The 72,089-nt window shown below is 42.4% G+C and overlaps 1 protein-coding gene across 6 annotated transcripts; it reads left to right on the top strand.

The window, feature by feature from the left end:
- The first annotated feature begins 20,846 nt into the window (after positions 1-20,846).
- On the top strand, positions 20,847-53,007 carry Entpd4 (ectonucleoside triphosphate diphosphohydrolase 4). Of its 6 annotated transcripts, XM_046447721.2 has the most exons (14): positions 20,883-21,004; positions 26,575-26,647; positions 27,380-27,474; positions 28,807-29,004; positions 29,828-30,033; positions 32,918-33,068; positions 34,306-34,409; positions 36,159-36,218; positions 36,496-36,650; positions 38,179-38,345; positions 41,584-41,908; positions 43,799-43,884; positions 44,884-45,045; positions 46,370-50,859. In XM_046447721.2, the coding sequence occupies exons 3-14, from the start codon at positions 27,467-27,469 to the stop codon at positions 46,596-46,598; spliced, it is 1,851 nt and encodes a 616-aa protein (XP_046303677.1). In that variant the 5' UTR covers positions 20,883-21,004; positions 26,575-26,647; positions 27,380-27,466; the 3' UTR covers positions 46,599-50,859. The 6 variants fall into 6 exon arrangements, with proteins under 6 accessions (XP_046303678.1, XP_046303681.1, XP_046303679.1 ...); XM_046447722.2 differs by lacking the exons at positions 26,575-26,647; positions 46,370-50,859 and adding an exon at positions 52,616-53,007 and having other exon boundaries at positions 20,847-21,004; XM_046447725.2 differs by lacking the exon at positions 26,575-26,647 and having other exon boundaries at positions 20,847-21,004; positions 28,912-29,004.
- The last annotated feature ends 19,082 nt before the right edge of the window (positions 53,008-72,089 follow it).

Genomic DNA, 72,089 nt, shown 5'->3' with positions numbered 1-72,089 from the left:
CAGAAACTCTGCTACACATTAGATCATGATATCATTTTACAATGGACAACCTCATCATTCAGGAATTACTAGTTTCGTGTTATAAACAAGAAAACTTAGGCAGAGAGGGCTTTGACCAGAAAATAAGAGCCAAAACTCAAACCCAAATTAACCTGCCTCCCTTTTTCCTATAAGCAAATAAGTAAACACAATCCCAGAACACATCGGTTTTCACTGGAGAAGATGTACTCTCTTTGGGGGGAGTCTCCAGGAACAAAAGAACTGTATTTTCCCTGTTATTGGATCCAGAGAACACAGCAAAAAGCAAAAACTTCCTGGTTTAGTGCAGGTGGATCCCACAGTGGAATGAAGCCACACCAGAGTCACAGTGGCTGTGTTTTGCTAGGACCAGACCATGGGGCTGCTCTGGACCCCAGCTGGCCTGCCTCTTAGTGCAGCAAGGAGAGCCACGAGCTCAGGAGCCCTCTAGTGGTGCTTCTGAAACCTCATTAAAAGGCTGGAAAAGGAGCCTGAGTCAACAGGATGCAGTCCCCTGTAGTGGGTTCTGAGCCTCAGTCCCAGAAACCATGATAGTATCCCCAGGAGAATTTATCTCCTGCTTATGTTGCCATCACATCTATTCCCCTGAGCTCAGAGGCCCCTTTCAGCCCACGCCCTCACCTTCCAGGCTTTCAGGAGAGTGATTTAAATTGCTCTCCTAATTCTCCTTTGTATTTCCATTGATGCTAGTCACAAATGAAAGAGAAAAAAAAATTTAAATCTTAGTGAATTGAGCCTTGCAACTTCAAAACACACACACACACACACACACAGACATACATACACACACACACACACACACACACACCTTCATCTGTTAGTAAGGCCTCTCCAGGGGAACTTTTCCTAAAATAAAAGATAAAGGCAGACAATATTCAGCAGCCTGGGGAAGCACATGGGGCAGGACCACCAAGGTAGAAAATGCTGTCCTTGTAAAAGGAGGTTCTGCAAATGGGTTCTGGGAAACATGGGCATCTTCAGCATCTTCATGAGGTCCAGAGCCACCTTGAGGGTCTCCCTCCAGCTCTTCTTTCCTCTCTGCCTGGTGTTACAACATGTCACACTTCTGCCCTGGCCCCATCTTCCAGCTGTGGTAGGCAGCTATGCAGAGTTTGAACCCAAAAAGGAAGACAGGCACTTTTGATAGTCCCCAGGTGCAGGTCAGTCCACAGAGTCAAAGGCAGTGGAGAGCCTACATGGTATCCCTGAGAACTTCTGTGAACATGACTGGGTGATAGAGTTTTCTGAGGGTGTGCAATAGTCTCCCATCCTCAGGGGATGCATTTTAAGAAACCCCAGTGGAAATCTGAACCCACAGATGATACCAACCCTATACTCTATGGGTTCTCCTAAACACACATACCTATCAGAAAGTTTAATTTATAAATTAGACACTGTATGGGATTAGCAATAATAGAACAATTATAAGAATATACTGTAGTAAGATTGCCAGTATCACTGCTCTTGCATTTTGGGTTCATTGTTAAGTAATATAAGGGTTACTTGAACACAAACTGTAGTACCACCACAAGCAATCTAATAACAAAGATGGCCTCTAAGTGACTAATAGGTGAGTAACTTACACAGCATGGATACTCTGGACAACAAAATAATTCACATCCTGGGTGAGACAGAGTAGGATGAGATAAGATTTTATCACACCACTCAGAGCAATGTGCAATTTAAAACTTATTGTTTCTGGAATTTTCCATTTAATAATTTCAGACTACAGTCGACCACAGAAAGCAAAACCTCAGATAATAGGGAGAATTTTGGACTGATTTTTGTATGTGGCTCACCTAATTTAGTCACTCATTATAGAAATTAATAAATAGTCTTATGTGTTTGTATTTTTTAATTAAAAAGCACATTTCCATTTTAGGTCTATGGTAGGGAAACTAACCCTTCTCTCTACCTGTTATCTTACACAGGGAAAGAGAGATTGCAGATGTGATTAAAGTCAAAGACTTTGAGATGGGAAGATTATCTTGGATTATTTGGGGGGGGGAGGCATGTAATCCCATTAATCCTCCAGGGAAACTTTCCAGACTTTGGTCAGAGAGAGATTTGACATAGCTGGCTTTGAAGATGGAGGAAGGGGACCATGCACAAACCAAGGAATGTGATGGCCTCTGGAAGCTAGGAAATGGAAGCCAATTCCCCCTGGAGCCTCCAGAAAAGAAAGCAGTTCTGTAAATGAGACTGCGTAGAGCCATGTCTACAGAAGTATAAGAAAATGAATTTGCATTGTATAAAGTCATAAAATTTGAGGTGGTTTGTTAGAGAAGTAATAATGGCTAATAATAGGTCTAATAATATATAAGATGTCTTCCTTAGGCTTTGAGATCACAAGTTCCCATTTAAGAACTGCCCAGAACTCTGTCACCACTCAGACTTTACATTCTTATGAAAGCCATGTCTTGGAATTTTCTTTCAGGAGCTGGAAGAAGAGGCAACATTTCCATTAATAATCTATTTTGCTGCTTAGACTCCAAAAAACATACTCAGTTTCACCTACTGGGACTGGTCACTAGTCTCCTGGCCTCCAAAAAATGTCTTCAGGCTCTTCAAAGAGTTTTGTGCATTTGGAGGTGGACTCTGTGTCACTCATGTTTGACCTGAACAAACTCCAGAGACAGATGCATAAGTCTGTTCTTTAGAGAAGGCACACATCAGATTGTCTCTGTTGAGAAGTATTAGTTCCTTAGGGAACACATTGAACCCTGAAGTTATCCATACCTCCTTTCCATAGTAATTCTGTTCTTGGGAATTTATTCTACCAAACTGAATCTAAAGGAGCTAAATAAAATATGCATGAAAAAAATATTATCTATAATAATAAAAGCAACCAAAACAACAAAGAAAAAAAATACTGTTAGTTATACCATGGAATATAAAGAAATGTTATGATTCAGAATGAATATAGTATATTATAAAATAATATACACCCTCAATAATCATTTACTGACTTCATGCTACCTATCAGATGTTGTACCAAGCACCAAGTAATTAAAAGGTACCAAAATAGAGACACTCCCTGCCCTTATGGACTGAGGTGTATCATAATCATAAACATGCAAAGTGATGCTTTCCGGTGGTAGGTGCCAACAAACAAAGCTAGTTGGTTTTTTAGGGGAAATATTCTACTTACTTATATTAGCTTTTCAGTTATAATAATTATTGAGGGACAGAGCAGGAAGAAAAACCTCTTGCCCCAAGTCATGCTGCAGAGCAGGGTGGCAGCAGATTCATCCAGGAAGGAAGGAGGCCTCAATGTTTTGTTTAGAAACACAATAAACAGTAGCCTTACAGGTCAGAAGACAGGCCTCTTCTTCAGCAGGGGGCAGGAAGCCAGCTGTACACCCAGGTCACTTCCAGGCAGGGTCAGCTGTGGGAGACCACTTTTGAGCCTGAACTGACACCCTCGTGTGTTTGGGAAACTTTCCCTGGACCGAGCACGCCCTGATGGACAGCAACCCCTGTCTCTACTTGTCTCTCCAGTCACCCAGAGGTTAACTGTGAAAGCAGATGCGCTGCACTGCTCATGGGTATGCCACTGTCTGCATGGGACAAGCCACATACCGACCTCGATTTCCCTCTGTGAAGCTTCTAAACTCTGCAGCTATTGAGCCTGTCCTGGGCCAGGTGACTGGAATCTTCCACTTGTCTTGTGATCAGAGATTTAGGAAGAGAAGACCCTATAAAGAGAGCCTACCTGGAAAGCCAGGAAGACATTGAGAAGTTTGTTTGAGGCCAGCAACAGAGGAGAACAGAACAGAATCCACAGCAGGGTTTATCAATGTAGGACACCAGACTAGTGGTGTCATCTCATGTGGAAACTTGCCGGAAGCAAAGAATCAGGGACTCAGGGGTGGGCCAGCAATCTGAGGTCCAAAGGGCCTTCCAGATTCTGATGCAGGAGCTTGATAGGGTGAAGTGAGGGAGGAGAGAAGGACTGGAACACAGGGTTGAAATGAGAGCTGGAGGGGGGGAGCCAAGATGTCCCATGGGCAGAAATTGTAGACTGTGGGACCAGGATGCTGGACCTGCACGGTCACTGATAGACAGGCCAGCACTTAGAAAAGCCGCACGTTTGAATTTATACCCTGCTGTTACTGTCTTGAAATTCTGAATAGTTTTTGCACAGGGAACCTAGCTGTTTCAATGTACACTGGCGAGTGACACCCTCTTAGGGGAGGTGTGAGTCTCAGCCTGGGTCAGGCAGGAGGGGCTGGGGGTGTTGTTGGGGGTGTCGTCCCACTCCCCAGTTCCTTCAGGTCCCCTCTCCTGCTCCCTGAGTTAGATGCTGTCCTGTTCCTTCTCCTTCTGGGCCCCTTAATGAAAACTCTCCTCCTTCTCTGAATAAGGAAGTACCTTTACTTCCACTAGTTAACATTTGTTCACATTAAATTGTCCCTCTTCAAATAACCTAGATGCTTCTCTCCTGACTGACAGAAACAAACAGAAAACTATTAAATAAGTTTGTCAGATAGTGATGAAGAGACAGGGTTTCTACAACATAGAGAGTTGTAAGGCGGAGTGGAAACAGCTTATGATTTTAGATGGGAATCAGAAAAGACATCACGGAGAAAGATGTCGGATGGAGAAGTCGCATTTGATCCTCCTCCCTAGTTCCAATGGAAATGATGAGAATATGTAGCATCGGAGTACAAGTGTGCCCCGCCCCAGTCCAAATACTCCACGGAATTTCCTTCAGAACAACGATGCTGCCAAAGATGAAGAGAGAGACTTCCTCACCTGGGAGTTTAGGGAGCACGAAGGCAGCACAGCTTCTGGGGGTGGGGGCAATTCAAAGGATAAGTGGGCATTTTCCAGGAAGTCAAGAGTGGAAAGTGATTCCAAAGGAGACATGTGGAAAGTCACAGAGGCATGGGACTATCTTAGGCACAACGGGGGAGCAAGCAGGCAGCTAAGCACGTTGGAACACAGGGCCCCAAACCAGGAAGTATTAGAACACGAGGCTTAGAAGATGAGTGTGACATAGTCATGGCCTTGGGGTGTCATGCTGAGAAGGTGAGCGTGAGGCCACCCTGTCAGTGACATTCCAACACCCACTGATTTCCAGAGCCGATTTGCTCAGGAACTTGTACTTCAACATAAAGATGAGGAGGGACTAATGAAGGGGACTGGAAGGAAGGAGTTTATCTGGAGCCATGTGGGACTGTGCCGGAGTTGAGGTTTAGGAGGTACAAAAAAAGAGCCCACAACTTCCTGCCTAAGTCGGGATGGTTTTTAAAATGAAGCTAAAATCTATGGAAACCAAAATGTTGGCCAGGTATGTTGGCACATGCTTACAATCAAAGCGAGCCAGGAGGCTTGCAAGTTTGAGGCCAGCCTCAGCAACTTAATGAGATGCTCAGCAATTTAGTGAGATCCTGTCTCAAAATAAAAATAAAAAGAGCTGGGGGTGTAGATCAGTAGTAAAGCATCCTGGGGTGCGATCCTCAATACCAAAACACATACACACACAAACACACGCATACAAAATCATCTCCTAGCAAGTGAAAGTAATATTTCATATGGCTTCCATCTGATCAGAATGACCTTGACTCAGGGACCAATTATACTGGTGAGAGAGTGAAATTACCCTGCTTAACCAGGCTAGCATCATATTTCCATCCCCACTGGACTGCATGGGAGATGGTGTGTTGCTTTGGGAATGTGAGCTACTCTTACCACAGATGAGTCTGGAGCAGCCGAAACCACCACCCCCGCTACCATTTGCACGTGTGTTTAATGTCCCATGTCCCACTGGACTACTTCCAGATAATGCTTGCTCTCTGTGCTTCAATGAGAAAAGATGGGAAGAAACCCTGAGTTCTGATGTGTCTCTAAGCAAGCCACTTTCTCCTTCTGGTTCTCAAGTGCTCTCTCTCTCCACAACAGAAGTCCTTAAAATAAGAATGCTCTTGGCCCTGTCCCTACCTTAGGAATGCTAGGCTCATAAATGAGGTCCTGTCTATAAAGGGCTATACTCTTCTTGCAGCCAGATGCTGTATAAATATATAGAATTATTAGCCAAGCCACTCCGAACTAGCCCGTGCGTGAATGTGCTGGAAAGCCCTGGGGATGGGCACGGATCTCATCATTCCAAGGTCCACATGATTCCTTTGTTTCTGAGCCGTCCAGCACCTCACAGTTCCCTCCCCATGACGCCACACGCTGCTAAGCTGGACAGGTTAGACAATTTAGCCTCCCTGGAGTGACAGGTTATAATATTTGGAGAGTAAAGCCAGCAGAATTCCAAGAAATTCATAGCGAAGTGTTTTCCAAAAAGATAATTAAGAAGAGATTGCATCTGGGTTTTAGATACTGGATTGTTCATCTGCCCTAATCTATTTGTCAAGGGTCCTGCAGGCACTGGTTTAAAGAAATCTGCAGTCCACAAAAAGAAGGAAGAACTCTTCTGCCTCATATTTGATTTCCTGAGGAGGAGGAGGGGGAGGAGAGTGTTCTAATCCAGTTCTGCTGCTGTAACAAAACACCACACACTAGGCAATGTCTAAAGAGCAGAAATTGATTTCCCACAGCTTTGAAAGCTGAGAACTCCAGGATGGAGGTGCCAGCAGCTTTGGGGTCTGGGAAAGGCCTGTTCCTCATAGAGGATGCCACTAGGTGTCTTCACATGGCAGAAGGGACAGAGGGACAAAAAGGACACAGAACACTGCATTCTCACACTGCAGAAGAGCAGAGTAGAGTGAAACCACTCCCTCCAGCCCTTTGACAAGGACCCTAATCCCTCAGGAGGACTCTGCCCTCATGACTTCATCACTTTCCAAAGACCAACCTCTGTCACACTGTCACACTGGTCATTAGGCTTTAACACATGAATATGAGGAAAGTCATATCCTGACCTCAGCAGGGAGGGAAAAATGAGAGAGAAAGAGAAGATTCTGTTTGTAGTCCTCTCTTGCTGCTTAGAAATCATGAATTTTAGGCCTGGAAAGGACCTTCAGGTCACCTAGCAACCTCCTTCCACCCTAGCCCCTTTTGAGAATTGATATATGGCCAGTGAGGACCACTGAGGTAATTTTTCTTCTTTCTTTGTTTATTTATTTATTTACTTACTATTTGTTCCACTTAGTTGTACATTACAGCAGCATGCATTTCAATTCATCGTATACAAATGGAGTGCAAAATTTCAATTCTCTGGTTGTACACGGTGTAGAGATATACCTTTGTGCAATCATACATGTACCTAGTAATGATGTCCATCTCATTCCACCATCTTTCCTACCCTCATAACCTCTCCCCACCCTCCCCTTTGCCCAATCCAAAGTTCTTCCGTTCTTCCCTTGTCCCCCCTACCCCCACCCCATCATAGTTCAGCATCCACTAATCAGAGAAAACATTTGGCCTTTAGTATTTTGGGATTGGCTTACTTTGCTTAGCATAATATTCTCACAAGCGATCAACAAATATATGAAAAAGTGTTCAACATCTTTAGTAATTAAAGAAATGCAAATCAAAACTACTCTAAGATTTCATCTCACCCCAGTCAGAATGGCAGTTATCAAGAATAAAAGCAAAAAGTTTTGGAAAGGATGTGGGGGAAAAGGTACACTCATACTGCTGCTGGGACTGCAAATTGGTGCAACCCACTTTGGAAAGCAGTGTGGAGATTCCTCAGAAAACTTGGAATGGAACCACCATTTGATCCAACTATCCCACTCCTCAGTCTATACCCAAAGGACTTAAAATCAGCATACATACATAAATCAGCATGTGTGTCAGTCAGTATTCAGCATACTGAATTCACAATAGCTAAACTATGGAACCGATGCCCATCGATAGATGAATGGATAAAGAAACTGTGGTATAGATACACAATGGAATATTACTCAGTATTAAAAGAGAATAAAATTGGGGCTGGGGTTGTGGCTCAGTGGTAAAGCTCTCGCCTAGCATGCACGAGGCACTGCGTTCAATCCTCCACATCACATAAATGTAAAATAAAGGTATTGTGTCCACCTAAAACAGAGAGAGAGAGAGAGAGAGAGAGAGAGAGAGAGAGAGAGAGAGAGAATATAGAATCATGGCATTTGCAGGTAAATGGATGAGGTAAGTTTTCTGAGCCAGCTCGACAGTGAATTGGTAGCACAGCAGGGACCAGGATTCAGGTTTCCTGCCTCCTAGTTTGGTTCTCATCAAATCATACCGCCTCCCATTCAGTTCCATGACTCTGAGCAAGTCACTCAACCAGAAGACAAACTTCTTTAAAAGACAGCAAATAATAGAATAATCAGGCAAAAGCATCTTAAACAAATAAAGGATTTATTTTTCTCTTATTACAAGGAATCAGGAAGTAGATGCAGCAGCTGGTTCAATGGCCTAATGATGTCATGATGAACCCAAGCAACTCTGTCTTTCAATTCCCTCATATTTAGTGTCTGCTTCTTATCTGCATGACTATTGCCTTTTGGTTGCAAAATGGTTTCTGCAGTTCCAGGTGTCACATCCTTTTTCAATATTTTATTTAATACTTTAAAAATTCCAGACATATCAGAGGTAATTTGATCTTACAACCATGTTGGCTACGGTTCATTTATAGATACCCTCCCAAACCAAGGAAGATCATTCCTTTTATTTATTTCATTTTGTTGGCAAAAATATTTTTAAATCATGTATAAGTGTTGGTTTTGTCAGTTTTTTATGTCAACTGAGATCATACAAAACATATAAATGTTCCCTTTTTGTATTGTAGTAAACTATATCAATTGATTGATTGGTTCTCAAAGGTTGAACCAATCTTTCATTCTTTGAAAAAGTCCTGCTTGGCTGTGCTATTGTTCTCCTCTTCAGATATTGCTGGTTTTGGTTTGTCAATATTTTGGTAGAATTTTTGCATCTGTGTTCAGAAGGGATACTGCTGTATGATTTTCTTTCCTTTTAATTTCTTGGTTCTAGGCTTATTCTGACATTCTATTATGAGTTAAGAAGTGCTCCCTCCTCTTCTGTTTCTTCAAAAGTATTCTCTTAGATCAGTATTATTTTTTCTTTAAATTATTGATACAATTTACTAATGAAATCATTTGATTCTGGAATTTGCTTCTGTGGACCTTAAAGATATATGGAATTGGCTTATTTCCCTTAGCATAATATTCTCACAAGCGATCAACAAATGTATGAAAAAAGTGTTCAACATCTTTAATAATTAGAGATGATCTAATATTCAGATGATCTATTTCTTCTTGTGCCAGTTTTGGGGAGTTGTATTTATCAGGATTTTTTTCCATTTCTTCTAAATTATTGAGATTAGAATAATTTTTTCATAATGTTTTCTTATTACTGTTTCAATTTCTATACACATGTGGCTATATTCCTCTTTGGTGCGTGGTATTAGCTGTTTACTTTCTTTTTCCATTATCAGTCTTACTAGGAGTTAATCAATTTGATTAATATTTTCAAAGAAACCACTTGTGGTTTTGCTAATGTCATCTAACATTTTTTTGTTTTCTTCTCTCTATTCAGTTTGATCTTCTTGCTTCTCTTATTATAACTTATTATAACTGGCAGCTGGAAGTTTGCTGGGGCCCCTTTGGCTGTGGCTCTCAACATCTCCCCCTCTCTGTTTAAACAACAAGCATGTGGCTTAGGGACCGTGCCTGTTAGGCAGTCCAATTCAACATATGGTCCTTACCCGTCATCGGATAAACTGACCTCTAGGCATCAGCCTCCTGTCTTAGGTTGGTACCACTGCAATTGGATCATACCCGTCACTGACTACCGGTCCAGCATACAGCCATACTTGTGGATAGGCCTTTGCACCTGTGGGGGGGTGAGGTTCTTTGCCTCACCTCTGTTGGCCCCCAAATTTTAGACCATCACTAGTAGAGGAGGATGCAAAATGCCATGACATTAAGCCAATTGAGGGCTCCTAAATTGTACCACCGGTGACACCATCAGCAAAAATATTCCAGCACTACCACAATTCGCTGTACCAACAGATAGTTCACAATGCATACAGGTGAGCTCACAATGTGTCCAGGCAAGTTCTGCAAGCAGTTCAGTGATGGCTATTGTAGAAGCTGTAGATTGGTTTTATCTTTCACTTCACCAGCACTGGGATGAAGATAGGAATTCTGGCAATAATGGCTAAAGAAAAAATTATGTAACACTACAGAAGGCACTAAAAGAAAACAATTTTCTTAACAATTTACATTATCTTTAAGAGAATTATTAAATATAATGAAAAGGAAAGGTGAAAGTAAACAAACAGATCTGTTAACCTTCTTTTTTGTTTACATATTAAAACAATCCTCAACAGTTGTTTACCCAATTTAAATTAAACCATATAAATCACGTGAAAAAAAAAATATTTGGATCCATTTTATCATGAGCGCTCATCATATATGATATATGGACATACGTACATTCAAACATATAACACAAAACACAAGTGTGCACACATAATATAATACATACAACACATAACATTATAGTAAAGGCCTTATAACTTTTTACAGGTGAAATCTCCATTGCAATGTTTAAAAACTCTATAGTCAAAAAATAGAACTGATCAGCAAAACATTAACCTAGGTCTGTATGAGCTCAAAAAACAAAATAGAACTTCATGATATGGCAAAGGGCAATAATAAAATAGATATTGAAAAAAGCATCCTGGTTCTGTTGCAGATGTAAGAATAGCCAAACTGGAGTTTTGGATATCAGTTGTTATGGATTTGAGCCAAATCATTTTCTTTTTGGCCTGTAGAAATCGCTTTAATCTCTCTGGAATCCAAATCGGCTGCTGTTCTCCCTGTGGAAACACATAAACAGACCCCCGACTCCAGACAATCACTGGGTCAGGACCTTGGTTAATCTCTCTGGAATCCAAATCGGCTGCTGTTCTCCCTGTGGAAACACACAAACAGACCCTCGACTCCAGACAATTACTGGGTCAGGACCTTTCCATTGTCCTGTTAGAATATCCTTCCAAAGTACCTTGAGCTTATGTACATTTTTTGGACACATATGCCTTTCCGCAGCACTAAGTCCTGATGAATCCAAATTTAAAAAGTTTAGAGTAAAAAGGGTTATTTTAAGTTTATCTTTGGGGAATATATACCCCTTCCCAATTCCTTCTTTTTGCTTTAATAAGTACATTTTAATAGTTTGATGAGCTCTTTCAACTATGCCTTGTCCCTGTGGATTGTATGGGATTCCTGTTATATGAGTAATGCCAAATGTTGAGCAAAATTGTTTAAAAGAGGTAGAAGTATAACCAGGGGCATTATCTGTTTTTAACTGTTTTGGAACACCCACAATGGCAAAATTTTGTAAGCAATGAGCTATAACATCTTTAGTTTTTTCTCCAGCATGAAGGGAGCCCATCAAAAATCCAGAAGAAGTATCAACTGTAACATGCAAATATTTTAATTTTCCAAATTCTGGCAAGTGTGTGACGTCCATCTGCCAAATATGGTTAGGTATCAATCCTCTAGGATTGACTCCAAGATTAACTTGTGGTAAAAAGGTCACACAATTTTGACATTGTTTTATTATTTGTCTAGCTTGTTCCTTAGTTATTTTAAAACGCTTTTGTAAAGTATTAGCATTGACATGGAACTTTTTATGAAAATTTATAGCTTCTTCTAGTGTAGAGAAAATATGTATGTCATGTGTAGTTTTATCTGCTAAATCATTGCCCAAACTAAGGGCTCCAGGCAATCCTGTATGTGCCCTGATATGTCCTATAAAGAATGGATCTTTTCTGTCCCAGATTAGACTTTGTATAGTGGAAAGCAAAGAGAAAACAGTAGAAGAAGGGGAAATCCTACCAGCATCTTCAAGAGATACTATAGCATTAACTACATACTGACTATCAGAAAATAAATTAAATACAGAATCTTTAAACATCACAAAAGCTTGTAAAACTGCATTAAGCTCTACCTTTTGAGCTGATTGTTTGGGTACTAAAAATGTAAAAGTTTGATCAGGGGTAACTACTGCTGCTGTACCATTATTTGACCCATCAGTGAATATATTTGGAGCATTCATGATAGGTGTTTTTCTTGTCATTTTTGGAAAAATTACAGGATGCAATGACCAAAAAGACAATAAAGGATTAGATGGTAAGTGGTTATCAAATGAAACATTAGATTTGCACATGATTATTGCCCAAGTATTTAACTCATTAGCTAACTCATCAATTTGATTCATAGTATATGGAGTAATAATTTTATGGGGAGAAATTCCAAACACTCCCTTTGCTGCTTTTATTCCTTTGAGTATTAATTGTCCTACAGCCTCAGGATACCTAGTAAGAATAGTGTTAGGAGAATAAGATAAATGTATCCATAATAATGGACCTTCTTGCCAAAATACTCCTGTAGGAATATTTTTTGTTGGTAGTACAATAAATAATAAAGGCAAACTTATATCAATTCTATCCAAATGCATATTTTCCATATATGTTTCAATGATTTTTAATGCCTTTCTTGCTTCAGGCGTTAACATTCGGGGTGAATTTGGATCTGATGGACCTTTTAGGATATCAAATAAAGGTCCCAACTCTCCTGTTGGTATACCTAAATAAGGCCTTATCCAATTTATGTCTCCTAATAACTTTTGAAAGTCATTAAGTGATTTGAGTTGATCTACTCGTATTTGAATTTTTGGTGGACGGACCATGGTTGAGGATAATAGAACTCCTAAATAATTAATTGGAAAATTTAATTGTACTTTATCTATTGCTATCTCTAGATTATAATTTTTTAATAAGTTTGTAAGTGTGGCATAACATTCTAGCAATGTGTTTTTATCTTTGTGTGCTAATAATACATCATCCATATAGTGAAATATTTGTAGTTCAGGATTTTGATTTCTAAGTGGCTGGATTACTTTGTTAACATAAATTTGACACATAGTTGGGCTGTTAGCCATCCCTTGAGGGAGTACTTTCCATTCATATCTCTGATCAGGACCTTCATGATTCAGTGCAGGGATAGTAAATGCAAAACGTGGACTATCCTCAGGATGAATTGGAATTGAAAAAAAACAATCTTTAATATCTATAACTAAAACATACCAGGTTTTTGGCAAAGCAGACAACTGAGGAATCCCTGATTGAGCAGGTCCCATAATAACCGTCTCATTATTAATGGCTCTTAAATCTTGCAATAATCTCCATTTACCAGATTTCTTTTTGATGACAAAAATGGGAGTATTATGGGGAGATACAGAAGGTTGTATATGTCCTTCTGCTAATTGTTGTTTGACCAGGTCATGGGCTGCTTGTATCTTTTCTTTAGTCAGGGGCCACTGAGGAACCCATACTGGTCTTTCTGATTTCCAAGTAATTTTGATTGTCTCAGTGGCCCTTTCTGAAAATCCAACCCATGTCTGTCTGTTCCTTGATCTATTTGTATTGGTGCTGCTATACCTTGTTCTTGTTTTTCTAATCTTTTTCCTTTCCTAAAACCTTGTCTAGTCATAATAGTGGGTGCATTTTGGTTGATGTTATTTGTTAATGTCAAACCTAATTGATCTAGGACATCTCGTCCCCATAAATTTACGGGAAGATGATCCAATACATATGGCTGTATAGTTCCTTCACATCCTTCAGGATCCTTCCAATCTAATACCATTGCACTTCTATGGGGATTAGTCGCCACTCCTAGGCCTCGAAGCGTTTGAGTGGCTTGTTGTAATGGCCAATGTTTTGGCCATTCTTGACGAGAGATGATGCTAAGGTCTGCACCTGTATCCAGTAGCCCATTAAATTCATGTCCTTGAATATTTAGTTTTAGCATGGGGCGAGAATCTAAATTTAAAGAAAGCATAGCGCAATCTACACCTGTGGAGCCTAATCCCTTGGAACCTCTTTCTACAGTACGACTGGAAAATTTATCATGTAGGCTGGGTATTATTAGTAACTGTGCTATTCTATCTCCTGGTGAAATTACTGATATACCCTTTGGAGAACTGGCTATAATTTTTATTTCACCTTCATAATCAGGATCAATTACCCCAGGACTTATCATAAGTCCTTTTAGAGTAGAAGAGCTGCGTCCCAATAATAAGCCTACTGTTCCTTTGGGAAGAGGTCCTTTCACCCCTGTGGGAATGATTTGAACTCCCATCTCTGGAGTTAGTACTGCTCTGGCGGAGGCGCAGATGTCCAACCCTGCGCTCCCTCTGGTTTGTCTGATGAGGGATCTGATGGACAATGTGTCCTGGGCACTACCCTGATGGGGTTGCTGGGTTCCTCCAGTGCTCCGTATATTTGTGGTTTTGGGCCCCGGAGCATTGGGCCCCCCTGTCCATTTTTTGGCAATGGAGCCCGATGCCTTTCTCCACGATATTGTGGATAAACACCTGGTCCTTGTTCGTTTTTTGATAATGGAGTACCCTCTATGGTGGTTTGAGAACGGCATTCATTAGCCCAATGTCTCCCTCTACGGCATCGTGGGCAAATACCTGGTATTCTACTCCTTTGATACCTAGTTTTGTTAAACCCTCCTCCAATGGGGCAATTCCTTTTAAAATGTCCTGTTTGTTCACAATTGTAGCATGTTCTTGGCCTGGCATCTAAAGCCTGTTTTACTGCAGCTGCCACAATTTGCCCTTGTTCATTAATGTCTCTGGCATCTAAAGCCTGTTTTACTGCAGCTGCCACGACTTGCTCTTGTTCATTAATGTCTCTACATAATTTAATATATGTGTTTAAATCTTCATGTTTCCATGGTCTAATGATATCTCTGCACCAACGATTTGCTTGCTCATAAGCCAGGTGTTTTAGTAATGGCATTGCTTGTTCTGTATTCCCAAAAACTCTGGTAGCTGTTTGAATAAGCCTATCTACAAATTCAGCATAAGGTTCATTAGCTCCTTGTATTACCTTAGATAATTGACCTTGTAAACCTCCATGTCCTTGTAAAGTCTTCCATGCCTTAATTGCATCTGCAGCAATTTGTGCGTATACGCCAGGATCATATGCAATTTGTTGCTGCTGATCCTCATAAGGTCCGTTTCCTAACAACATATCTAGATTTCTCTGAGGATAACCAGCTGCTGCATTTCACCTAGCCGTCTCCTTGCAAAATTCCTCATTGGCAACCTTCCATAACAGGTATTGTCCTCCATTTAGCACAGCTTTACACATATTAGCCCAATCTGCTGGCGTCATGTTCAAGTTGTTAATGGATTCGACCAAGCTTACAGTGAAGGGTGCTTGAGGACCATAGGTTGTTACAGCCTCTTTTAGCTGCTTCACTGTTTTGAAATTTAAAACTTGGTAAAATCGCTGCCCTCCTGCCTCAAATACAGGGCATGTTAATATTTGAGACCTTGTCTCAGGATCCCAACTATCAACTGCGGGGGTTGGGGGCCTCCCAGCATATGGAGGTGGCGCTGTTGGTTGGACACTTACGCCCTCTGGTGATAGAAAGGTGTTAGTAGCAGTCTCCTGTAGAGGTGGTGCTGTTGGTTGGACACTTACACCCTCTGGTGATAGAAAGGTGTTAGTAGCAGTCTCCTGTTGTAACTTTCCCCCTGATGGCTTTTTCTGTCTTACACTTTCTTTCTCTGTCTGACTAGCTTGAGAGGCCTTCTCTTTTACTTGAATCTTTTCCTCTGTCTGACTAACTTGAGAGACCTTCTCTTTTACTTGAATCATTATGTCTTCTCCTTCCTCTACCATTGTCTGAACTGAAGGCTTTGGACTAAGCAAACAAGATACGAATGTCCACAATGGCAATGTGCCAACTGGCAGAGTCCCTGGGCTTTTCTTTTCTACTCTTTTTAAATCTTCACCATGATGGTTCCATTGTGATATATTTAACAACTCCTCCTTAAAAAGCCATGGGCTACATTTTTGTATTGTATCAACGTATGCCCTGACTGCTCTTGATTTTACTGGGATGCCTCCTTCCTCTAACAATTTACTTAACACTCTTTCAGTTTGTTTTTTACTAATTTCTGATCCCATATTTCTACTATAATACAACCCAACAAGATGACGCCAAACAAAACCGAGACAGAATGAAATAAAAAGGGAACAACAAAAAGTCATTATAGCCTTTCTATCCTCCTGACATGGGCATCCGTCCTTTCTCCCTATCTGTTCCTCAGATGTAAATAGTTTTTCCTCAGATGTGAGCGGTTTTTCTTCCGTCTCACTCATCTCCATGGACAGGCAACTTAAAACAAAAGTGAAGCAAAATAAAAGAGGAATCTTAAAATGGCTACCCATCCTCTCGCCCTGCCCTCAGGGGCGAGCAGTTTCACTTACCCTCAGTTGCTCCCCGTGCGAGCCACCAAATGCCGCAGTCTGGCTGGGCACAATCAGGAGCCACTTGTCAAAAGAAACTAACTTTATTTTTAGAACCACACACGACAAACAAAATAGTCTCTCAGGAAAAACCCTCAGAGCCTCAACTGCCACCACCGGCTTTCCACAAGCCTCTCTCTCCCACACAAGCTTCTCTCCACCTCCCACAATCCTCCTGCTCTTGAGGCCGATTGGCTGGGTCACGTGGGCGGAGCCAAAAAAGTCCCCCAATGAGCAGCTCCGTGGTCTGAAAGGGCAGGGAAACAGTCCAATGAGCATCACCGCAGAGGAGCCAATCAGCTAGATGTTGCTGGGGCCGAGGAGCCAATCAGCTAGATGTTGCTGGGGCCGCTGTGAGCCAATCATCAGCCAGCAGCTGGAAGTTTGCTGGCAGCTGGAAGTTTGCTGGGGCCCCTTTGGCTGTGGCTCTCAACACTTTCTTTTTCCATTATCAGTCTTACTAGGAGTTAATCAATTTGATTAATATTTTCAAAGAAACCACTTGTGGTTTTGCTAATGTCATCTAACATTTTTTTGTTTTCTTCTCTCTATTCAGTTTGATCTTCTTGCTTCTCTTATTATAACTTCTTAACATGGAAACTTAAGTAATTGATTTCAAATGTTTTTTCCTTTACTGAATTAAGCTTTTAAAGCTATGAATTTCTTGATAAATACTTCTTTAGCAAAATTTAGCACAAATTTGTGATGCACTGTATTTTCATTATCATTCTGTTTAAAATGTTTTCTAATGCTCTTAAAACTGTGCTTGGCCAAAGGAAAGTACTCAGTGTTACTTCTTGTTACCTTGGGGTTTCATTTCTCTTATTCATGAGTGAGAATAAACCTCTTGAGAGCCTTTTTGCTGTTTCCATTGCTTGCAAGGCCACTTCTTTTTATAGCCAGACTTCATCCTTGTTACAGTAAATTCCCATTCATCTTAAAGGTGTGACCACAAAGATCACTTTCTCAACGAAGACGTCCCTGACATCCCAGACCAGGTACTAGGCTAAATAGTGTTTCCTCAAAGGTCATGTCCATTCAGAACCTGGGAGTGAACACTGCTTGAAAACAGGGTCTCTGCAGATGTACTCAAGGCAAGATGAGGTTGTACTGGATTGGAGTGAGGTCTAAATCCAATTTGACTTGTGTTTTTATAGGAAGACGCCAATTTGAACATAGACACACAGGAATGACAACATGTGGCAACAGAAGCTGAAATTGAAGTGACATATCTACAAACCTGAGGAAGGCCAGGAAAGGCAACCCCCAGAAGCTACAAAGAGGCAAAGGATCTTCTCCTGGAGTCTTTAGAGAGAGCACAACCCTGTGACACCTTGGTTTCAGACTTCCAGTTTCTCTAGCTGGAAGACAACACATTTCTGTTGCTTTAAGCTACCCAGTTTAGGGTAATTAGTTATGGCAGCTCTAGGAAATTAATACACCATGTTAAATGTTTTCATCTTTTCTTATATATTTTAGTTTTTGACAGATAATTGTGGGAGACCAACCTCTCACGTGACTGAGTTAACGCCCCTGCTTGGCGATGTGGCGTCAGGCACCTATGCTGCTAGACTGCCTGGCTCTTCTAGGGTTCCAGTGACTGTGTCTTCCTGCCCAGGCGTGTCTTGCTACAGCCCCATGGGTGAAGCTACGCTCACCTGTTCCTTTGTAATATAACCCCTTGCCCTGTTTAAGATGGAATGTTCCATGGAAGTGCCTTGTGTGTGTCCTCTTCTCTTACTGTGCCCTTAGGTGTGGCCTATCTGCTGACAGTGGACATCATGAAGATAGACTCAGCCCCCTGAAACCTGACCCCTTGCCTCATTTGAATAGCTTCTCCTCAATAAAAGGGGTCAGTACGTGTGCGCACGCGCGCGCGCGCTCTCTCTCTCTTCCTATGGACCTTTAAGGTCAGAGGAACCATCACAGCAACCCCAAAGAAAAAGGTATTTGTGTCTCATGTGTGGTTATTTTGTGCAGCCTGGACAGCCCAGTTTACCTGGAGTGACCCCTGAGCCTTTAGTCGTGAACAGAAACCCAGCAGATAACTATTACATATGAACTACCAGGAAACACACATGGTACAATAATAAACACCAGTGGCCTTACTCCAGCTTCTCAGTCCTGGACCTGGGTTATGTCACAGAATGTTTTCTATTGTAACTAATGTTGTTGTTGTTGTTGTTTTAAATACCAACAGATTGCCAAAAAAAAAAAAAAAAAGAAGAAGAAGAAGAAGAAGAAGAAGAAAAAGAAGAAAAGCAAAGCAAAGAGAGAAAAAGAAAAGCACTGAAGCTGGAATCAGAAACATTGAACCTGTTATTCTTCTGCCTCCCAGAGACCTTGTATTGTCATTCCAATTTCTCTAAGTTCTAGGTTCCTTTATTGTAAAAGGAAGAGCTGAGACTAAATAGTTCCCTTTTGGTTCTAACCTTCTGTGGCTTCAAGATTCTAATGTGGATCAATATTTTGAAAGTCAGTACATTTAGCTCTTCATATCCCTGGGTTCCACACCTCTGGATTCAACCAACCCCAGAGAGAAAATATATTTAAAAAATGGTATCTGGGCTGGGGTTGTGGCTCAGTGGTAGAGTGCTGGCCTAGCAAGTGCGAGGCCCTGGGTTCGATCCTCAGCACCACATATAAATAAATAAAAAGAAAGGTATTGTGTCCGACTACAACTAAAAAATAAATATTAAAAAAATGGTATCTGTACTGAACATATAGAGACTGTCGTTATTCCCTACATTATAAGTATAACAAAATTCCCTACATTATAAAGTATAACAACTACTTACACAGCATTTACATTCTATTAGGTTTTATAAATAATCAAGATGATTTCAAAGGGGGATATGTGTAGATTATATGCAAATAAACATTACACTATTTTAGGGCTGGGGTTGTGGCTCAGTGGTAGAGCTCTTGCAACATGCATGTGCAAGGCCCTGGGTTCCATCCTCAGCACCACATGAAAATAAATAAATAAAATAAAAGGTATTGTTTCCAACTACAACTAAAAAAATAAATATTAAAAAATTAGACTATTTTATATTAGGAGTTGGGCATCTCATGAATTTTGATAAACTGAGGAAAGCTTGGAACCTATCCCTCATTGATATCCAGGGACAACTGTTATTTAATTCTAAAACACAAGGCTCCCGTCACTGCTAGCCTACCTGCATGGCCAGAAGCTCTATTGAGAGGTGCAATATTACTAGGAGGAGGAGGTGACACCAGGTGCTTGACCAAAGAGTCCACCTTAAATTACCAGTCCTGTCCAAGTATGTTTTACTTGATAAACGGAATGCAGTAGATTGTTTCAGTCAACTTTTTTTTTTTTTTTTTTTTTTTTTTTTTGCTGCTGTGACCAAAAGACCTGGAAAGAACAATTAGAAGAAGAAAAATTTATTTGGGGCTCACAGTTTCAGAGCTCTCTGTCCATAGACAGCCAATGCCATTGCTCTATGCCCAAGGTGTGGCAGAACATCAAGACAAAAAGAAGATGAGAAGGAAAGCAAATCAAGGCTGCAAGGAAGCAGAAAGAATGTTCCACTCACCAGGGATAAAACACATACCCCAAAGGCATGCCCAATGACCCTCCTCCAGCCATACCTTACCTGTTTACAATTCCCACCCAGTTAAGCCCCATGGATTAATGCAGTGGCTAAGTTGAAGCGTTCATAACCTAATCAACAACCTCCAATCTTTCTTGCATTGTCTCACACGAGTTTGGGGGGGGGGGTCACTTCATATCTAAACCATAGCACAGATGTTCCTTGGGCTTTACCTTTAAAAAACTTCTTCAAGTGGCCAGTCACTTCTTATCTCTAACTCTTGACTGTCAAGGTCTCTTCCTATTGTCAAGTACAAAGCTCTGTGACTTCAAGGCAGTTTATCACTGAGCTACTTAGGGACCTTGAACTAACTGTGCTCTTCCATCTTATTATTTCTTCTTATAACTACTGCATATATTGGGGTGTGGGAGTGGGAACGGGACAGACCGTCTCCCTTAGAATAGGCTCTTAACAGATGCAAATTGGCGTCCTCAAGAGAATTACAAAAGTATAGGCTTTTATTTCCTATCTGTGAAACTCACAAACCTGAAACACTGTACAGAACCGAGCAGCAATGCTTAGCTCCTGTTTTCCTTGCGGGGCTGGTGCGGTGGACTGAACCCAGGGCCTCACACTTGCTAGGCAAGCGCTCTGCCACCGCGCTACCTCCCCAGCCCAATGCCTAGTTCTTAGGTTTTCCAGTGTTATTTTCCACAATCTTTAGAGCACCAAGAAAAGATAAACTGCGGTCTCATCAGCACAGCGCGGCTCGCTGACAACCACACTGTCTAGAGGCGGCGGGAACCTCGGGCGCCTCCGCCTCGGCGCCCGGGGTTTGAGCATTAACCTCGGAGAGGCGTAAGGAGCGCAGCGAACCCCTCTGCGTAGACCAGGATTCAGTGCCCACGACTGGGCTCCGCCCCGCTCCCGGCGCGCACGCTCCCGCCGCTGCCGTACGAGACGCCGACGTGAGTGGGGGCGGGGCCGCACGCTGCGAGGCTCCGGGAACGGAGCGGAGCCTCCAGGAAGCGGATCTGTGCTGCCGCCTCGCCCGCCGGCCGTGATGCTGCTCGCTCGCGGACCCCGGTCCCGGGAACCCCGGCCTGCCGAGCAGGTGAGGCCGTCTTCCCGGCGCGGACGAGGGGAGGGCGAGCGGCCGAAGCCACGGGTGTAGGCGAGGACAGTTGGAGCGCTGGGGTCGGCGGGGCGGCGAGCGGGCCCAAAGCAGCCCGCGTCCCGGGACTCCGGAGCACTCCCCGCGCGCGGCCCCCACTCCTCCTGCCCGGGTCTCGAGGCCACATCCGGGTTCTCCCTGGCAGCGCTGCGACCCCGAGTGGCAAGTGCTCGCCCCCAGCCCCGGTGGCACGAACCCGCATTCGTGTCGCGCCTCCACGGCGATCACGCAGGGTTTTCCTTCCCTGGCTGGTAGTGTGAGCAGAACCTGCCCAGGCAGAAGGCACAAAATCATGACATTTACATGTACACCATCATTTTTGCCCTTCTCTACTTTTAGTAAGTTTCATGTTAGATCTCTCCTTGGCATAATGGAGCTAATTGGGTGATAAAGTAATGATGCACAGCAGTGCTTCTCAAATAATGCGTGGACACCTTCTAAAGGGACCGTTGTCACGTTCTCTAGAGTATGCCCCAAGACATGAAGGGGTCCTCAGATCCCAGTGAGATGAACACAGGTGCAGAGCATTTTCAGAGAATGTTTATCGCCAGGAAATGAAAGAGATGGATTATAAATTCAGGAATTTTGCATGCTGGAGGTAAACTAGAGGTTACTGAAGAATCCTGAATTAAGAGACTCAAATCCCAGCTTAAGTTTACATCGCAGTTTTATGTTCTGCTTTATAAGATGAAAATACCTAATTGTCTAACCTTGGAGAAAGCCTAAAAAGATTGTTCTCTCTGTTTTTTGATATTCCATGTTTCTGTTTGTATTCGGTTTAATTCTGTTTGACACTTTTACAGAATTATAAAAAGTAGCACTAATTTGTATAAGTAGTGTATTGCTCTACCTTGACGTTTATTTGTCACCTGTATTTGTTACATATTGAATCAATGACTTACATTCTTCTGACCCTAACAGGAAATGTATGATGTCTACCCTTTGAGAATATAGCCTAGGAAGAAGAGACAAAAATGAGAGTTAACTTAAGAATTTATATTCTGTACATATTTATTGAGGATGCTTATTTGAAATAGACTATACATGAAGAAAGAGAAGACTCAGAGTTGGTAAAACATTAGAAGTAAAAGAAATCTTGACAAAGAAAATTACTGCTCATTGGGCCTTGAAAAAAAATGTAATATTGAGAGCAGAATGTTAGAGGAAGTGGCATTATTAAAGGCCAGAGGAGGCATGAGAACAGCTTGTGTGGGAGAGACCACCTCATCAGAGCATAGAGATGTTATCTGGACTGAGGACAGAACAGGTTGGTGAGATAAGATGGGAACAGTTGATGGATAGAGGGACCTGGGTTCCCCACAGAGAAGTTTATGTTGATCCACAGGATTCCAGAAAGTTCTTAGACTGCCATATTTTGAAAGCAGTGTTTTATAAAGAGGTGTTTACACAAAGTGATGTTCACAATGAAAGCAGAAGTGACCCTTCAAGATAGTCTTTAGGTAGTCATGTCTGCTCTGTCATCCCTGATGTGTGGGATGTCTGAGGAAGAACTGTCAGGACTCGATGAATAGAATGTTGGCACAATAGAAGAAAATTAAAGCTGAGAGCCAGGTAACCCTGGCAGTGGCGTTATCTCTATTACACCTGGATAATTTGGAAGGTGGTATTGTTTGCATCAAAAAATTGTGACCACAGACCTGGACTAATTGAATTTATGGTGCCAGGGCTTCAATAAGTTTGGAATATGGACTTTAAGGAAAAATCATATTTGAGAGACTACAGAGCCGATGCAGTTGAACAAAATACACATCATAAAGGCACCACCATGCTTTCTTAAAACAGAATGATCAGAGTTGTTTAGGTGTATCTTTTACCCTAGTGAAATCACAGTGCCAACTGGCACCTTCACTTTTTTGCAGCTTAAAAAAAAAAAAAAGACAGCTGTTTTTTAGAAACTTTGTTCAAATATTTGCAATTATTCAAGGTCCTCCTGGGATCCTTTGATATTCAAATGATTCTTTTTTTGAAACCTGTCATCTGCCTTTTCTAATTCAGGAAGGCCTGCCTCTCCTAGTTGTTACCTGTTGGTGACTTTGTTTGCATTGGATTCAGGAGTTCCATAGTTCCTGTTTCACTGAATCCTGCATCTATCACCAGAGAAGACTTTGCAGTTGATTTGTGTTGTTGGTCTTGACTGTCACAGAGAGACTGACAGAGACATTGACCCATGACCAAATGAGCTTCACACTGCCAAAGGATGATGAGCTAAGGAGGACCCACCAACTGAAATAACCAGGCTTTGAGTGTCTCTCTGATGATGATCTAATGCATGTTAGGCCTCTTAAAAACATTGCAGTATTACTGAGAATTTGCCTTCTTAAGCTCTGGTGCCAAAATTCTTAACTGAAAGGATTATTGGAGTTTACATTTTAATATCAAATTAATATTGTTGACTGCTAGCCAATAATCAGCCATACTTTTGTCCTAACTAAGAGTAATCACTTCAGCAAATTATGAACTGTCCTTTTTCTCTGTCTTTAAACACATCTAAACTTAAAATAATATGTATTCTTGTCAAAACCCTCACATATCCTAAAAAAAAAAAAAAAAAAAGTTCTAAGACAGATAACTTTCATCATTTTTAGGGTGCATCTTTGAAGGATATTCTCCATTCTCACCCCAACCAAAGGCTGTCTTCTACCTCTAGGAGTCCTTTCTGTTGGCAGTATCCTTCCTTTGCTCTTCTCTGAGCTCCCACTGCAAGTTCTCTTGATAATTTCCTGAGTATTAGTATTTCTGTACCGATCTGCAAACTTCCTGAAACTTGGAGCTGGGTTCATTGCTCCTGGAGTTGGTTTGTTCTCCTATCACCTTTTTAGTCCTGATCATTGACTCATTAAAGGCCTTTCTTCCCTTAGGACCCATTTGCCTTTAACAGTGTGTTACTAAAATTTTATTTTCTCTTGTTCTTAGTTCAGCTGTCACATTTTATCATTGATTCTTTAAACTGTTCACATTGGAATTACTCTGTCTTGAGTTTTTAAAATAGGCTTTCTGCATATAGCCAAAGGGGATTTGATGCTGGAAACTGGCAATATCATCAGTCAAAGGTAGCTTGTTAGAAGTTAGTTATGTTATTTGTTCTGATGATAAAATTAATATACGTCCTTTGAAAAACATAGACAAATAATAGAAAATAATGACACATGATCTCACTGTTCAGAAATAAGCAAACACTATTAACATTTTTATATATTTCCTTCTGTTTTTCCCTCTATGCATGATGGAATGTTTTCATTTAATGTATGGTGGCATCTTCCTGTTTCAATACATATAAAGCTAGATCATCACCTTGAATTATCACATTGTACTCAATTGCATAAATATGCCGTGTTTAATTTTACCAACCTCAATAATGGACATTAGTAATGGTGATTTGCTCTTATACATTACTACTATGATGAACATCCTGTACATATTTTAATTAGCTAACCCTATAATTTTCCTAGAAATTCTGGAAGGATGGGAGGTAGAGCAGAGGGTAAGCACTTAAAAAAAATTTTTTTTGTAATTACAGATGGACACAATACTTTTATTTTATTTCTTTATCTTTATGTGGTGCTGAGGATTGAACCCAGGGCCTCACACATATTAGGCAAGTGCTCTACCACTGAACCACAATCCCAGCCTGAGGGTGAGCACTTTGAAACGTTCACTTAAGTTACTCAAATGCCCCCAGAATGTTAGTACCTATTTAGAGTCTCACCATCAGTACTTGATGTCCACATCACCTTCATACCAAAGTCTGATCAGACTTAAATCTCTGCCAATCTGATAGCTGTCAAGTCTGTTTCCTGAATGCTGATGAAATTAGATTTTTTTAACCATTTGTATTTCTTATCATGTTAATATCCAATTACCCATTTTTCTGTTCCATTGTTTCTCTTATTACTTTATAAGAATGTTTTTATAAGTGAAGCATATTTCATTTTTGTTATGAGTGTTACAGTATTTTCCCAAGCCATGTGTATTGGAAGGGATTTTTCTTAAAACATACAGAAGTCCAAAAGTCTTATTGTAGACATTCTTCTTCATTGATGGTTTGAGACCTTGTGCCTAGGAGAGACTGGACTTGCTCAGTGCTGTACGGAGTACTTTCTATGATTTTGTCAGAGTTCAACATCTGCATTGGCTAATGCAGATTTTGCATGTGACAGTTGAGTTCTTGAAATGAAGCTATTGCAAGCAAGGAACTTAATTTTTTATTTTATTTTAGTTACTTTAAATAGCCACAAATGACAGGCAGCTGCCATATTGAGCCTCTCAGGACTAGGTCTTGAGGAGCATTTTTTACATTCTAAGGAGTTAGGACCTTTTTCCCCCAGTGAAAGAGAAGAATTAGAGTGGGGAGTTTCTCTAATAGCTGTCAAGTTTGGAAAGATCATGCTGGTGTAGAAGTTTTTGACCGTGTTGAGTCCCAGAACTCTAAAACTTGGCATCTTGCCAGCCCTTTCCCAGAATCTGTGATGGTGGCAACATGGCCACTAAGCAAGCCTAAATCTGTCCCAACCCCCTACCCCAAAGAGCACTCATTCTGGAGGGGCAGACATGCGAATAGGAGAAAGCACACACACAGAGAAGAGCATGGGCCTCACACTTGAATCCCAGCTCCACATTTTACTCACTGACCTTAGGCAAGGTACTGAGCCTTTCTTCCTTGTCTTTAAAACTTCACGATTAGGGTACCTACCTACTATGCTGTTAGGAGGACTCAATATTTGCAAAACATTTGGAGCAGGGACTGGCACTAATAAGCACTTATGTAGATACTTAATGAAGTAAATGTTAAGGAGACAAATCATGGAAGGGAGCTGGGTGGAGAGGGATGTTTGTCATTATTGCTTCCTGAGAAGATGACATTTGAGTAGAGACCTGAAGGGGGTTAGAAAGTGAGCCATAGAGCCATAAAATTCCAAGAAGAGGGAGTAGCAAGGTCAGAGAGCAGAGAGTACCTGACATTTTGAAGCCCATCAGGGACACAGTGTGGCTGCAATGCAGTGAAAAGGGGCCAGTAGAGCAGGGGCCAGAGCCTGGAGGACTTTGGAGGTCAGAGTAAAGCCTTTGACTTTAAGAGGGTGGGAGCCACTAGAGGATTTTGAGTACAGGAATAATATGATCAGGGTCCTGAGTGGAGCAGTGAGTGGGTTATCAGCTGCAGAGGAAGAATCTGTGCCTGTGGGTGGGGGGCAAACATTGGCAAGTCTCTGGGTGAGACAGCACATGAAACAAGAACCTATCCTTGTTGAAGGTGACAAAGAAAAGGAACGGGTTTTAGAAAGGCTAAAGTTAAAAAAATGGAAGGAATCTATAAGAAATTGGGTCTGGAAGATGAAGTGGAGGTGGGGTCACAACTCTGTTTTCTGATTTGAGCAGGTTGGGGTAGTTGAGATCAGCTGTGCAGGGGAGGAGCAGGTAGAGAGGAGAGAGGATGGGGATGGCAGTTTAGAAGTTCAGTTACAGAAATGCTTCATGGTCTGTGCCACATTCAGATGGTGATGTCTTGGTGCTGAAGATCTATATCGCAGCTCAGAAGAGCCGGTGGAGGAAGCTTTATGTCATCAGGTGAATGCAGCCACATTGAGGCTGATCAGGAATCCTGATTAAGTTATAAGGGAGTGGATAGAACCTAGGGCGTGCCAAAGCAAACAGGAGTGGCAGAGCTCCCTCCGGAAGGAGTATTCAGGAGCTTCAAAGCCGACTAGAGAAGACTGAAGTCTTAGGAGGCCAGAAGGGGAAAACCAGTGCCACGGAAAGACTTGGAAATATCCCCTAGCTTCAGCAGCCTGATAGGAGGCCCTGGCTAGATGCCTCTGGCTTCTCTGTGCTGTGTGGTGTGGGAGCTGGAGGAGGAGCAAAAATGGTGAAAGGGTCAGAGGACCAACTTGGGAAGAGCATCTATGTGGCACTTTGTATAAAAGGGAAGTGTGATAGATATCTATCAAATGAATGGCTATTTCCAATTCCCATTTACTTAATCATTCTGCATACCTCCTACCTCCTCAGATTCTCCCTGACATTCAGCACAACAAGACATTTAAGACCTATTTGATAACCCAGTATTTGGGGGGTTCCAGAGATCCTTAGTACTACCAAGTGCCAGACTATAATCATCTCTTGATTAAGTCCTGCATCCCTGACAGCATGAAATTAGAAGTATGTTGCTCAAAATAAATACTTGCAACCCTTTCAGCACAAGGATCACATATCAGAATCTGTGTGGCTGGACTGAAGTGTGCCCTTGACAGCATAGACGTTTCCTTTGATGGCACTGTCTTTTTCTCATTTCTGAAACAGAAGGGCGCTAACTAGATGAGGACCTCAGCACTGTCTGTGTGAGCAGCACCAACTCCCACAGCGTTGCCTCAGAGCTGGCCTTTCGGCATGGGGAGGTGAGTGATGGGCTAATGGCCGTCTTGAAACTGAGATTTGGGTGCCAAAAAACCAAGAGGGAGAGGTTTGGGGCTGTAGCTCAGTGGTAGAGCACTTGCCTAGCATGTGTGAGCCACTGGGTTTGGTCCTCAGCACCACATAAAAATAAATAATAAAAAAAAGTATTGTGTCCATCCACAATTAAAAAAAAACTATTTAAAAAAAGGGGGCTGAGGCTGTGGCTCAGTGGTAGAGCGCTCGCCTAGCACGTGCGAGACCCTGGGTTCCATCCTCAGCACCGCATAAAAATAAATAAAGATATTGTGTCCAACTACCATTAGGAAAAATAAATAAATTGATTATTTTTTTTAAAAAAAGGAAAAAAACGAGAGAGAGAGAAATATAAATCCCAAGAGAAACATGTTTAGAGTTTGACACCTTTATTCTTTCAGGGCCCAGTAGGTGAAGGAAAGTGATACTGTAGGAAGGTAGATGCCATGGAGTGGCCAGATCCCTGTGGAGTCAAGAAACTACAAATGGAAAGGGCATTGAGTTGGCATGCTGCCTTCCCCTCAGTGAGGAAGTTGAATCCATAAGTACTCTCAAAGTGAACAGTGTAGAAATTAAATATAAACTAATAAAATTTATCCTACAGGTATTGAGAGTTTTTACAAAAAGCCTAATAGTAGTTCTAGAATGAGTCTCTCCTTCCTCACATAAACTAAAATGTTTCCTATTTACTAAAATGTTTCAAAGGAATCTTTCTAAAAACAGGTCATAACACCTTTATTGACTTTGTTATGAGGAGGTGTTAAAGAATCTGTTTGTCCATTAGGCCTCTGGGAGAAATTTGCCTTGGAATTCACAGTGAGGGAAATCTTACTTCCCTCAGCTACTTACACATCATGGAGAGTCTCCTGGATTGGGCTGCTCACATTTTCAGGCTTAGCTGATAGCATGCTCACAACAGGCATTTCAATTCCCTCATTTTCCTTTGGCTTCATAATTTTTAAACTGACTTTATTATCAGTTTATATATTTATCTGATTGAACACTTAAGTTTGTTTTTGGGGGGGAACAGAGCAGGGTAGAATTAAAATCTACACAATGCTCTCAAGAAGAGGGGGACAGTACACCCAGTGTCGTTTACCATCTGGGCCTAATTCTCACGCATATCATTTTCTAATAACATGTCTGTAGTAAGACAGCAACGTGGAACGTGCTGGTATACAGACACCAACAGGCTGGCAAGTAGGAGGAGCTCCAGCTGGACATCTACCCATAGGATCAGTTCCGGGAGGGGAGGCCTCTTTGAAGCATATTGCTTTAAAATCTGTTTTTTGGAATTTCAGGATCGGCATCTCCTGCCTTTTTCCTGCTTCTTGGCATTTTAGCATCTCTCCAGTAGGTTGTCCTCGAATTCTGAATACCAATTTACGCCAAATTATTGTCCTTAGCATCCTGGCTGCTTCTGTCTCACTTTTATATTTTTCTGTCATCATAATCCGAAATAAGTATGGGCGGCTATCCAGAGACAAGAAACTTCAAAGGTAAGAGATGAAAACATCTGTTTTCTAGAAGGGATGCCATACCTTCTGGCTGACCTTGTTCAGGCTACTACAACAGAATACTGTAGACCTCATAAACAACAGAAATTTATTTTTCATAGTTCTAGAGGATAAGATGTACAAGATAAGGTGCCAGCAGCCTTGATGTTGAGGGCCTGATTCCCAGTTCATAGATGGCACCTTCTTGCTTTGTCCCTGCAAGATGAAAGTAGAGTGCATTCTCTGGGGTCTCCTTCTTTATGATTTCATCACCTCTCAGAGGGTAGTATCACATTGGTGATTAGTTTTCAACAAATGAATTTGGGGGAAGACACAAGCATTCTAACTGTAACATGCCATTTTAAGGCTTCAAGGCATTTGAGTTAGGTTGAAACGTAAGGGAAATGTGGCTATAGGACCTGGATTCTGTACTGACTGCCACATGGCATGAAAAATTGAAATGTTTGAGAATGGCTGCCCACTGACCACCCAACTGATATTATAAGAGGAGTAGTTACTTAAACAAAAGCTTCTTCTCTATGATGTCTTAAGCCGATTTCTGAATTAGCATTTGTAGGTTGGGAATGATTTGCTTTTTGGAACCTGTGTGAGCTTCTGTAGAGGAATAAAGAGCACAGCCCTGGTATAGATATTTTTCAGAACCACTTGTTTTGTCTTCTTTTGGCTCATCAGCTGTCCATGCTGAGAATGCCACAGGAAACTGCATAGCTTAGAAATCAGGCGTGGTGCTTGGGTGCTACATTTTCTCTGTCATGTAGGTGTAGGATGACATTCTGTCTAAGAGCATGTGCATCTTCCTCATAAGGTACTTGGCACGAGTTACAGACATTGAAGCTACAGACACCAGTAATCCCAATGTAAACTATGGAATCGTGGTGGACTGTGGTAGCAGCGGGTCTCGGATATTTGTGTATTGCTGGCCACGGCACAACGGCAATCCTCGTGATCTGCTGGACATCAGACAGATGCGGGATAAAAACCGAAAGCCTGTGGTGATGAAAATAAAACCAGGTATGTGAATGAGAACCGCCTGGCTTAGCTCCTGCTCTCTCTGGTGCCTTCCATATCCTCCCCTTCTTTCCGCCCTGTCCTCGGCCTGCTTCTGCACTCACACCAGCACCCGACAGCTCTCCTTGCTCACTCTCCTTCTCCTTCCTTTCTAGTTTGTACACGTGACTAACACCTTGATAAAACACCCAAAACCATGTCCTTCTGTGCCCTGTGGCGACTCCCTAGTGCCTCACTCGCCATGGCCACCCTCATGCTTGCTGTTTGGCATTCACTGCAGGACGGTTTTTCCTGTTTGGTAGCCATAGTCCACCATCTTAATGGCAAGGCCATTTCAGATACCTCGTGAGACAATATGCTGCACGTACTTGTGATTTAAAAACTATTATCCAAACACTTCTAATGACTAGAACATAAAAGAGCTAACATAATTATGGGCAGTTTTTAAAGATACTTTTGTTTTTAAGCAATTTGTAAAACTTAAGGCCTGGCTTCCCATCAGGTAATTTGAATCAGTGGTTCTCACTCTTTTCTTCATTGCACCATTTCCACGGGCAGCGGCCTTCTGTTAGGAGCATTCAGGATGAAAGAATCAGGAGTGCCTGGGGGTGAACTTTTCTACAGTGATGATTAATAACACAGATTTTAAGTGGTGGACTGTAGATCTTAAGAGATACAGTGGCGGGGCTGGGGTTGTGGCTCAGTGGTAGAGTGCTCACTTAGCACGTATGAGGCACTGGGTTCAATCTTCAGCACCACATAAAAATAAATAAAATAAAGATATTGTGTCCACCTACAACTAAAAAAATTTAAAAAGAGATACAGTGGCTTTTATTTCTTCTTATCAATGTATTAAATGGCAAAATATTAAATCCAAACTAGCCAAGGAACTTATCTTTAAAATATTAGACAAACAGAAAGAAATGATAAATGTTTAAGATGGAAATACTAATTACCCTGATTTGATCATTACACATATGTATACATATCAAATGATTACACTATACCCCATAAAATGAAGGTTTATTACATATCAAGTAAAAAACTTAAAAAAAAAAGAATATTGATAAATAAAAACCATAGCTTCTTATCACCATTCCAGAAATATAAGTAATATCAGTATATTTCTATGAGTGAAGATTAATTTTTCCTTATAACTTGGTGAATGACTCAGATTTTAGTTTTCTATTTTCCTTCCCCTTAAATTTTTATCTGTCTCTAATCTAGAAACATTTTCAGGGCTAAAGTAATATTGATCAAATAAAAAATTAAGCAGAAGACTAAAACGTGGAACTGGATAAAGCACTGTACGTTTTATCTAGCTTTGTATACCAGGTCCCATTAGTGATTCATCACTTCTTGTGGAATAACATAAAAACTTTCATGCTTTTCTAAATAAAGGGACAGCTGCATCATCCCAGGGTGTACCCTAGACTCTTATTTAAATGAAGCTTACTGTGGTTCTCTCTCACTCTATGCAAAGTACTGCAGGTGTAAATCAGAATGCCTTTCTAGAGCACTTCTCGTCTTGAAGCATGGACTCCCAGATACAGTAAGGATACAGCAAGATTCTAGAAATTTTCTTAATAGATCCTAGCTAGTTTGGGGCTTGGTGTCCATTGAAGTAGTAGTCCATGTACAGTCAAAAGACTTGTCTGTTAGTCCATTTTCTCCTGATGCCTTTGATAAGTCACTTCATCTTTCTTAGTCCACAATTTCTTAGTCTGTGAAACAAGCAATCTTTGGACTTCTAAAGTCTCCCTCATTTTGAATATTACCAGGCTCTGCATTAGGTGCTGAGAATATAAATTTGAACCAGACGTGTGCCTTTGAGAAACTTACAGTTGTAATGGGACAGGCAAGTAAGTAGGTAATTTCTATACGGTGCAGTGAGTGTATGACTGGCAGTACTGGTGAACTGGAGATGTAATGAGAGCGTGTCTCTGTTGAGGTTCTGTGGGCAAGACTTCTGAGGAGAAAGGAGCTGAGTAGACAAGCAGGACTTAGCTGGGTGAGAGGGCAGGGAGAGGGAAGACTCTTCTGGCTGAAATGCAGAGGCCTAAGGCCAGAGTGTGGCATGTTACAGAACGTTAACTCAGTGTAGCTGAAGGCAAAGGGAAGGAACTTGGGCAGAGGTGAGGATGGGTGAGCATTCTAGGGGTGGTGTGCTTCTCTAGAGTTGAGCTGTGTGGAGGAAATGGAACCACAGAGGCTTTGAAACCAGGAGGAAGCATCCCTCCAGCAGGGAATGTTGGGGGGCGGTGGAGACTGGAGCGTGGGTGTGTTGCACCAGAGCACAGGAGGTAGTAGTGTCGAAAGAGACCAGGAGAAGTGAAGTAAAATGAGAGGAATTGAGGGGAGGTGTCTGTGAAAACCATTGTGCTGGCTGGGGGCTGGAGAAGGATTTTCTCCAAGATCCTGGCTTGAGTTCTGAGGGGGGACACAGTGGCACAGGCATGTTCACAGTGGCATTTGAGTTTGGATTGGCTGTGTTGCCTTTGGGTGGCTGAGAGGATGAGCAGCCATGACGGGCAGTGCACAGTTCGTTCATACTGACCAGAAGGATGGGAAAGAGCTCTCAGGACTGGGGACAAGATTTGGAGACCGGTGGCACATTGATGGTGCTAGCAGCCCTGGGAGTGGCAAGCTTCCTGAGGAAAGGCGATGAGCTCTTGCCTGGGCCACTTAGTACATGCTCAGTCAGGTCTGTGCTCGCTGACAATGGAGAAGAGGGAATAGGACCGAATGGATATTGCCATGGCAGCCAGGAAGAAAGGGGTAGGGCCCCGGGAGAGTGTAGATGTAGCTTGACCTTCTCCACCTTCGCCGCACTGAAGCTTGTTTTACTAAGATGCTCACCGCTAACTGGAGTGTCCTGTTTCCCAAGGCATCTCAGAGTTCGCTACCTCTCCAGAGAAAGTCAGCGATTACATTTCACCGCTTCTGAAGTTTGCTGCAGAGCATGTGCCAAGGGAAAAGCACAAAGAGACACCACTCTACATTCTCTGCACTGCTGGGATGAGAGTCCTTCCTGAAAGGTGAGCCTGCACCAGAGGACCAGGCAGCCCCCACTCCTCCACTGCCACCCCATCACCATCAAAAGCAAGACATTCGTCATTCTTTCTTCAAATCCAGACTAGTCCCAGGACCCACCAAATAGCTTTTAATTTACTTATTTATGACAATAAATTAAACAGTTATCATTTTAGAATGACATCATTTAAAAAATCTATTATTTAAGGAATGGTTGCAGTTATTTGCCACAGTCTGGCTGGGCACAAATGCCGCAGTCTGGCTGGGCACACAATCACGAGCCACCACACAGCTTGTAGATTCAAACAGCAACTCTTTATTCCCGAACTCACACCAGCCGTCTACAATCACGTTCTGGGGAAATCCACGTTCTCTTCCCAAATCCACCTTCTCTCCCAAATTCACCTCCACTGGGCTTCTATCTCCAAAATATACTGTCTGAATCCCGTGAGAACTCAAGGGGAACTCAGGCAGCAGGATACGCCCTATTCCCAGCAGGAATAATCTTAAACCTTAAACCTGGAACCTAAACTGGGAACGCCCTAAACACGATTATCTTAAAACCGGGAACACCCTAATCTGCCTTGGTCCTTGAGCAAGGTCACTTAACATTCAATGTCACTGCAACATGTCAGCAACATGGGGTACGCTGGCAAGGAAATTGTCATACCTACTTGGCTAATGGCTCCCAGCAGTTATTTTTCTTTTTTTGGTGGCGGGAGGAGGGATTGAACTCAGGGGCACTCAACCACTGCGCCACATCCCCAGCTCTATTTTGTATTTTATTTAGAGACAGGGTCTCACTGAGCTGCTTAGTGTCTCACTGTTGCTAAGCTGGCTTTGAACTTATGATCCTCCTGCCTCAGCCTCCTGAGCTGCCGGGATTACCGGCGTGCAACCACCATGCCCCACAGTTGCAGTTATTTTTCACTGTAGGAATCACATAATCCATGCAACTTGTTCATTTTGAAAAGTCATTTCTACAATAAATAATCTTTTTTTTTTTTTCTGGTGCTGGGGATTGAACCCAGGACCTTGTGCATGCAAGGCAAGCACTCCACCAACTGAGCTATATCCCCAGCCCAAATAATCTTTTCAATGAATTGCTTTGGTTTTAAAATTCACTGTTGTGTAGGATGTATCAAAGCCATGAGACTTTTTGTTTTTTTGGTTTGTTTTTTCCAAAATAGAAAAACTGAGGTTATACTATTTTGATGTGTAAATTTTGGGGTTGCCTTACAGCCAGCAAAAAGCCATTCTGGAGGACCTCCTGACCGACATCCCAGTGCACTTTGACTTCCTCTTTTCTGACTCTCATGCTGAAGTCATTTCAGGGAAACAAGAAGGTTGGTATATTGGCCTTCAGCTTACAACCTGGGACGCTTTTTCTTTCAATTCTCCCCATTTTCCCCTGTATATACTTTATTAAATTTTGCAATATCTTCAAATTTGGGAAATCACAGACCTGAAATATTCTTAAATGACTAAATTAGCTTATTATATGCCTGTTCTTTATTACTAAAGCATTAAGCCAGTTTGCCTTCACCACATTTAAGGAACATACTTAGAACTCACTGTGATAGGGAAAATTTGTATTCCTTATCTGACTTATGTGGCTTTCTGAATTATAGTGATTGTTGAACTTTTGGAATCTTCTCACTTACGTGCTAGCAAGGGGAAGTTCTTGACTTGATACACTGAGAAAATGATAGTTCTATTTTGAAAGAAATTATTCTACTTTAGAATGAAATGACAAGTCAGTGATATTTGGGAAATAGCTTGCTAGAAATGAAGACTCAAAAGTCAGTATTTATTTCAGAATCATCTGTCACTTCAACAAGTACTACTTATGTGAAAAGCACTATAGAAAATACAGAATTGGGGGAGCTGCCATTGAGCTGGGTACAGACAAGTGAGGTACACAGAACTAGGAGGTTATTTTAAGTGCCAAAAGGAAGATAAAAAGTATCACATGAGTCAAGAGGTATTTTTTCTTTTCCAGCCAGGACCATCAGGGAGTAATTGATCTCAGAACTGTTCAACGGGTATTTCTAAATTCAACATGCCAGAGCAGTAGGAGGGTAGGGCTCTGCAGAAGGGGTAGGGAGTTCATTCCAAGTAGAAGAAATGATCTGAGTTAGTTGTTGTTGGAAAGGGTGGCCCTGGACAGCTATTTAAGTAAGCATGGTTTAGTTTGAGCCCTGAGTCTGGGCTTTGTTCTGTGTGTCAGCCCAACAGCAGAGGTAGAGGGGTTGCCATGCAAGGTGGAGGCAGGATGATAGAGCTCATGGATTGTCACCTCCTCTCTCTGTAATGACATAAATCAAGGTGAGAGTGGAAAAAGGACAAAAATTGTGTGTAGGAAGTGTCACAAAAATAGAATCAGACTTGGCAACTAAGTGAACGTGAGAGTCGAAGTAAAAGATAACTCAAATTTTTAAGACCTTTGAATTTATAGATTGAACTTCCTACAAAAGAAAAATTTTTTTAATATTTTATTTTTTTAGTTTTAGGTGGACACAATATCTTATTTTACATTTATGTGGTGCAGAGGACTGAACCCAATGCCTCGTGCATGCTAGGGGAGCGCTCTACCACTGAGCCACAACCCCAGGCCCCAGTAAAATTTTTATAACAAGTGAAAGCTCCAGTATTTTTATTTTTTTTTAAAAAGAGAGAGAGAATTTTTTAACATTTATTTTTTAGTTATCAGCGGACACAACATCTTTGTTTGTATGTGGTGCTGAGGATCGAACCCGGGCCACACGCATGCCAGACGAGCGCGCTACCACTTGAGCCATAAACGCAGCCCAAGCTCCAGTATTTTTAAACCAACCATTAATTTCAAAGGAAAACTTGGACCTGAGAAATTATATTTTCAACTTATGTAAATGACATAAAATTATAAATATTAAAATTGAGAGTCCTTGAAAACAGTCACTAAGAAAAGATAAAAGAAATGTGTTAGGTGATATTTTTACAAGTTGTTGAGGATTAAAATAAATGAGATATTTGTGCAGACTGTGCTGATAAGGGTTATACAAAGTGTTTAAAAGCTTAATTTTGCCTATTTTTATTTTGTGAAATGTCTGTAGGTGTGTATGCATGGATTGGCATTAATTTTGTCCTTGGACGATTTGAGCATATTGAAGAAGGTAAGTGTCATGTTTCCAATGAATGAGTCTAACTGGAAATTAAAGTTTTCTGTGTAATCCAAAGGCTTAAGAGGAGCTAAGTCTCAAGACGGTGCTGAGTGTGGGGGCAGAGCCAGAAGGCTCCGTCCAACTCAGTTGACTAAGCTCGCCTACCACTGGGAGGCTAGCCTGGATTTGCCTGAGCACTTGAAACCTTCCAAGAACACAGGCGATGCCCCATGAGATCACAGTGTTCTGGGTTCGTTCTGCTCCGGTGGACATTTCCTGTTCTTTCTAGATGATGAGGCACTTGTGGAGGTGAGCATTCCTGGTAGTGAGAACAGCCAGGCCATCATCCGGAAAAGAACAGCGGGCATTCTCGACATGGGAGGCGTGTCGACCCAGATAGCATACGAAGTCCCCGAAACTGTAAGCTTTGCCTCCTCACAGCAGGTTACTATCTGTACAAATTGCCTTCTGTTTGGTTTGGTTTTCATTTAACATGTCTCCATCCATTTTTGTTTTGTTTCCTGAGTCTGAACACATCTTTACTGTGCTTGCTGTGGGCCCACCTTCTCATCCCAGGAGGAAAGAGGCTGCAGGAAGGAGGCGGGCCTCAGCCAGCCGCTAGCGTTTGTGCCTTGAGACCAGCTGGTTTGTTTTTTGAACTTAGACTTTTCTTTGGTATATGTCACTAGCATGCTTGAATTTTTGTTTTATGTTTTCACTTCAGTCACTTCTTTTCTCAAGGTATTTAAAACTTAATACAATAGCTTCTGATTTTTTAAGTCATAATTGGGGAAGATCCTTTCTTTTTAATGGCTCAATACTTTGAACTTTTCTGGAAAGAATCGAGGTTGTTATCCACTACCCCACATCTCTGAATTGGTGGTTTGCTTGTCTTTTCTCCACACCCTTGAGCATTCTCCGTCACAGCCTATGGTCTTCCGCAGGCCAGGCAGCTGTGTACAAGGAACACCAGGGCCGTTTCCACGTGTTTTCCTGAATTACTATGTGTCTCTATCGCGCGGTGTGTGCCCAGCTGGGAAGTAGCACCAAAGCCTGGTGTCCTGCTCTATCCCCTAGAAGTGGGGTGGGCAGACAGGCCTCATGGCGTCATCTTCCTGTTCCTCACCAGTTGTGTGACCTTGTGCAAGTCACACTGCTTCTTTGAGCCAGTTTGTTCTTCTCTTAATGTGATAAAAGCCCCTATAGGATGGGGTTAATGTAAAGTTAAAATAATGCACAGAATGTGTAATGCACCTCCCAGCACCAAGTATGTGCTTAATCAATGTTTTTGGTGTCTTTGTTTCCTACTTCCCATTCCAAATGTGTCTTTAGAAATCATTATGTTCCATAAAAAAATCGTGTCCCCACAATATAAAGCAACAAATACTATAAAGGAAGTTTGGTGAAAATTAGAAATGAAAATTCTATGAACTCATCATTTAAAAAACCATTATTAGTATTTTGGTGAATTTCTCTTTTTTTCCTATTTATAGTTTTAAAAAATACATTTGCCCTAACACTGCTGTTTATATAATTTTGTGTCTCTTATTTAGCAATGTATAGCATGTTCCTCTGTTATTGATTACTGTAATTAACTTAAGCTTCCCTTGAGATTGTATATTAAGATGACTTCCAGTTTTTTTGTCTCATAGAATTGTAAAGGCCATCTCTGTGTATAGCCTTTTTTGTTTTTAGATTTATTTCCATAGATTTACTAGGTCAGAGTATGAACTGTATCTCTAATTTCCTTTTTCAGAGAGTCATAACAATACCATAAGTGTACAAAACACCTGAAATTTCCTAAGTCAGAATCATCATTTTGAATTATGAAGGATGCTTACGAGGATCATTGGGAAATGTTGAAGCAGAAGTTTGCTACTCTTAGATCCTTTCAAGACTCTATTTAGATCCTCTTTTTAAGAGAAGTTAAAATTGCTTTAAAATATTAAAGTTCATTATCCTGTGTCTGCAGGAGGAAGTAGCTAAAAACTTGTTAGCTGAGTTTAACTTGGGATGTGACGTTCACCATACTGAGCATGTGTATCGTGTCTATGTGGCCACATTTCTTGGTTTTGGTGGCAATGCTGCTCGACAGAGATATGAAGACAGAATATTTGCCAACACAGTTCAAAAGAACAGGTAAAGCACCTCCCACTACTCGGTAGTTACTTGTACACCTGGGTCTTACATCAAAAACAGGTCCAGGCCAAGCAGGGAGAGTTCCATCTGCAAAGTTGCTCAGTCCTGGTAGCTTTGTTTCAGCTCCCAGTGAGCTGGGAGAAGGAATGAGAAAGGGTGTCATGGTCCTGCCACCAGCCCTCTGGCCCACCAGCCTCCAAGGAGGTACATGGGTGTACTGTCTCTCCCTCTAAAGACCTGCGCCTCACTTAGGGAGGTTTCACCATGAGGCTGTATAATAGTGTTGAGCCCTGGGGAGTGCCGTTCCTGATGACAGCACTGGTGCTGTCCTGGAGGCTTGCAGCTACTGTCTGCTCCTGACCTTGAGAAGGCTGGTACTTGAGAAGTTCTGGAACCTACACATACCAACCTGGGTAGCTGTCCAGTAGATGAGAGCCATAGTGAAAGGAGTTACTCAAGACAGGAGTGATACCAATGTCGATGGTTTTAAAAAATATTTAGCAATGAAACTTTAAAAAATGAGTTTACGTAAGATTCTGATATTGAAAAGATATGAAACAAGGCATACTCTGTTGGTTTAAACTTATTTTGTAAGTTTAAGTATATAGCAATTATGTATTTGAAATTCATCCATAATAACAGAAGTTAATTGAATGAATTAAAAAATTACATTTAGGGTTATGTTAGATACCCTATTGATAACTGTGCCTTGTTTTTCTTGGCTTATTTTGATGAACAATTTTAAGGGGAAATTTTTCAAATTCACATGGCTAAGCACTAGTATACTTTCTTGACCAATTTGATCTTAATAAATATGTGAAGGCCTGAACTTCAATAAATACCAAGCTGGAGCTAGACACATTTGCCAGAAACTCAAGTATTTAAATAGGAAAAGCAGTAAAAACCATGTCCTGTGTTTATTTCCAAAGCTAACTGAATTCTGTTAATTAAAGCATTGGAAGTCCCATGGTTTTTTTTTTTTTTTTTAAATGGGTATCCAGCATATTTAGGTACAGTCATCTTTGTGATATTCTTAAAATATAAATATTTTATAAATGATATTGAAATCATTTTTGCAGATTTATTGAGCAGCTTCTTAAAAACTAACTGAATTCTGTTAATTATAGCATTGGAAGTCCCATGGTGTTTTTTTTTTTTTAAATGGGTATCCAGCATATTTAGGTACAGTCATCTTTGTGATATAATTTATAAAATATTTTAAGAATATTGAAATCATTTTTGCAGATTTATTGAGCAGCTTCTTAAAAGACTAGGGTTTCCTTGGCTTTATTACCAGTTTAAAATTTTTTATTGTTGTTTAATGAACAGTTCAGTAGCATTTTTTAGTTTAGATGTAGGACAACTAAAATAGTAACATGAGGTATACATTTGACTATCTTGGGCTTTTAATAATAATTACAAGTGTTTCATGTGTGAAGACTTGAGCCTTGAAGCATACTCTTTGCCATTTATGATGGTATTGTAGTCAGCCTTTTGTCATTGTGACAAAATACCTGAGAAAAACAACTTTGGGTAAGAAAGATTTATTTGGGCTCATACACTCAGATTTTCATCTGTGGTCAGCTGTCTCCCTTGCTGTGGGCCTGTGAAGAGGCAGAACATCATGATGGAGAGGTATGGAGCAGAGCTGTTCACTTCTTAGCAGCAAGGAAGCAGGGAGAACAAGAGGAAGGGGCTGGGGACAAGATACATCATTCCAGGGCATGTTCCCAGTGACCTACTTCCTCCAGTTAGGTCCCACCCTCTGTGGTTTTCACTGTCTCCCAGTAATGCTATCAAATTATTAATCCATGAGTAGAGCAATACACTGAAGAGGTCAGAGCCCTCGTGATCCAGTCACCTTCCCAAAGGCCCCTCCACTGAACAATGCTGTTATAATAGCATGACCATCTGCACAAGAACCTTGAGGGCCATACCACTATAACAGGTGGTGATCAATTTTGATTTTTCTTTAATTTAATTTGATTGCAATCAAGCACATCATGAGTAGTCCTGATCTGAGAAATATACTTGTTAGTTGACTGTCAGTGGTGAATATTGAGTTCTGGAATATCTAACTTCTAACAGCTGAATACCTGTCACACTCACATGAGTTCATGGTGCCCAACACCAACATCACTTCTGTTTTTTGAGCTTTTTTCTATCCCTTATTTGCTTGAAGGCACGAGTTCCCAGAAATCTCACAGGAAGTGGCAAGCCAGGTGCATTTCAATAAATAGGTCAACTTTCCTCCAGAGCATGGGGCACAGCAGAATCCCTGCTACCTGCTGCAGTTGGGACCAATAATTGATAAAAATAATTTTTTAAAAATCAGTTGAAACAGGGCCTGGTGTGGTGGTGCACATCTGTAATCCCAGCAGCTCAGGAAGCTAGGCAGGAGGATCGTGAGTCCAAAGCCAGCCTCAGCAAAAGCAAGGCACTAATCAATTCAGTGAGAGCCTGTCTCTAAGTAAAATACAACATAGGGCTGGGGATGTGGCTTAGTGGTTAAGTGCCACTGGGTTCAATCGCTGATACCAAAAAAAAAAAAAAAAAAAAAAATTGAAACAGAATACCATAAAAATAGATGCAAATCTTTTTTTTCACTTAATTATCAGCTGTTCTTTTTTCTGAATTAAGCTGTCTTCTAATTCACCCTCATTGAGATATCATTTTGGCTTTCTTTAAAGAATATCCAGACTTAATAACATTCGTGAAGCAATCCTAGAATTTACTACTTTTTTCCTAATTATTTTTTATCTTTCCCACTAGGGTTTAAAAAGTTTTCTAGCAACTTGTACCTTTCATATTGTTCTAAAGTATTTAGTTGATTTTCCAGAACCAATTATTCTTTTCACAGTTACCTCTCAGCTTTATACAGTTAAAATAAAAGCACTGTTGACAAAATGGGGATAGGGAACAACATGGTCACTGGGCACTCTGTGGCCAGTAGCATCAGGCTGTATTGCAGGGAATCGAAAATGTCAGGTAATCAGACAAGTTTTTTTATCTGGACTTGGTTTTGTCTGCTGCATGTGACTCTGCACTGTGAGTCTCCAAAAGAAGGTTGGGTGCCAGTTTTCCTAGCTTAATTATCTTAGACCCTTTGTTTGCATACACACAGTCTTACAGGACCTGTGTCCCACAGAGTGTGTTTGGATAAACACTGCTTTGCAACCACTTCTCCAAAATGTGGTACAGCATAGGTCTCATGATAGAATTGCTCTTTGTGCCATAGGCTTCTGGGTAAACAGACTGGTCTGACTCCTGATGCTCCATATCTGGACCCCTGCTTACCCCTTGACATTAAAGATGAAATCCAGCAAAATGGGCAGACGATGTACCTGCGGGGAACAGGGGACTTTGACCTGTGTCGAGAGATGCTCCAGCCTTTCATGAACAAAACCAATGAGACGCAGACTTCCCTCAATGGGGTCTACCAGCCCCCTATTCACTTCCAGAACAGTGAATTCTATGGCTTTTCTGAATTCTACTATTGTACTGAAGATGTGTTACGGATGGGGGGAGATTACAATGCTGCTAAATTCACTAAAGCTGCAAAGGTAAACCTTCCAAGAAACCCTGTGCTCCTGCATGCTTTTGAGAAACCAGAGTGGATAGGAACAGGTCACCTCTCCCTCACCCTTAGAGGGGAAGCTGGAGTATGGGAGGTTGTGGTCCAGCATTAGGGAATCCTGTTCCCATGGGTTGGAGGAGATGAAAATAGTCACAGAAGAAGTAAAGAATCAGGCTGGGGCTGGCTCAGCAGTAGAGCGCTCGCCTAGCATGTATAAGGCCCCAGGTTTGATCCTCAGCACCACATAAAAATAAATAAATAAAATAAAGGTATGTGTCCAACTACAACTAAAAAATAAATATTAAAAAAAGAAGAAGCAGCAGCAAATAATCCACCAGAACTGACTTCTATCCTGCACTTCAGTAACTGCACTGGTCATTGGGAACTTCCAATGTACTGTTATTTTTCTTCTTTGTCACATCTGACAGTCCTCCTGCCGGTCTTCCCATGCCTTTAGCCACCAGAACACTCCTGTCTTTTTGTGCTCCCTTCCTTTCTGACATTGTTTCCTCAGGCTCTTTCAGAAGTTTCCCCTTCACACCCCTTGAGCCTTGGTGACCCTAGACTTCTACTCATGGCCCACTGACCTAGTTCATGGATGGTTTTCTGGTACACCTCAAGAAGAGTCTGCAATCCTGACTTGTGTGCTGTTGCCTACTAGATTTCACAACTCCAGACAAACCCTCTGTTTCTCCCCATCTGTCCCTGTTGTGCCACCATGGTTGATGATATAACCAATGGGCCGTTCGTCCCCAGCGTAGGAGTATGGACTTATCTCTTGTTCTTTTTTGTTGCTGGGCTTTCCCCCTTTCATAGGCTTGGTTCCTGGCATTTTTTCATGACTCTCTTGCCCCAGGCTGAGTGCACTCTCTCTTGCTGCTTGTCCCACCACCCTGTCCTCAGCTTCATTGTGCTATAAATAGAGGCTAGGAGAGAAGCCATGTGGAGGGCTCAGGTCTTCCATTCAGAAGCAGCACATGCTGCTCAGTAAACAGTGATTCATTTCACTCTGGGTAACTTCGGGAAAACCAAGTCCCTCTTTGCTTTTGCAGTCACTGTCATCTCAGTACCTTCCACTGAGCCTGCCTCAGACACGGAACTCTGGATATGTGATAGGCAGGAATGACCCTTCTCTTTGTTGAAGCATTTGTCTGTGACAGGCATGGAGGGAAACTAGATAGTTTTAAGGAGCTTGTTTCCCACATCCTGTGCAGGGGGAAACAGGGTTCCCCTTGGTGGAATGGGCTGTCTGAGAAATAAAAGCCAAGAGAAATAAAATAGCCTGAAAAACCCACAGAACACAGAAAGTAATTTCAAAAGCAGAGGCAGGACAGGCAAGCTGATCAGAGGAATCCAGCTTCTGGCAAAAATGGAACCCACACCTGCTTTATTTATATTGGGAAACATCAAAGGCCTTCCATAGAATGTTCATCACCAAAATAGGATTAAGGTGGGCTGTTCAGTTCCTAGCAGGATACGCCATCTCCGTACTACCGTGAGGGACCTTTCTAGCAGAACAGACGGAAAGACCACGTGCATTGGGCAACCCATTGTGTGAGAGAGAGACAGAAGATTCCCAGTGCCGGGCCTATCCGCCCCTGGCTCCCATGCTGAGAGAGGGTCTTCATGTGTTTCACAGGTGGCTTCCCGTAGGTGGCGGGCTTCTCTAGGGATTCCAGGCAGAGTGGTGGGGTAGAATGACCGTGGCATTGCTAACCAGCCAGCACACTGCGTATCTGGCCCTCACTGCACTAATGCCATGTTTCTTGGTTGGAAGGATCTGCTTGTTATGCAGATGAGTTTGATATTGTTTTTAAATTAAAAATGTTTTAATAAGTCTTTCCTGAAGATTTGTTTTGGGTGAAATTGCTTTTAGGACTATTGTGCAACAAAGTGGTCAATCTTAAGGGATCGCTTTGACCGTGGACTCTATGCCTCGCATGCTGACCTCCATCGGCTTAAGTAAGTAGTAGACAGTCAAGCTGCAGGTGCTTTTAAGGACCAGTAGCAGTTCAGTGTTGGCCCAGTATACATCCTTATTCTCCGCAATCACTATGCCTTTTTCATCTACCCTTGACTCTTCCATATGGGACAAACATTTGTTCCTGGACATATCAGACGTAACGTACATTCATACACACACACACACACACACACACATATGTATATATTGGGGGGGGGGGGGAGCAATTTTGAAATCTCCCTGTTTGTTAGAGTTATGTCAGATGCTGTCCCTTTCCAGGCTTCCTCTGTCCACTCACCCTGACTCCACCGCTCTTGAGTCTCCACGACACTCATCATACCCCTCTAAAGCATGGATCCTATTCTGCTTTGGTTTGTAGTTGTTTGTTGCCTTTTTAAACTTCCCTTTCATTATAAGCCACTCAAATGGAGCAATTGTGCCTCATTTACCATTACATCTTATTACTTGCGTAGCACAGTGCTTTGCAAAAAATAAGCTGCTAGTAAACATTTAGGATCACAGAATATCAGAGCAGAGAAGGACCTTCCCACCTTCTCATTTTTTTGTTTTTTTTTAATTCTAATTTGTTATATATGACAGCACAATGCATTACAGTTCATATTACACATATAGAGCACAGTTATGTTTCATATCTCTGGTTGTATGTAAAGTATATTCACGCCACTCGTGTCTTCCACCTTCTCATTTTGAAATAACCTGAGGTCCAAAGAGTTAGAACTTACTCAATGTTTTTTCAGTAAATATTGGAATCCCTAATGGGAAAAATTTGTCATGTTAGTGGATTCAGTTATACCAAAACGAAACTTCACAAGCTAATCAATTTTGGCAGGTGAACTTATTCATGTTGTGGGGAGTGGGCAAGAGCCAGGTAATCAGCTGGAAATATGCAGCTGATTTGACCGCTCAGCCCGTTCATCTCTGTGCTGGGCCCATTCTGACATGTGAGTGGGTCTGACTCCTGTGCCTGGTGTTTGTAGGTATCAGTGCTTCAAATCAGCCTGGATGTTTGAGGTGTTCCACGAGGGCTTCTCGTTTCCTGTTGGCTATAAAAACCTGAAGACGGCCTTGCAGGTGTATGACAAGGAAGTGCAGTGGACCCTGGGGGCCATCCTTTACAGGACCCGCTTCTTACCATTGAGGTAGGCAACAGGTTTGGTAAGGAGGACCACAAAAGATGCTTCTCTCCAGTTCAGGGCCCCTGGCACCTGTGTTTTGTAGATGTCAGTGTGTTTCTCTCAGAGCTGCCCAGGGCAGAACTAAGAGTCTTTGACACTTCACTTTGGTCTCCTCCCCTCCTCACAAGGCCTTGCTCCCTTCCCACCCTGCTCACCCCACAATACACAGCACTTTGTGCTGTTGCCCGTGTTTGATTATTCTCAGCTGTCCTCTAACCTCTACAGAAGGGTTGATCCAGGGGTTCAGAGGGTTGTACAGGAGACCATTACATTAAAATGCATTTATCCAACGATTACAGAAAACAAACTTGTCATAAAGTGGTATGTGTTCTTTTTTAGCACATTAAATATCAAGATCTGGCCCTAGAACTAGTTATTTCTATAATTTCAGTGTAATTATGAGCATCCATGGTACTTTGAGGCATCAATTACAATAATGAAATATTTCATTAGTAACCAAATCATAGGTGCTGCTAATATTACAATAATTTGTTGTCTACATTCATGATTAAAGGAAAATATTAAATATTAAACTTCAGTCTGAGATTGCTGAAATAAAGATGTACATTTTGGGGGCTGGAGTTGTAGCTCAGTGGTAGAGCACTTGCCTAGTATGTGTGAGGCACTGGGTTTGATTCTCAGCACCACAAATAAATAAATAAAATGAAGTCCATTGACAAATAAAATTTTTTTTTAAATGCACAAGTTTTTTTTTTTTTTTTTTTTTTTTAAGTATATTTTCCTGGTTCAGGTTTAGAGACTAGATGCGACCCCATGTTAAAGACCCTGTTTCCTGGGCATGTGGTCTGTGGCAGAGTGCTTGCCTAAGATGCACAGTTCAATCCCTTGTACCAGAGCCAAAACCTCTGGTTAACCTATAAATGAGTTATCAAATCTTTATCCCATTTAATTGAGCATCTTCTAATAGTACTTTTAGTTGAATCAACTGCAAAAATTGTTTAGAATAGGGTTACTGTGTGGTTTCACATTGTGTTGACTTCCTTGTGTTAGTGAAACCCTCATAGTTCTGATTTTTGCTACCCAGTTTATAATGCTGGTAATTGGTAGGGACTCAGAGCATTCCTTCACCTGTTACCACAGACTTCCAAGTACCCTAGTGTAGCCTTACTCTCTTCCATCTCAGAGGTGGGGAAACTGAGCCTCAGTGGCCAGCTCTCAGCTGTGTCTGGGTCAGGCCCATGCCAGGCCCTGCGGCTGAGTTCCTGCAAGCGTGGTTTCCACCCAGCCCCTCTTACCCTGTTTCTGTTGTGTTTCCTCCTTTGGGCAGAGATATCCAGCAGGATGTTTTCCGGGCCAGTCATGCGCACTGGCGGGGCGTTTCCTTTGTCTACAACCACTACCTGTTCTCTGGCTGCTTCCTGGTGGTCCTGCTTTCCATCCTCCTCTACCTGCTAAGGCTGCGACGCATCCAACGACGCTCACCCCGCCACAGCTCAGCCGCAGCACTCTGGATGGAGGAAGGCCTGCCCTCCCAGAAGGTGGCCGGCACCCTGTAAACGCAGGCACAGCTGTGGCAAGACTTTTATAGGAAAAGCCATTTTTGCCTCAGGGTTTCTCCTTTGTGTTCTCAGATGGTTTTATTTTTCCTTTCCCTTTTTGTTCTTTTAAACAAAATCCATTGTATGTCAGCCCTGCTGTCTAGAAAGTACTGCTTTTAGCCGTTTTGAATACAGCTTTAACTGAGGAGTAGAAAAAAGGGAAACTCACCTGATTTTTGCTGCATAAGGTGTCTGCCAAAAATTAATAAGATTTGTGGGTTTTTCTTTAAGGTAAGGTAAATTTTCAACAAATGCACTTTGATTTTGGAGGCAGGTAGGAAAGATGCTTTCTGTCAGTCAGTGGAGATAGGACTGAAGATTGACACTTGTACGGAACCCAGAAGGCAAATTATAACCCTCTGTCTTTTTTGAAAGCTCCAACCTAAAGAGGGTGATATTTATTTTTCATTCATTGTGCAGGTCTGCCCCTGTGTATTTTCTTTGCAGATTTAAAAATTCAAAATCAGTATGTCCAAAATAGATTTTTTTAAAAAAGCACCAGGAGGAAACTATTTTTAAAACTGATAGTGAAAGATGTGAACTGTTGACCAGAGCGTGTGAAAAATGCTGAGGACCCAGAGAGAGGACAGGCGCCCTGCACTGGCTGCTTTGCATCATTTGATCTAGGAAGTGCTCCTTGCTGTTTCCTTTCCTAACTGCAGGTAACTGCATGCGTTATCCCATCTTTCAGCATCCTTAGAACACTTTGTTTTTGAAAGAATTGGAGAATTCATAAAATTTCCCTCATTTTAATTAAACTTCATGAGAACTAGAGCAGGCGTGTACTTCTAGGTGCTTCAGCATTTCTTAGAAGTTCATTTGTGCTTGTTGAATTATGCAGTTTTTTCCAATTTCAAGTTAGTATAGCGTCCCCTCTCGCTCCCTACCCCCCGCCCCCTGTTAAAAGTTGTCTTAGCAGTTTTATTTACTAAGAAATTTTTTTTTTAAATGCAAAAGTTTTTTTTTTTTTTAAGTACATTTTCCTGGTTTAGGTTTAGAGACTAGACGTGACTCCATGTCAAGGGCTGCTTAGAGCTGCAACTGTGGCTGGCATGCCACAGTAAATCCGGGCCAAGGAAAACTGTGAATTTAATACAAGAAGTAAATTTACAATTTGAAGAAAGCAGATTTGACACTTTAAGCAAAAACCTAAAAAGGACAACTGGATTGGCATATGCCTTTCACCTATTCTTAGTTTGGAAATTCTCAGTTTTTTTAAGAAGTTCTTTTGTGAGAGTACATGTTTGTACATTTCTGGACCCTAAAACGGTTAAATTAATGTAGATGGCAGCAGTTGGTATTCTGAGAACCCATTAGCTATTTATTAGAAAATCATTGATTAGAAAAACAATTCAAATTCTGAATCCCTGTTTAAGCTAGAAAAAGGAGTTGAAATTTATCTTGATTGATTACTAATTATAAGACATAATGTCTATTGATGACTTAAAAGATTATTGATTTGTAAAAGAAATGTGAATGTTTTAATTCTCTTCAAAGTGACTATTCTAGCAAAGAAGAAAGTTATTGGTGGAGAGTTAGAGAAGGCAGATGTTATAGCGTCTGAAGTGCTGGCCGCCAGCCACTTAAATCCAATGCAGTTGAGCTGCCATTGATACCCCAGGAGCACACTGAGCTGTGCCTCGCCTTGAGTTCAGAGCCTTGTGGACCCTGGTGGTGTCATTGAGGAAAAGTAAGTGCAGTTACAGTTTAGCTTCTCTGTTGACAGCTAGTTGGAACAGCAGGGCCCTACCCTGCAGAATAAAATCTATAAATGCTTAGAGTTTGTGGTTTTACCTTTAAATCAAGACAAAGAGAAGCTAGCCCAGGAATAGATTTAAATAGTTCATCATTAAAACTTACTCGCTTAAATAAACACTCTTGAAGCCTGTAATTCCAGCAATTTAGGAGGCTGAGGCAGGAGGATTCCAAGTGTGAGGCAAGGCTGGGCAACTTAATGAGTACTGTCTTACAGAAAAAAAACAAACAAAAATACTCGACTGTCTCCTGGGTTCAGTCCCGGATCGCTAAATGAATAAATAAGCAAACAAACACTCTTTTAAATGAGGAAGTCAATTTAGTCCAGCTCTGCATTTGGGGGGCAGAGTAGACACACAAAGGAGCTCTGATTTTAGCCTTTTCAAAAGATCCCGTTGCAAGAACCTACCTCATTCTCCAAAAGAAGTCCCCAGATTAGGGTTCCGCATTCCACGCTACCTTGTACCTGATAAGCATGCACGCTTCTCTCACAGCTCTGGAGCAGCTGGGCTAACTTGTCAATCCAAAAGACCCTAGAGCTAAGAATGGTTTTTCTGTTTTTAAAGAAGTTTAAAAAAAAAAAAGTTGAAAAATATGTAGTAGAGACTATATGTGGCCTAAAATATTTGCGAAATGGCCTTTTATGGGAAAAGTTTGGTGGCCATGTTACCTTGTGGTAACTGCTACAAATACCTGAGTGAATCAACTTGTACAGAGAACAGACTTTTTTTTTTGGTTCACAGTTTCTGAGTTTTCAGTCTCTGATGGGCTGATCTTGCTGCTTTGGCCCTGTGTGAAGCAGCACATTGCACATTATGGAGGAGCAAAATCCGTCTGCTGGCTTTAAACCTGGAGCTAAGAGAGAGGAAGAGGAGGGGCCAGGGCCCAAGGACACACCCCCAGAAACCTGCCCCTGGGCCCACCTCTTAAAGGTTCTACTACCTCCCAGTAGTGCCAAAGTGGAGACAAGACTAAGCCTTCAACACACTATAGCTGTGGCCCTGCAAGAACAGTCTCATTCAAGAAAGGAAATAGGCATTCATGGACACAAAAAAGATGGGCAAAAGAAGTGACCAAGTTTCAACCTTAAAATACTGGCTTATCCACCAGAAGTTAACTTCCTATCTTTGCTTTTAGATTATTTTCAAGATCAGTGTCCTACCAAATGAGGAAATCTGCCCCAACTCCAATTTTAAAAATAGTGCTGTTCAAGGGCGCTCGGTGTTATATTGAGAAAACTGCATCGCAGCAAATTGTATTCCAGAGAGCCTCGGTAGTGTCTCAGAGCTATGTGTCCCACGGAAGAGAAGAGGGCCACATACTTCCTCTAAGTGATGCAGGGATGGATTCGAGGCCAGCAGAGGAGAAGCTTGCTTCAGGCAGAGGAGGGTTCATCTCAGTTGAGGGCTGGCAAGGAAAGCGGCCAAGTCTACACTTGCAATGGAAAGCAAAAGAAATCGAACTGGGACTTGCTAAAAGCTTTGTCCAAGAAACAATTTCTGTGTTAAATCTTGGTAGAAAGACTCCCCAGTAAAAGCTTATGTCCCATTAGCCATGTCATGTGCTCTCCTTTCTATGCCTCCAGGAGATGTTCTCACAGGCTTCACAGTCCATTTAGGGACATCACAGGAAAAGACACAGTTGAATTTGCACCAATTGTTTTTGCACACACACACACACACACACACACACCCTCCCCCTGAAACTGCTGGCTTTAGGCAGTGCCTACCAGCTCCAGGGGCAAGGGACAAAGATGCTGCTCATGGCTTAAGGCCAGTGTTGTCAGGGCTCTGCCTGATGACCCTCAAGGCTGAGGTCACTCCCTGTCATCCACACCTCTGCACTCTAGCATAGCAAATGCTCGATGAGCAGATATTTAAATTTTAAACTCAGGCCTACATAGTTTTCCTTATAAGGAGCATGTATCACTTCGCAAGAAACTGAAAAAGGCAAATGTGTTTTCCAAGCTTTAAAAGAAAATCTGCTTTAGAATTGTGTGTGGTCATGTGCAATGCAGCAAAACTACCTTTGAGTAAATTATTTATTTATTTCAGTGTTTTGTTTTTTATAATATTAAGTTTCCCTTTCAAAAATGGATGATGTGACCAAACAAGGAGAATTCTTTTTCTTTTACCCAAATCATATTTTACAGTTAGGAATTACAAGAACTAGGAGAACCTCTTTAAATGTCTTTTGTTTAAGTGATGTTTTCCATTCAGAGTAAGAATGGGTCCTAGGACAGGGTTGTGGTGTCATATCACCTTCTACATTTGGTCGCCTTGTTGCACTTGCACACAGGGGTGCTGATAATCAATAACATGAAGGTTCACCAGCATTCCCTAGGTGTGTGCTTGCTTCTTGTGATTGAAACAGATTTCTCTCTGATATTTGAATCTTTTTATTTGTTAGAATGATTGGTCAAATTTGAGTCTAATTTCAGTAAAATAAATTAAATCTGACTACACACTCTTTGTGTCTCATCTTGGGCATGTGGGCTGGGAAGCACAGCTGTAAGGGTCACAAGGACTCTGCAGCCGCAGCCATCACCAAGCAATGCTTGAGGAAAGATACCCTGGGCGAAACCTAGCCAGTCACCAGCAGTACCTGCTAGTCTGAAACTGCCATTTATAAGCTCCTCACCTTGAAGTGCCTGAAAGCTATATGTATAGTCAGGAAAAAGAAAATTAACCAAGGTTTATGTATTGTACCATGGAAAAAGGCCAAAATGGAGTGACAGTGTTTGGGGGCACTTAAAATGGAGTTGGGAGGCCATCATTCATCAGATCTCAGATACAGCTCAGCTGAGCCTTTAACTAGGCCAAACCACAGTTTCCTGGAACGTTGTTAACTTCTGCTGACTGGAGGGTGGACTCCTTACCCCCACTACCCAGACACTGAGATTGCAACCAGCCCCTTTCTCGTATAGAACAGCTTTTCTTCTGCCAGCACCAGTTAAAGTTTCCGATCAACAAGTGGTGTGATTTCCAGCCCCCCTGGTGGCTAAAAGCTCTGAATGCAGTCTTCATTTTCTAGAACCTCAGAGCACATTCTCAAGAATGCTTGAATCTGTGTTCTCCCAGATTGCAATCCTAAACAGTCCCAGATAAATGTAATTTTCGTTGTTATCATATTCTTGGTTGACAGTCTTACTGATAGTAACAACAAATGCTCATTTTAGGCGACACCATTGCAATTAGACCTAAACTTAAATCTGTGATTTATTTTCAGAAAATTATTAATCTCATTATTGACATTACTAATAACTGACAGAAAAGATCAAATTAGAAGCTAAGCTTTTTTTTTTAGCTCTTTTTAGAACATATAAATAGAGGTTTTTCTGGAGGAAGAAGGTGGGCCTGAGCCATACCTGAAAATAGAGACAGATGGCAAGCCAAGGGGGCGAGCTGTTAAGAACCACACAAGCCCCATAGTGTTCGGAAGGAACCAGGGAAAGGCAAAGGCAGTATGCGGGGCAGTTAGCACAAAAGTGGGGTGCCCAAGCCATGGACAGCAAGAACAAAGCAATGTTAAAATAGAACTTGCTTAAGTCACTTTGAGACAATATGATCCATGTAGGACTTCACACCTGAGGGTAAATATCTTAAAATATCTAAGACAGCTAAAGATGTCTGAATTTTCATTCCACTTGGTAGAGGGGAAGTACCTGGATCCAAAAGCTGACCAGGCTAACAGATCAGAAAGGCATGGTTCTGGGGTTTTGTTTATTTTCTGTCTTTTTGGTCTTTTTATGAGTTTGGAATGCACTCTGTGGATCTTTTTTGTTGTTTCTGAGGGGTTGGTTTTGTTTTGCTTATTTTAGATCCTGAAATGCAGATGGTTTGCACAGAAGGGGTTTTGGCCTTCACAGGGACCTGGGAGTCCATGTCAGCTCTGTCAGAGTTAAAATGTCTTCTTTTACAAGGGTCATCAAAAGACAAAGGCCTGCCCTGCTAATCCCAAAGCACAGCATAGCAGATCTGGAAACATAATACCTTTTAGAGTCTTACAAGCTCCTCAGGCTTCTGTCTGCCTCCTCATAACAAAGAAGAATTTATCTGTTGATGTATTTTCTCTGTTTTTAACTAAGTAGCCCCCCTCCCCCTGCACACGGCCTCTTTCTGTTACTGTGCCCATTAAGACCCAGAGACCTGCTCTAGGGGACCCAGGCCGGGGGCTCTCTGGCCTTTGATCTTTGCCCTTCACCTGATCCTGTTTGGCAGGGGAATTACATCTGGGCTCCAGACGTCATGGCCACTTGACCGTATGTCACATGGAGGAGACCCAAAGAAGAAACCAGGCCTTAAAAAGGATTTCTGCCCAGAGAAAAGTACTGAAAGCTCTTCACAGAACACCGTGGTGACAGGCACAGAGACTAAATACACACGCTCACCCAAGTGGAGGGAGAGGCGGCTTTTCCTCCATCATCAATGACTGTCGTAGGCATTGTGTTGTGGGATTCCCGTGTGTGGCAGAAAGGGGAAGGGATGTCCTATGGCAAGGACATCAGGGGACCAAGGATTGCCTTTCTAACTCCCAGCGTGAGGCTGACTTTCATTGTATTCTTTCAATAAAGTACGTACACGGGCTGCTGCCCCTGCTGTTCTCTGGTTCATCATTGGTAGTGTGAATTCCACTTTTCACCCATTTTTGCTTCAGAGTTCAAAGCCAGCTACTCCAAAAAGATGAATCATCCTCTTCTTGGCTGTGGTTACCCAGGACTTAAACTCCAGGAACCAAGCTTAGCACTTTCTCCTCTTAAGATTTATCTCCACTTGGACTAACTTTGTTATCCCAGAGTTTAGGTTCAAAAAGACTGAGACACTTAAACATTTAATGGACTCTACTTAGCTTGTGAAGCTCTTTTATTCTGGTTATGGCAGCACAGGAGAATTTTCTGGAAGTTCCTGGCCATTCTGCTATGGATTGAATGTGTCTCCCAACATCCATGTGTTAGAAATGAAGTCCTCAGGGCAACACTGTTGAGAGTGAGACCTTTGAGAGGCGATGAGGTCATGAGTTGACCTCAAGGTCAGCGTTATCTCAGGAGTGGTTTCCTCATCGGAACGATGAGAGATGCTCTGTTATGAAGGTGTGTCTGGCCCCTCGCCATTCTTGGACACGCTCTCCCTCCATGTGATGCCCTCCATGAAACTGTAACAGCAAGATCTCACCAGATGTGGCCTCTGACCTTGGACTTCCCAGCCTCCAGAACCATGGGCCAAATAAACTTCTCTTGTTTATAAATGACCCATCTCTGATATTCTTTTATAGCAACATAAGACAGACTAAGACATATGTATAACGTTCAATTTACATCTTTAAATTCCAACTTTCTCTGACCCTTTTGTCCATCCATGTATCTGTCCTATCTCTGAACTTCCTTGAACGTGAATCAATGCAAGGGTCCTGCATTTACTTTCTTTATATTTATAGCTAATCCAATGATGAAAATACCTTGTAGCACATAATGTTTCCTAAATATTTGTAATCTTAGCAAAATATGATTTGTTTTTCCAGACATCTCTTTAGGCTTCTAGAATATGTGCAGCAAGTCTCTCAAAACCCTTTTATTCTCAGGGCTGGAGTTGTAGCTCAGCGGTAGAGATAAAATAAACGTCCAACGACAACAAAGGTCATATATTATATATATCTTTATATATGTATCTTTTATTCTCAGTCTTTGTTGTTCTTCCAGATTGCAGTTTTGTGCAGCTTTAAGACCACATGCAGTGCGATGGGGGTGGGGGTGGGGGCAGGGGGGGTGCCCCTCACTCTCAGACATGGTTCACTTCTGATTTAGGGTTCTCTGGAGGTACAGAATCAACAGGAAGTATAATTATAAAAGGAGGACTTATTAGATTGGCTTACCCAACCAGAAGCTGGATAGTCCACAATGGCGGTTGGCAGGCTGGAGAGCTGGAAGAACCAGGAGCTGAGTAGTTCAAGAGGCTGAAGCCCCAGAACTAGAGGGAACAACGGTGCTATCCTAGTCCCAGACGGAAGATTTCTGGAGATCCACTTCTGAAGAGTGAAGAAGCGAGTCCAGTATCCTCAGAGGATCACAGCAGCAATCAAGAACCCATCCAAGAAGAATCAGCTAGCATCTCTGCTGTTTTCTTCTTCTTCTAGTTTTTATTCCATCCAAGCCATCATCCTATCAGATGGTGCTGCCCACGCTTAGGGAGGGTCTCCATTTCAGTTGGCTATCCCACATGCCAATCATTCCTAGACAGAACCTCATTGACACACCCAGGAGCCTCTTAATCATTGGCATATCTTAATCCAATCAAGTTGACAATTAACCATTACATTCTCTCCCACCAGAAGCTAAAGGAGCACTGGGTCCTCAAGCTCTGTGTAGAAAGCCTTGGGAGAACTGGATTGAATTCCAGTTTTCTTTTATCTTAACTCATTCAGACTTGAAGAAAAGGGCAGAAAGCCTAGAATGAGGGAGTGATAGTGGAGCAAAGGAACACTGATGTTTTCTGAAGCCCAGTCAGAGAAAATGATCCTTTTGTATTTGTCTTATTCTGCATGTAGCTTTAGCGAATTTTTTCATTCTAAATCGTCCTTAAAAAGTGAGTCTCTTGGGCCGGGTTTGTGGCTCAGTGGTGGAGCGCTTGCCTAGCATGTGTGAGGCACTGGATTTGATCCCCAGCACCATATAAACAAATTAAATAAACAAAGGTAGTGTGTCCACCTACAACTAAAAAAATTTAAAAAGCAACTCTTTTTTTTTTTGGGGGGGGGGATACCAGGGATTGAACTCTGGGGTGCTCCAACACCAAGCCACACCCCCAGCCCTATTTTGTGTTTTACTTAGAGACAGGCCCTCATGGAGTTGCTTAGGGCCTCATTTCTGCTGAGGCTGGCTTTGAACTAGCAATCCTCCTGCCTCAGCCCCTTGAGCCACTGGGATAATAGGCGTGCGCCACCACATCCAGCAAGTGAGTCTCTTTTTAATCCTCCAAAGCACTAAAGGCGTGGGTTGACTAAAGGTGGGTTTGACTATGTCAAAAGTATTTCTGTTCAACAAATGGCAGACCAAGAGGGCCGTGACTAAAATTGAAATTTTCAACAAGAAAAAGGAAATCCAAAAGAAAAATTAGCTATGCCAGTGGTGCACAGCAAAAGCCACCACCCTATGCTCCTCTGAAGTGTTGACAATGAGGTGGGGGACAGTAGCTTAGGTGTTTTGTTGGTGTCGACTGCTCCATGGCACCCTAAAAAGCAAGCTGGCAGTATATTTAAGTAAGTGGTGAAGGGTCCCTGACCCAGAGAGCACTGAAGTGTGTTCCCCAGAGAAATTTCTCCCCAGGTCCACAAAGGGATGTGCGAAGTGATGCTCTGGCAATGTTTGGCAGTCACCGTGTTGGGAGCCAGCAAGGTCTTGGGTAATTAAAAGGAGACTTTGCATACTATGGAATACTGCACAAACAGAAAGGAGAGCTAGAAGCATGTACAGAAAAATGGATAATGGCTCTTAAAAATATTGTTGAATATTGTAAGAAATGAGATTTGTAGCTTAACGCCATGTGTGTAAATGTCAGGCACACAGCACAGTATGTCTTACAAGGATATGTGCATTTGACAGTGGCTGCTGTATTGAGTCAGAATTTAAATGGGCTGTTAAGTGTAAATATATACCAGATGTCAAAGAAAGAGTTAAGTATCTCAACTTGTTTATCATAGTTATGTGGGCTGTGATAATAATTTGGATATATTGAGTTAAATAAAATATGTTACAGTAGTTCCCCACCCCCCTACCCTTATCTGAGGCTTTGTTTTCCACAGTTTCAGTTAACCTGCAGTCAACTGAGGTTCAAAAATATTAAGTGGAAATTTTCAGAAATAAACTAAAGTTTTAAATTGTACACTGTTCTGAGTAGTGTGATTAATATTCTGCTCTGCCCAGGACATGAATGATCCCTCTTTCCATTGTATCCATGCAGTATATACTACCCACCTATCACTCACTTAGTAGCTATCTTGGTTATCAGGTCAACAGCTGCAGGATCATAATGTCTGTGTTCAAGGAACACTTTTATGGTAGCCTAATGCTACATCACAATGGCTATATCATTCATTCACCTCAGTTCATTTCATCATAGAGGCATTTACCATCTCGCCTCATGGGTGAGAATAGTACCAAGAAGGATGATAATAGTACAGAAAAGATATCTTGAGAGAGACTGTACTCACAAAACTTTTACTATAGCATATTGTTATAATTGGTCTACTTTATTATTAGTAGTTGTAAGCAACTAACCTTACTTTTACTACTAATCTCTTACTGTACCTAATCTATATATTAAACCATATCATAGATATGCATATATAGCAAAAAATATAGTCCAGTACCTACACTCAGTACTATTTGTGGTTTCAGGCATCTGCCTGAGTCATGGAACATATCTCCATGGGTAAGGGGTGGGGGGCTACTGTACTAGATGAATGTTGCCCCTTTTAATGTGGACACTGGACTACTTTAATTTGCCTATGTGGCTCATGGTGTATTTGTGGTAGCACAAATCTAGGTCCTTTTGCTCCTCAAAATGTGGTCCTTGGACCAGTGCATTGACGTCACTGAATCCTAGTAGAAGTGCCATCTCTTAGGTTGGGCCCAGGCCTTCTGGATCAGACCCTTCCCTTTTCACACCCTCAGGTCATTCAGAATGGGCGTCAGTGCTTGAAAAGCACTGCTCTAGACCAGGGCTCAGAAAAGCCTTTCTCTAAAAGGCCAACAGGATCTACTTCCGCCTCGCAGGCCCTGGGACCTCTGTGGGCAGATCTCTCTCTGCCTTTGTGGCGTGAAGTGAGCCATAGGATGCATGGCCACCTATGGAGCCCACGGTGGGCCAACCCTGATTCTCAACCCTATGTGGCACTGGGCCCCATGTCAGGGGAGGTCGGCCTGCCTCCGGGATACACCAGCTGCCCTTTATTTCTTCCAGAACCCTCCTCACAGACCCTATTTCCATTCCCCCTGCGTGTAACTTAGAGGACCCTGAGGACCCCTCCTCTCTCTACACCAACTGTAACAAACAGAAGAAACCTGGAGGCCATTCTGGACCGTTCCTTCCTTGTCACCCTCGCTGTCCATCTGGTCAGTCACTGCTCAAGTGCAGGACCCACGCCACTCACTGTCCCCTCTTCCTCTCCTCTTTCTGTCTTGCTCTACTTCACAATCCTGTGGTAGACTCCTAGCTGAACTCTCAACTCGGCCATTCCAGCCCCTCAACTCTGCAGCCAGAGTGACCTTCCCAAGGCTTCTGGCTGAGGCCCCTGCTACAGGACAATGGCCAACCTTCACGCTGGCCCTCTGTGTCCTGGTCTCACCTCCCCCCCAGCTCATCCCCCCTTGCCTTGCTCAGTCCTGCCAGATTTTTAGATGTGGAACGAGTCTTTTCTGCTACTGCTACCTCTGCTGCCAGGTTCTCCTGTGTGGCCTTCTCAGAAAGCCACTCAGCTTCTACTATTTAGCCTCGACCTTAGCCGCTCTTGGGAAGTGAATTGATTTGCTAGAGACATAATAACCAAGTACCACAAACTGAGTGGCTTAAAGCAACAGAAATTGATTCCCTCGTGGTTCTGGAAATCTCAAGTCTGAGGTCAGAGCCCCACAGGGCTGTGCTCCCTGGGGTGCTCTGAAACCCCTTTGCCTCTTGTGGTTTCTGGTCATGGCTCCTTGGAGCTCCTTGGCATCCTGAGGGATCACTCGTTTCTGCCTCTGTCTTCACGTGGCATTTTGCACTCATAAGGCCACCACCTGTCCTATTGGATGGAGCTCTGCCCTAGTGACCTCATCTTAACTTGATTACATTTGCAAAAATCCTGTTTCCAAATAAGGCCACACTCAGGGGCAGCAGGGTTGGGACTTTAGCATAACTTTCTGGGGGACACAGATCCCTTTCTAATAGGAAACCTGCTCGCCTGAATTCAAGCCCTTCTCTCTGACCCCATGGCGTCTTTCCACACTATCTGTCACTGAAAGCATCTGTCTGTGTGTGTGTCATCCGCCCTCTGTCCACCCCGAGACTGTAAGCTCCTTAAGAATAGTGACCTCGTGTCTTCTCTATTTCTTTGTCCCAGTGGCCTCTCTCCCGTATCATCTGTTGTATCTGGTGAAAGGAGTTTAGTGGTCAGAAAGCCTGGCTGTGGCCCTGAGTCAGAAGGCCCACAGGAGGTGTCCCTGTCATCCCATATGTGGCCTCTCCTCTAGAGTGTGAATAAAATGTCCTGCCCCAGAGAGGTCGGGGGCTCCAGCCAGCCGGGAGTGATGGAATCCTGCAGAGCTGACTGTGCCATAGGCTCCTGCAGCCACACTTTTCCACCCAAGCTTTTATTTCCTCCTCCATTTTTCTTGGCCTAAAGTTCCCAGCCGCAACAGCCGCAGCCTTAGTCACCCTGTCAGGATAGTTTTCTCTGGTGCTTGTGGTGGAGTGGGGAAGGGAGCCAGTCTGGTGTCCCCTGATCAGGGCCTGAGATCAGCCTGTGGTCCTGCTTGAGGAAGATGTCGCCACCTAGTGGCCAACAGTCCTTCTGTAAAGGTCACATCCTCTGTGATGTCAGCACAAGCTAAAAGTAGTATTTTTACCAGAAGTCCAGAGATGTTGCCTGAATTGCACAAAGTGACACAGTAAAATGACACTTCCTACCACCCCTCACTCCCTGATTCTTGGGGCACTACAGTGGCCTGGGTCCACTCAGTGCCCCTGCGTGCAGCCTGGGTCTGTGCCCTGGGGCTCTTCCCTCTCCCCAGCCAGTTGTTCCCACTGTTAGTGGCTCCCCAGAGAAGAGGGAGCCCCAGGACCCGGAGAGCTGAGGAAGGGGAGGGGACATGCGGGTGACAGGACATATAGACCAGCCCTTGCTCTCTGGAGGGCCGAGTGGAAGGCTGCAGAGAAACCCACTTCAGATCCATGAGTTGGAATAGCAGCAGTGCTAGTTTCCTGTGGCTTCTAGAACAAATTATCACAAATGTGAAATTTATTCTCTCACAGTTCTGGAAGCTGGAAGTCCAAACTTAAGGTGTCTGCAGGCATGTGACTTCCAAACCTCCTGACAAGAATCCTCCCTGTCTTATCCATCTTCTAGTGGTGGCTGGTGGCCACCATCCCTGGCACTCTTTGGCGGTGGCAGCTTCACTCCCATCTCCAATCCCTGCCTCTCTCTTCACATGGCTTTCTTCTCTGTATCTTTGCATCTGTCTCCTTCTAAGGACACCAGTCATTAATTTAGAGTCCATCCTAATCCGGTGTGATCTTATTTCAACTTGGTTACATCTGCAAAGATTGTTCTTCCAAACAAGATCATATGTAAGAGTTAGGACTTCAACTTATCTTTTGGGGAACACAGTTCATTCATCAAGCACCTCCCAGGAAGAAATGGCTCTTCAGATGAGATGGTTAATTAGAGTATTAAGGGACTCATCAGAAATGTAGGGAAATCAGTGTCAGAAACAGACAAATTCACTATCGAAGTAGGTTGATACACACTTCTCCCAACTACTGATAAATCAAGCAACAAAAATCAGTTTACCCCCTGCACTGCATCCACACGCTAAGCAGAGCTTGACACAGTAGGCGCTCAGAGAACACACACTTCTGAAGCACATGTGGGAATCTGCAAAATCGGAGCTGAACAAATGTTAAGCAATTAGTTTCACACAGACAGCATTTCTGACTTCAGACTCATTAGGTTAACAACTAATGACAAAAGATAAACTTTTTAGAAAATCAAATATTTGGAAATTTTAGAACATTTCTAAGTAACTCATACAATGAAGAAGAAATCATATTGGAAGTTAAAAATTAGAACTGACCATTCATGAAATAACACCTCTTAAAACTATGGATGCGAGGCATGTCTTGTTTGTAGAAAAATTGTGGTCTTAAAATATGTATATTAGAAGGACTGGGGATGTGGCTCAGTGGTAGAGAGTTTGCCGAGTTTGTGCAAGGCACTGGGTTTTAATCACAGCACTGCAAAAAATAATAATAATAACTAAACAAATAGAGCATAAAAGATAAAGTTTAGTAAACTAAGCAGAAAAAAGGACCACAGAGTAAATACAAAAATAAAAAGAAGGAATCAAAGATTAAGCACAGAAATCAAGGGTCAGCAAAGCCCAAAGTCAATTTTTGGAAAAGGCTGATAAAATGGAAAAACTTGAGGCAGGATTATTAAAGAAGTAAAAAAGAGGGCAGAAATAATTTTAGGAATAAAAAGAGAAAGCATATGTCAGATTTTTTTTTAAATTATGACTATCTTCATGACACTGAAAATTTGGATGACCTGAACAAAATCTTATACAATTATAACTTAACCAAAACTGATTCCAGAAAGAATAAGGAACTTGAATAGTCCTACATTCATAAAAGAATGAATTAGTAATTTTAAATTATTAGTAATTTTAAACTGATGAGTCTAGCAGTTTTACAGGGAAATTTTTACAAAATATTCAAAACACAGATGATTCTAGTCTTAATGTAAACTTTCCTAGAGAATATAAAACAGAGGGAAAAATCCCCAATTCATTCCATGAGGCTAGTATCACCTAATACTAAAAGCAGGAGAGGGCGGTAGGAAGAGTAAAATACTAATAAATTTATGTAGTTCAACATGTTAAGATTCAAGAAGAAAAATGGTCTGACCATGTCCATAGCCACAGGAAATGCTTGTGGTGAAATTCAACAGAACTTGTCATAAAAATCTACCTGTAAACAGTGAAGAGAAGGTAACTCCTTAGCTTGTTAAATGTTGTTTACCACAATTCTTCAAAAAGGCTAACTTCTCATGGTGAAGTGAGTCTCTGCAAAATTAGAAGCAAACCTAGCATTCCCACTGCGACCATTTCTACTCAACCGTCTTACAGAAAAATAAGGTTATGCACAAGACCAGGGGTAAAGTAGAAGGCAGAAATTAGCCATCACTTTTCACAGATGATATGCTCATCTGCATTGAAAACTTAAAAGGGTCTTTTAAATTATCAGAATTAATAAGAAAGTTTAAGAGAGTTGCTAGATATTTTCATATCCAAAGAGCAATTGTATTTCTATACATCAGTCACAAAATTCAAAAATGGGACTATATGCTATTCATAGGGTTGGGTCTGGGGTCAGTGGTAGAATGCTCACCTAGCATGCATGAGGCACTGGGTTTGATCCTCAGTACCACATAAAAATAAAAGATATTGTGGCCACGTATAACTAAAAAAATAAATATTTTTAAAATGCTATTTATAGTAGAAATAAATTGCATGAAGTGCTTTGAATAAATCAAACAAAAATGGGGAAGAGCTTTATAGAGAAAACTATGCAATTTTACTGAGAAACAAGAAGATCAAGAATGGAAGAATATACTTTATTCATAGGCAGATAAGCTTAATATATCAACAATAAGGTAATGACGCTCTCCAAGATTATCTATTGATTCAATGCAACTCCAGTCAAAATTCCAAAAAGGGTTTTAACAGGTTGGTTCTAAAGTTTCGAGGGAGGAACAAATGGTCAAAAATAGCCAAAACTCTGTTTTGTTTTGTTTTGTTTTCATGTGTGTGTGTTGTTGTTTTGGGGTTTTGATTTTTGGTGTTATTGTTGTTGTTACTGTTGTGTGATGCTGAGGATCAAACCAGGACCTCGCACATGCTAGGCAAGTGCTCTGCTACTTTGCTATGCCCCCAACACCCCCCAACACTCTCTATTACGATGCTATGGTGGCATATCCTAATCACTGTGTATTCCACCTTCCTGATCACTGAGACAGTGGGCCTTGGTGCCATGGTTGAATCCAGGGTTTGCCTTTATTCTGTTATCAGGGCTGTGATGACCTGTCAGTCTCTGCTCCAATGTGTCTCCTGATTTAAGGTCCTTCTAAGGCAACAACCAAGCTTGAAACTCAACACGAAATTCAAATATATCCAGCAGGATAAGCAAATTAAGGCAATCATTTAACTAATTAATTAGGTTAGTGAGGATTTTTATGAGTTTTCATCAGATTGGCAACTTTAAAAATTAGTACCACCCAATTCTGGTGAAATATGGCAATATAGGTGATCTCAAAGCTCTGCTTGATTGTAGGAATGTGAATTGCTGCAAAAAATCTTTGGGGAAAATAATCTAATAGTGTCAATTAAATTTAAAAACTACTCTACATTTGGTTCCATCATCCCCTCCCAGAAATCTCTCCTAGACAAACAGAAATAAATGCTCACATCACAAGAGACATGGCTGACATTGACGAGCTTCCACACTGTGGCCAGGCAGCCCCTCTGGGTGCCTGATCTCACTGCATCCCGACAGCAATACTGTGAAGCGAGAGTTACTACTATTCCCACAGTTCATTCCCATAGTTCACACAAGGAACTGAAACAAGCTACTTGGTAAAGCACATGGTTATTAAGGGTGAAGCTGGGATTCAAACCCAAGAGATACACGGCAGCAAGCACTTAAACACCTCAGTACCCAGACTCACTTGTCAATCACCCAAGTGGAATAAACTGAATGCTTGCCCACAGTGGAGGCTGAATAAATGATGAGACACCCAGGCTGGGAGCCACTGTGGTTACTCCAGAGTGAGTGAGTTCTAAGTACTGGCTGGAAAAGCCATCTCTGATGTGTTTTTAAGTAAATGGGCAAGTCACAAGGTAATTTGTATCTCATTAAACCATTTTAAGTGTCTTTAAATGATCCAGTTTGTTATGTTTATATAATAGGTTAAGTAATGGAGTTAATAATGTCAGTCTTTCTTGGCTATATTTCTCATGAATATCTTCTCCTGTTTTAGAGCTTGGTGTTCTCACTTTCTTTAAACCATGTTTTGATGGATAGAAGTTCTTAATTTCAATGCAGTAAAACAGATCAGGCTTTTTTATCATTTAAATTTTTCTTTTTTTCTTCCTTTTTGCTTTTGGATTTAGTTTGAGAGGGGGAACTTCTGACTTTTGGAAGGAGAGAAGTCAGGAGCTAACTCTGCGCTCTGCAGGACAGTGCTGAGAGGAGGGAGCCCTGCGGGACAGCGTGACCCACTGGGATCTGCTCCTCAAGACGCTGCTGACCTCGAGGAAAGCCATCTATTCATTCCAAAATAGTTAGTGAACCAAGGGCAACCCTGTTCTAAGTTCTTGAAGTAGCAGTGCAAAAAAAGGATAAAACTGATTTTTTTTTTAATCCCTATGGACCTTACATCCCAGTGAGGGGGAAAAAAAGTAAGGAATGTATGTAGTTTGCTAGAAGCTATAACACAGGCTAAATGGAGAACTACCGAGAACATGAATAGGAAATGCCAAAGGGGGAGGGTGTTGAAATTTAAACTTAAAATATGGCAGTCAAGAAAGTTCTTCCAGAGAAGATGGCATTGGAGCAGAGATTTGAAGGAGGCAAGGGAGGAGACCCAAAGAGCATTCCAGCAAGAAGGAGCAACATGTGCAAAGGCCCTGGGACGGGAGCATGTGGGGCATTTGAGGAACAGTTGGGAGGGCAGTGGCACTGGAGCCACTGTCCGAGGGCTGATGTAAGGACTTTGACATTCACACTAAGTGTGATGGGAAGTGATCACAAGAGAGCACATGATTCCATCAATATTTTAAAAGAATTACTGGCTTCAACCTTGAACATCAGCTATTGGGGCAAAGAGAGAAGCACGATGATCAATAGGGCTGTTTCAGTCACCCGGAGGAGAGATGCCGCGTGAGGAGGTGAGGCATGTTTGGATTCTGGAGGTCCTTCCAAGGCAGGGCTGCCAGGATTTGGAGTGCATCTGCAGGGCTACACGTCAAGGAAGGATGGCCAAGGAGAAGACCAGGCACTCTGCAGTGCTGGACATGCGTGGTAGACACCCAGGGCCAGATTAAGAGCTGGACAGTGGAGTCTGGCGATCTCTGGAGAGGGCCAGGCCACAGACACACATGTAGGAATCAGGAGCCAGGATTCTGCATGAGATCACTCAGCCCTGAAATTAGGAGGTCAGGGAGAGAAAAGCCGGAAGCCGTCACCACTCACAGCAGGAGCATGTTGACCCATGGCCCAGGGAGGCGGCTCTGGCAGGAGCCTGTGGGTCATGGAGATGGTGCTGGGGGCTGGTAATACACTAGTCCTTGAGCTACGTGGTTGTCATATGGGTGTTTTCTTGATGTCAGTCCTGATTGTTCATATTTATGTTTTATGCACTTAAATTTTTAAAATTTTAGTGGACAACTAATACTGTATATATTTATGGGGTCAGAGTGATGTTGTGATACATCATGGAATGATCAAATCAGGCTAATTAAGGCTCCGTCACCTTTCCCATTTATCATTTCTTTGTAATGAGAACTTTTAAAATTCATTCTTTAAACTATTTGGAAATCTATAGCACATTGTTAGTAATTACTAAAACTCATTTCTCCTGACCAACTGAAACTTTGACCAAAGTCCGCCTTTTCCAGTCCACCTCCCCCTCCAGCCCCCCGGTAATCATGATTTTATTCTCTACCTCTACAAGTTTGGATTTTCAAGACTCCACATATAAGAGATCATGGAGTATTCATCTTTATGTATTTGACTTATTTCGCTAGCATAATATCTGTTATGGTTTAGATGTGGTGTCCCCTAAAAGCTCACATGTGAGACAATGCAAGGTTTGGAGGAGAGATGATTGGGTTGTAAGAGTCTTAACATAATCAGTGAATTAACCCCGGATGGGATTAACTGAGTGGGGACTAGAGGCAGGTGGGGTGTGGCTGGAGGAGGTGGTTCACTGGGGGTACAGATATGGGGTATATATTTTGTATCGGAAGAGAGGAGTCTCTCTGCTTTTTGCCACACTCTTCTACATGATGTTCAGCCTCACCTTGAGCCCCAAGGAATGGAGCCAGCTATCTATGGACTAAGACCTCCCAAACCATGAGCCCGCAAATAAACCTTTCCTCCTCTGTAATTGTTCTGGTCGGGTCCACAGCAGCAAAAAAGCTGACGGAAACAATATCCTACAGGTTCATCATGTTGATGCAAATTATATGATGTCCTTTTTAAAATTGATTGATTGATCCAGGGATTTAACTCAGGGGCACTTAACCACTGAGCCACATCCCCAGCCCATTTCTATATTTTATTTAGAGACAGAGTCTTGCTTAGTTGCTTAGGGCCTCGCTAAGTTGCTGAGGCTGGCTTTGAACTTACGATCCTCCCTCCTCCAGCCTCCCGAGCTGCTAGGATTGTAGGTGTACACCACAGTATCTGGCATACAATGTCCTTTTTTTAAAAAAACAATATTTTTTAGTTGTTGACTGTTGAGAGCCACAGCCGAAGGGGCCCCAGCAAACTTCCAGCTGCCAGCAAACTTCCAGCTGCCGGCTGATGATTGGCTCACAGCGGCCCCAGCAACATCTAGCTGATTGGCTCCTCGGCCCCAGCAACATCTAGCTGATTGGCTCCTCTGCGGTGATGCTCATTGGGCTGTTTCCCTGCCCTTTCAGACCACGGAGCTGCTCATTGGGGGACTTTTTTGGCTCCGCCCACGTGACCCAGCCAATCAGCCTCAAGAGCAGGAGGATGGTGGGAGGTGGAGAGAAGCTTGTGTGGGAGAGAGAGGCTTGTGGAAAGCCGGTGGTGGCAGTTGAGGCTCTGAGGGTTTTTCCTGAGAGGCTGTTTTGTTTGGCGTGTGTGGTTCTAAAAATAAAGTTAGTTTCTTTTGACAAGTGGCTCCTGATTGTGCCCAGCCAGACTGCGGCAGTTGACGAACCTTTATTTAATTTATTTATTTATATGTGGTGCTGAGAATTGAACCCAGTTCCTCATACATGCTAGGCAAGCGCTCTACCACTGAGCCACAACCCCAGCCCTACAATGTCCATTTTTAAAGGCTGAATATTATTACTGTATGTATATGTATCACTTTTCCTTTATTCATTCATCCATTGATGGGCGCTTATGTTGATTCCCTATCTTGGTTATGTGGACAGTGCTTTGATGAACACAGAGTACAGATTCTCTTTGACATACTGATTTTCGTCCTTTGGATATATACCCAGGAGTGGGATTGCTGGATCACATGGTAGTTCTATTCATAATTTTTTAGGACCTCCCATAATATTTTCCACGGTGGCTGTGCTAATTTATACTCCTACAGTGTACAAGAATTCCCTTTTCTCCACATCTTCACCAACATTTTTGTCTTTTTAAGAATGACCATTCTAGCAGTTGTGAGATAATGGCTTATTTTGGTCTAAATCCAAATGAATGATGTTGAGCATTCTTTTATGTATCTGGTGGTGATTTGTATGTCTTCCTTTGAGAAATATCTATTCATGTGTGTTACCCATTTTTTAGTTGGGTTATTTGGTATTTTGTTATTGAATATAAATAGTCAGAAATGACTTATGTTGAACCACAGGAAGCTACGTTATTATTATCATTATTATGTTTTTTAACTACAGTCCAGGGACCTCTGAGCCCCTTTTTGTTTGAGGAAAATGACCTCAATTCCCAGTATGGAAGACAGGACCTGTGTTCAAAGACCAGTACTGCATTGGTGGAGGATTCCTTGATGGTTTCTTAGCAACCACCTATGAGGCTTAAAGCTGGGCGGGGCCCTGGCTAAAGTGTCCCTTGCTGATTAGCCTTGACTTGCTCCTTCCTTAGTAATTCCACCACCGAGAGCCCTGGACCCATGTATCCTCTCTAGAGCAAGCTCACATTTAGTTTGTTCAGTTTTCTTCAGCTCTTCGAGTATGTGGGGAAGACAAAATGATTCCTCAATCTACAAAGAAGAAAATCAAGATTCAGAGAAAACAACAACGCCATTTCTTCAGCAAGGAGGGGACTTATCTGGCTCAACTCCTTCTTTCCTAGGAAGAACCCTGGGCTGGAATCCCAGCTGTCTGATGTTCCTGGAGCCCAGTCAGTCTGGAGGAAGTGGTCCCTTGGCTGGGTCAACATTGGCCAGTTCCAGAGAATGAGAATAAAAGAAATAAAATACTAGTTTTACTGTGAAAACAGTTTGACCCAGTGGAGCTCCTGAAAGGGACTCCCTAACCCCCCAGTGGTCCCGGACCATGCTTTGAGAACAACTGCTCCCCTAAGCTTTGGGGCTGAGTGGGACACAGCTAGCTGGTCACCTGGGGAGGTCGAGGTGAGGTCAAGGGGAGGGGGCATCTTGGGGACATGCAACATTGCTTGCTTCATCTCTGAGGGCACCTTAATTTAAGACACAGATTCCTTTGGGGAAAGCAGTGGGCCTCAGGGGGAGCCTGTAGGTGACAGAGGGGAAGGTAACTATGGAGGTAGTGGACAGAGAAGCAAAGGCCTGGGGTCACGTTTTTGGCCACACCAGCCATGGCTGGGAGGCTGGCAGCTGTGTGCTGATCTCAGTCAGCTCATGCTGGGTGGTTGACACAGCAGACGTACGCTCCTCAGTGTTCTGGCGGCTGGGAAGCCCAAGGCCATGGGCCTGGCCCATCAGCTCCTAGTGGGGGCCCACTCCTGCTCTGGGGGTCATCTTATCACTGAGTCCCCTCATGGCAAGGCAATATCCCTCTTCCTCTTCTTACAAAGCCACGGATCCCATCAGGAGGGGCCTTTTCAGGACCTCACCTAGCCCCAGTCCCCTCTAAGGCCCCCTCTAGGCACCATCACATAGGAATCTGGGGGGACATATTCAGTCTGAACGCTCTTCCTGCTGCTTTGGTGACTAATGCCATTGAGGTTTGGGAGGCTGTTTTCCTGAACAGTGGCTTCCTCTGAGACACCTTCCTCTCCCCTGGCTGCCTGGCTACTGATAATAGAGCGCTGTGCCACTGCAGACTGATCCAGGCCTCTCCCCAGGAGAGGCGGCCACGGGCAGGGCAGGACGCACCTCCCCTGCCTCCTCTGTGGTGCTGAGCTGGGCCTGGGCACGCAGGAGCCTCATAAATACCAGTGGCTCGAATGCAAGGAGCCAGCGTGTCCTCAGCCAACCCGGAGCCACCTGGGCAGGAGCTTGGACGCCTTCTGGGAGACTGGCGGGGTGGACTGGCCTGCGGCCTGGAGCCTGGGCCCTGCCAAGTGCCAGCCCATCTCGCTGCAGAAAAGCTCCCATTTTTGTCTGTGTCCCCCGCCCTGTTTCAGCTACATCTTTGAGACAGGTGGCCAGAGCTGGCAGAAGCCAGGTGTCTGGGAATGGGGTGTGAACTCACCTTTTTTGTTTGTTTAACTTTTTTTTCCCCTCTAAATGACTGTTCTGCATGAAAACCTCCCTCTCCTCTAGCAGGAGACTTTCCACATGAAGGGAGCAAGCAGCAAGTCAGGGAACCTGCAAATTATAACGTTGGCTAAGCTCATCTTTGGGACCTGTCACCAGTGTCTGTCCCAGGGATCCTCCAGGAGCAAGGATTAGCTGGGTTCTCAGGTCTGAGTCTCTTTCATGTACCCTCCACCTGCCCCAGCTGCGAATGCCTGGCCCTTCTACTGTCTTCTCAACCCCTTCCACATACCCGGCCCCTCAGGCTGCATCAGCACCCACCCACCCCCACTCTCTAGCCCCTCTGATCTCTGCTCACTACAAAGTGCCAGGTATTCCTCAATGAATTTGCCTTTTCTTGCTATTTAATATCTTTGTGATCTTCTCTCCCAAATCAGAATGTAAGCCCCTTGAGGACAGTCCCAAGTATTACTCATTTTTAGTTCCCATCCACCTCCTTCCAGAAGTTGAGCATTCCATATGCACGCATGTGCCCAAACACACACACACACACACACATTCTAGGTGTTGGTGAAAAGTGGGAGGATAAAAAGACAAGCCAGACATTAGAGGAAATTTTTGCAAAAACACATATCTGATAAAGGACTTTTGCCCCAAATATACAAAGAACCCTTAAAACAATATCCAACTAAAACAAAAATGGTCAAAAGACCTGAATAGACACATCACCAAAGAACACATACAGACATACAGATGACAAATGAGCATAAGATGACAAAAACATGCTCTACATCATATGTCATAGAAAATTTCAAAGTAAAACATCAATGAGATACCACTGCATACCTATTAGAATGGTCAAAATCCAGAACTCTGTCAACACCACATGCTGGTGGGGTGTGGAGCCACAGGAACTCTCATCCATTGCTGATGGGAGGGCAAAGTTACACGGTCCCTTTAGAAGACAGTTTGGCAGTTGCTCACAAAACTAAACAAACTCTTACCATACAGAGGCAACATTTGTCCTCCTTGAACACTTACATCCACACAAAGACCTGCACATGCATGTTTATATCCACACAAAGACCTGCACATGCATGTTTATAATCACCAAAAAATTGGAAGCAACCAAAATGCCTTTGTGTAGGTGAATGGATAAACAAACTGTGGCACATCCATATAATGGAATATTATTCAGCAAGAAAAAATGAGGTGTCAGAAAATGAAAGGGCATGGGGGAGACTTAAATGCATATTAGTAAATGAAAGAAGCCAATCTGAACAGGCTACACACTGTAGATTCCAGTTATGTGACATGCTGAATCAGGTGAAGGTATGGAGACAGTAGAAAGGGGAGCATTGCCCTGGGTTAGGGGAGAGGGAGAGATGAATGGAAGGAGCACATAGGATTTTTAGGGCAGTGAAACTACTCTGTATGATTATGTAATGATGGACACTTTGCATTTGTTAAAATACAGAGAACAGGGTTTACACCAAGTATAAACACTAAGGTACAGACTTCATTAATAATAATGCATCGATATTGATTCATCAATTGCAACAAATACACCTAACTAATGCTGCATGTTAAATATTGGGGAAGCTCACTATGTAAAGAGGGGTATAGAGCAGCTCTCTGTAATTTCCACTCAATTTTTCTATAAACCTAAAACTGCCTTAAAATTTTAAAAAGAAGGGCTGGGGTTGTAGCTCCGAAGTATAGCGTTTGCCTAGCATGTGTGGAGCACTGGGTTTTATTCTCAGCATTGCCTATAAATAAATAAAATAAAGATCCATCAACAACTAAATTTAAAAAAAATTTCAAAAGAACTATTACTAAAAAAAAATCAACTTGAGTGAGTCCAGGTCTAACGTGTCACATCCAGATAAATGAGTTTAAAACCAGCTGGTACTTGCCACATGCCAGACACTGGGCTCTAAACACTTTGCGTGCATGAATTCATTTCAGCTTTACAAAAATCCCATGCATTATCTCCCCCTTGACAGCTGAGGACACTGAGACCCAGAGAATGAGAGGGCTTGCTCCGTTCCTGGACTCAGACCCAGGCACTGGGGTGGCAGCTACTGGGCTCTTCATCATCCAGGATCCTGCGCGACCCTTCCTCCAATTGTGTATTTTAAGAGAGGATATAAAGGAGTGGAAGACTAATTTTAAAATCAACTTCACTTTGAAATAATTTACATAAAACCAAGCCACCCATGCTAAGTGTCCAGTTTTATGAATTTTGAACAAATGTGTGTGCCAATGTAAATGCCACCGCAGTCAAGAATAGACCATTGCCATCTCCCCAGAGAGTCCCCCCACGTTCCTATAGCTTAGGGTTGACATCTCTAGTTTCTTATGAATAGAATCATACAGGATGTTACTCTTTTGTGACTGGCTGTTTTTCTCAATATTTCTTAAAATATTGTTTTTAGTTGTAGATGGTCACAATAGCTTTATTTTGTTTATATTTTTTATGTGGTGCTGAGGATCGAACCCAGTGCCCCACACATGCCAGACAGGCGCTCTGCCACTGAGCCACACCCCAGCCCCTTCTCAGCATATTTTTGAGATTGAATCATACTGTTGTATGTATCGCCAATCTGTTCAAAGAAACCCATTTTTCCTCTTTAACAAATTTGAAGAGTGGTATTTATTTCACTTCTGTTGTTGATTTTATTATTCATATTATTATGATTGAGATGAGATCTCACTAGGTTGCCAGACTGATCTCCAACTCATGGGCTCAAGCAGGTCTTTTGCCAGAGCCTTCTGAGGGCCAGGACTCCAGTCACATGCCGCCACACCCAGCTGTATTTTATTATTACATCAGCATTTTTTATTTTTGTCACAGTTAATTGTTACATATTCACAGATATTTCTATAATTGTGTTCAATGAGCAATAATCAAATCAGAGTATTTAGCATGTCCATCACATCAAACATTCATCTGCATGTGTGTGCGTGTGTGTGTGTGTATGTGTGTGTGTGTGTGTGTTAGGAACATTCAAAGCCCTCTCTTCTTGCTATTTTGAAATATACAACAAATAATTATTAACTCTAGCCACCTCGCTGTGGCATAGAATGCTAGAACTAATCTCCTAACTGTATTTTGTACCCATCAACCAGACCTCAAAGAGACCAGTTTCAGATCTGGTAACCCCAGCAGGGTTAGGAGTAGGAGCTTCCCAAGCTGCTCACACGGTACTGACCCTGGCCCAGCTTCAAGGCAGCAGAGGAACTAGGTGGCATCAGACTGGACCCTAACTGGACTTCAGGTACTACAAGTTACTAGGAGAGCCCAGCCAGCTAAGGACAGGAAGGCAGGTTACCATGGAACTAGTCATGGAGGGCCTCTCCTTGCAGCCTTTGATTTTCTTCTCAGCTGAATCCAGGATCTCCTCCCTCTGCTCACTTCATCAGAGAAGGGGGCTGAGAAGTTTTGAGCTCCTCCAACTAAACAGCTCTGTACTCTTAAACATGCTGGTGACAATGACGATGAATAATAGATCAAGGAAAAAATGATGAAAACTC

Source organism: Marmota monax, unplaced genomic scaffold (assembly GCF_021218885.2).
Source record: "Marmota monax isolate L192 unplaced genomic scaffold, Marmota_monax_Labrador192_F-V1.1 WCK01_AAM20220418_F8-fsc00040, whole genome shotgun sequence".
NCBI classification, from domain to species: Eukaryota; Metazoa; Chordata; class Mammalia; order Rodentia; family Sciuridae; genus Marmota; species Marmota monax.
Note: the sequence above shows the minus strand (reverse complement) of the source record. Positions and strands in the feature narration are given on the sequence as shown.

Coding starts and splice junctions, on each gene's coding strand:
- Entpd4 (XM_046447720.2), top strand. Junction 30,034..32,917: donor GGTGATGAAAATAAAACCAG/GTATGTGAATGA, acceptor CTGTTTCCCAAG/GCATCTCAGAGTTCGCTACC. Junction 45,046..46,369: donor ACCCGCTTCTTACCATTGAG/GTAGGCAACAGG, acceptor TCCTTTGGGCAG/AGATATCCAGCAGGATGTTT.